The sequence below is a fragment of the Capra hircus genome, chromosome 1 (assembly GCF_001704415.2).
Source record: "Capra hircus breed San Clemente chromosome 1, ASM170441v1, whole genome shotgun sequence".
In the NCBI taxonomy this organism is placed as follows: Eukaryota; Metazoa; Chordata; class Mammalia; order Artiodactyla; family Bovidae; genus Capra; species Capra hircus.
The window spans coordinates 144743442-144812970 of NC_030808.1; the positions used below are offsets into that span (position 1 = coordinate 144743442).

General features: G+C 56.0%; 1 protein-coding gene across 2 annotated transcripts; it reads left to right on the forward strand.

The window, feature by feature from the left end:
* FAM207A (family with sequence similarity 207 member A) lies at positions 1774 to 27456 on the forward strand. 2 transcript variants are annotated; one of them, XM_018052151.1, is made up of 6 exons: positions 1774 to 2060; positions 5603 to 5711; positions 12789 to 12857; positions 21130 to 21280; positions 25357 to 25422; positions 26528 to 27456. In XM_018052151.1, the coding sequence occupies exons 1-6, from the start codon at positions 1923 to 1925 to the stop codon at positions 26649 to 26651; spliced, it is 657 nt and encodes a 218-aa protein (XP_017907640.1). In that variant the 5' UTR covers positions 1774 to 1922; the 3' UTR covers positions 26652 to 27456. The 2 variants fall into 2 exon arrangements, with proteins under 2 accessions (XP_017907640.1, XP_017907631.1); XM_018052142.1 differs by having other exon boundaries at positions 1775 to 2060; positions 25354 to 25422.

Here is a 69529-nt window from a genome sequence, read left to right on the forward strand (position 1 = left end):
GGCGTCCCGGGAAGGGCAAAGCCGGGGGTAGGCTTTCCAGGGTGACCATGGCCACGACCCCTGGGGAGGCAGGGGCTGCTGTAAAGCTGAAGGGGCCCCATCCTGGCCAGGGGTGGAGGGAGAGGGCAAGAGGTTCCAGTGAGGTGGCCAGGGCAGAAGCCCAGTGAGGGTGGAGCCTGGGGGGGTTGACATGGGGGCTGCTCGGTTTGATGTGACGGGGGGACTGCATGCAAGCAAGGTGACATGTAAGCCAAGGTGGCACCCTGGTTTGGGGTTTGGGTGGCTATGTGAGTGCTAGTGCCATTTCTTCTGAAGGGGGATATACTGTGGGGCAGGTTGGGAAGGGAACCAAGAAGTCCGCTTTAAGATTCCCTTAGTTTCAGGTGGAGACCCAGAGAGAGGTGGAGGCTGCAATGAAAGTGTCAGGGTATTGGGATGTGACCTCATCACCCAGGAAGATGAAGGCAGAGAGGGAAGGGACCCCAGGATTAAAAACTAACATATCCATTTTGCAGCAGCTGGACAGTCTTTTCCTTTAATTGAGAAAGCATGGACTGCACAGAAAGGGCAAAAAGCAAACCTGAAATGCACGCTGCCTTGCAGGCCTCTGGAGCTGGCCAGGGGCCCAGCCACTGGGGGTCAGGCAAGGGAGCAGGCCTTCAGGCCAGGGGCCAAGCCCGGGGCCTCCCTGCCTAGATGGCTCAGGAAACAAGCCTGATTGGATGCAGAGAATCCAAGTGTTGATGATCAGGTCCAGTGATGCTGGGACCCATAGAACACAGCTGTTCCTAGAATGCGTCTCCTAGTGTCTTGGCACTGGCTGCCAGGAGGTCGTTCCTGGATGCCAGCTGGATTAGCATGGTGTCTGCATGCACCCCGGCCCTAAGTGTACCCAACAGTCATTACTCTGTGTCTTCCTTAGATCAGGGCTTCCCTGGTGGCTCAGATGGTAAAGAATCTGCTTGCAATGTGGGAGACTTGGGTTCGATCCCTGGCTCAGATCTGTGTGTCAGAAAGATCCCCTGGAGGAGGGAATGGCTATTTAGTCCAGTATTCTTGCCTGGAGAATTCCATGGACAGAGGAGCCTGGTGGGCTGCAGTCCATGGAATCCTAAAGAGCTGGACATGACTGAGTGACTAACACTTTTTCACTTTCACTCCTTAGGCCTGGCACAGCTGCAGAACCAGAGAATGTCTCCTGACACACCTTAAAGAAGTTGCAGGTGCCACCAGATGGGTGGGGATATGACTGGGTGGTGGGTTCGACCTTTTCCACGCTCCAGGAAGCCTCCCCAGCAGTTCCATTAGTCTTGGTCACAGCCTGGCAACAGGTTCTAGCCAAAGGAAGCTGGTCTAGCAGGCACTGGTCAGACACCCACCCTGGCCCTGCAGAGGCGGTGATAGCAGGACTACAGACAGGGTGGGAGCGCCGGACCTGAGAGCTGGCTTCGGGGGCTTCTTCCAGGGACATTTCTCTCCAGCCCCAGTCGAGATCCGTAAGTCCTGGCACAATGTCTCCGAGGTGCCTGCAGTCCTCAGTCCTTTGCTCTCTTCCTTCCCCGAGGGCATTTTTGACAGGCGCAAGCAAACACACTCGTGTACTTCAGCACACTTGATCCCCTCCAGCGTTCTAACCGATCATTCCCCAGATCGCACTGAGGCTGCGATTAACCAACCACACCTGCCCTGGGCGGCGGGGCGGGGCCGAAGGCGGGACCAGGCGCCTCACGACCCCCGTCGTCAGCACCGCCGCCTCGCCGCTCTGTGGCCCCGCCCTTCTCCTCTCTGAAGCCTAACAGCCGGCGCGGGCGGGATCGCGACTCCTGTTTCCGCCCGGCGGTCAGAGTGCCGGACCAGCTTCCGGCAGCGTGTGCTGCTTGAGCTCCGTGACTTCTAGCCGGCTGTGAGTCTTCGCCGGGAAGATGGGGAAAGTGAGGAGCCTGAGGGCCCGGGTGCACCAGGTTGCCGTGAGGCCCACGGGGGAGGCAGCGCCTGGCCTCGCGTCCCCCGCCCGGGAGGTAGCCCCTCTGCAGTCCTCGACTGGTGGAGTCGCGGGGAAGGTAAGCTGAGGATACTGCGGGCGGTAGGGGTGGGAAGGGGGAGCGGGTGGAAGAAGGGGGCCGCGGACCGGAGTCGGGCGCCACGCTGTGCGGCCCCGGGACCGCCCTCGGCGGGCTTTGCCGCACGGTCTGTGAGCCTTCCCGGTGCACGAAGTGTCGTGGCCTCCGTGGACCGTCAGGCTCGGAGCAAGAGGTTGACTTGCTCCGCGTCTGGAGTTCTGCCAGGGAGAACCAGAAACCTTCCACCTCGAATTGTAGAAATCTGCGCGAAAAAGGTAAATATTCCTTTACGTCGTAGCTGCGCTCCAAGGAAAGGAAAGGGGATTGCCAGGATTAAGGAAAAAAGGGAAGAGCAAACTGAAGAGATCACGCTGTACCCTGGAGCTGTTCCCTCCTCTTCCCCCATCCCCTGCCTCGGCGGTCCCCTCAGCCCTCCCGGCCCTGAGCAGCCGCTCGTCTTTGCCTGTGTCTGTACATTTCACATGGATGGGGTCGTGTAGGTTTCCGCCTTTGCGTTTGATTTTTTGGACTTAGCACAGCGTTTTCAGTGCTCACGCAGGTTGTATGACGTTTAATAATGCTTCATTCTTTTTTATGGTGGAATCACCTTCTACTGTGTGGTTAGACCGTGTTTTGTTTATCCAGGTGCTGACCCTGGAGCTGCCTGGAAGCATTTACTGGTGTTTGTAGTCAAGGGGCCAACCCTGGACAGTGGACAAAATCCTCTTGGTTTGTGGGAACAGTGGCTTTGGGTCAGTAATGCTGAAGAGAACAGCCATGTTTGTTAAGCATTTGCTATGTGCCAGTCACTTTACAGGAGAAGGCAATGGCACCCCACTCCAGTACTCTTGCCTGGAAAATCCCATGGACGGAGGAGCGTGGTAGGCTGCAATCCATGGGGTCGCTAAGAGTCGGACACGACTGAGCGACTTCACTTTGACTTTTCACTTTAATGCATTGGAGAAGGAAATGGCAACCCACTCCAGTGTTCTTGCCTAGAGAATCCCAGGGATGGGAGAGCCTGGTGGGCTGCCGTCGATGGGGTCGCACAGAGTCGGACATGACTAAAGTGACGCAGCAGCAGCAGCAGCAGCAGCAGCAGCAGCAGCAGCAGCAGCAGCAGCAGTCACCTTACATCTTTGTAACAGTCCCAGCCCTCATTTTGCAGGGAAAAAACTGAGAGTTTAAATGAACTCCTAGGGGCATTCAGCTGCTGATGGAGGAGCTGATGTGTGATCCCAGGATCTGGCATCAGTGCCCTGGCTTTCATAAAACTTTATTGGGATAGAATTCATGTCATAAAATTCATCCATTTAAAGTGTACAGTTCATTGAGCATTTTAAAAAGAATATTCACAGATTTGTGCAACCATCACTACCAATTTCTGAATGTTTTTGTCACCTCAAAAGGAAATCCCGTACTTACTATCAGTCATTCTGGCAACCACAAATCTGCTTTCTGTCTCTATATATTTGCCTCTCCTGGGCATTTCATATAAATGGAATTAATACGATATGTGGCCTTTTGTGTCAGGATTTTTTCACTGAGCATGTTTTTGAGGTTTGTTCTTATACCATTATTTTTGTAGCACATATTTCTCTGTTGTCCTCATTCTTTTTATGGCTGAAAAATATGTCATTGTGTGAATAAACCAGACCACACTGCATTTTGTTTATCCATTCATAAGTTGGTGGATAGATTGTGTCTCATTTTTGGCTGTCAGGCTACTGCTCTGTACTAATTTTCCTGTGCATTCATGGAACGGAATTGCTAGGATGTACAGAATTCTAAGTTGAGCTTTTTGAGGAATTGCCAGTTTACTTTCCACAATGGTGGCACCATTTTACATTCCCACCAGCAATACACGAGGGCTCCAATTTCTCCGCATCCTCACCAGCAATTGCTGTTGTCTGTCTTTTTGATTATACCCATTCTGCTGGATGTCAGGTGGTATTTCACTCTTTCGAATTGCATTTCCCTAAGGGATAATGAATAATGTTGAATTTTTTTTTTTTTCCCCCCTGGGCTTGTTAGCTGTTTATCTTTGGAGAAATGTCTTTTCAAGTCCTTTGCTCACTTAAAAGTCATTGTTTTCTCTTTCTGTTGAGTTGTCAAGAGTTATATATTCCGGACACTAAACTTTATCAGAGAAATATGGTTTGCAAATATTTTTTCCACTTCAGTGGGTTGTCTTTTTATTTCCTTGCAATTGCCCTTGGAAGCACAGAGTTTTTAATTTTTGTAACATCAGTTTCTCTTGCTTTCCCTTGTTGCTTATCCTTTGGGTGTTGTGAGATGTCAGGGTTTAGTTGAAAAGCTCAGGGGAGTCCGAGCAGTTTGGTTAAGGCTCTGTCTCTTTGTTGATATTCTCTGATGAGACGTTGTCATCATACTTCTGGTTCTTTAGACATGCTCTCTTTCAGTCCTGTGGCCAAGATGAGGCCATTGCCAAGTCCAACCCGTGGGCCCCTCGGACACAGCTTCTGTTGCCTAGGTCTTGTTCCCAGTCCCTCTGCGTGCGTCATGCTGGGTTGTTTTTGAGAGCTGGCTGTCTTCGGTAGTGCATGTCAGCACTGACTGGGCTGACGTTTGCAGGTCGTTTCAGTTGTTCCCTGGCCTGGCTCAGCTCCCGAGTGACTGAGTCCATTCCGCACCAGTGTGCACCCTCCTGTCTGCCTGTTATGTTTTCTTGTTTTTGTGTTGTAGCCTGGCAGCCTGGGTCGGCGCAAGCCTCTTACTGTCAGATTGTGCTTCAGCCCCCGTGGCCATAGAAACCTTTGCCCTTGACCGCTGGATGCGCCTGTGTGCTGGGAGTCTGCCTTCACAGTTCAGTCCCACCTTCAGCAGGGACTGGAAGCTTTGCAAGTCCAGCTGGTCACTCCTGAGCCAGTGCAGCCTGGTGCTCACACTGCCTCCATCCTGCCATCATGCCGCTTCCTGGAAGCTGCCCCCAGGCCAGGGCAGTGTGGTGCCTGGCCAGTGTCTGCTCAGAGGTTGTGCCTAAGCTGCTGGGTTACTGACATCCCTTCCAAGGCCCCCGTCCTGGAGCTTGGACGTGAATGAGGCGGCCGGGCCTTGGAGGCTGGGTCTGGGGTAGCATGGTGTGCTGGGCAGAGTGACCTGGAGGGTTGTAAGACCTTGGTGTGGGGTGAATGTGGTCAGAGACCCAGAGATTGCTGGGAGAGTATGGAGGTGGAGGAGCAGCCATGAATGACAGGAAGAGTAAGACGGTGGGAGGTTCGGGAGGAAACCTGGGTCCCCTCACGGGGGCTCCTGAATGTTGAGATTGTGGTTTGTAATTGTTACTGATCCTGGGTCTGGTCTCAGATGATCCTGAGGCTGGACCCAGGCCCGGGCCGGGGGTTGTGGCGTGGGGGATGAGCTGAGGCTGCAAGGAGTATGTGACCTGAGAGTCCTGGGGTTGGGGGTGGGGGCTCGGGTTCCTCTGCAACTCCTGCTCTGGAGAAGCCAGGGTCTGGCCCTCGCTGAGAGGTCTCTGAAGCTGCAGAGCGAGTTTTAAGTCTCCCCTCTTGCCTCTTCAGGAGTTGGCTTGCGTGAACGCTAATGTGTTTGCTGGGACCACGATAGAACCCAGTGCCTTGGTGCAGAAGCTGGATGTGGAGACGAGGAGCGTCACTTCCGTCAGGAGAGGTGAGAGCTGAGAGCGGACAGGGTGGACCTTGGGGTGGGGAGCTTTCAGTGCAAGCCAGCTTCCACATGCTCATAGGCACAGGCCAGAGCGCAGCTCAGGTCGGCCTGTGCACCTTATAGGTATTTTTATTTATTTATTTGGCTGCTTCAGTGTTAGTTGTGGCATGTGGGATCTGGTTCCCTGACCAGGGATGGAACCCAGGCCTCCTGCGTTGGGGACGCGGAGTCTTAGCCACTGGACAACCAGGGAAGCCCAAGAGGTGTTTTTTTTATTAGTGGAAAGTTTTAAAGACGTACTGAACAGAAAGATGGTATAACGCATTCCATGCACCCATATCCTGCATTCTGATGGTATAAAGCGTTCCGTGTGCCCATCTTCTGCCTTCTGATGGTATAAAACATTCCGTGTGCCCATCTCCTGCCTTTAGCGCACACAGTGCTGGGCTATTTTGAGGCAAACAGCATTTTCATCAGGAATCTTTTAGTCTGTATTTCTTAGGGCTCTTAGAAAAAAAAGACATAAACGCATTCAGGGCTGTTAGCACACCTGAACGCATCGGTTGTAATAACCTTATTTCAGGTGAGCAGTGTAGAAGGAGCCCCCGTCTTCCTGCTGCCTCAGTCAGGATCAAGGGTGCACTGTGGCCCCCAAACCCCTCTTCCTTCACTTTTGTATCATGGGGAGAGGTCTTCTTTCCTACAGCACACCCCCCATTTCGGGCTTTGTGACACTGTTGGCCTGGTGTCCTGTCTGGGCTGGTCCTGGAGCAGGGGGCGGCTCTCCTGCCCTGGGCAGCCACACCTCATCCGTTCTCGGTGGGTGAAGCCTTCATGCCGCCTATGCTAGCTGAGTGATTGAGAGCAGAAGCGTCCTCAGTCCTGTTGAAGCACTCTGGCCTTCAGGGCAGGGCTTCTGGTGTTCTGCATAATTTTTCTGAATTTCCATGTGCAATCTGTGAACTGCTGCTGGAGTTTTAATTTGTAGTTATTTCACAGGTATGCCTGTGTTTCTCATGAGATCATGTTCGCAGCTTGGTTTGGATTTTTTTTTTAATTTCACTGGAGAGTTTATCCGAATCTCCTTGCTATTCTTTGTACATTGAGACTGTAGGGAGGGAAGCCTTCTCGTCTATGCCCTCCTAGATTCTTGGCTAGGACCCTGCAGGTTAGACTAAGAGAAGACAGATTAACAGGAGAAAAACAGAAAAACTGCTCTGTGCAGGTCACATCCCGTGACCACGTGCAGGCTTCTCCCAAGCCTCAGTGACAGCTCAGAAGCATGGTGAGAACCTGGGCCTCTGGAGTGTCTCTGGGGCGCAGAGGTGCTGTGAGCGGTGAACACAACCGGGGGGGGGGGGGGAAGGTTCGTGTGTGCGGCTGTCTCTGCTCCGGATTCTGGCGTCCTCATGGCGGTAAACTTCCCTGGAGGAGGACCCAGGCAGTCCTCATCTCAGAAGCTCCCGGCTTGGGTCGGATGAGGGGAATCGCAACCTGCCGGCTCCGTTGGCTCCAACCCGGAGTAATCCAGATGCCCAGAGCGGTGTGTTTTCAGCACCATCTTCTCGCCCTCAGACCCTCCTGCTGCTTCTTGGGCTGGATCCTGCAGAGCTCTGGCTGCGTCCTGCCCGAGTGCTTTGCTGTCCTGCCCGAATACTTTGCCGTGCTCAGGGGTGGGGATCGGGGGGCACCATGGGGACTTGCCGTAGGGAGGGCAGGAAAGGTCTGGAGTGGCGGCCACTCAGGCCCCTTTGGTAACGCACACGATCCAGCAGTTTTGCGTGTTAAATGGTTCTCCTGTGGTTTGTGTACTGGGCAGTGTTTATCGCTTTTCTTAATCCTGAAGAATTTTTATGTGTTGTGGAGGGCAGCTCTTTTTATCATTTTGGGCAAAAACTTGCAGGGTTTTGAGTTGCTGAGGGAGCTAGTCCTCCAGGGAGCTGATGGGTGCTGCCGTCCCTGCCCTCCTGCATGCCTCTGTCTCTCTCACTCTCTGTCCGTTGGCAAGTGCTGGGCACTTGGTGCTCAGCATGGCACTCGGACATCTCACCTCCATCCGGGGCTCGGGGGAGGGGCTGCTGAGTGGGAGGCTTGCATTCCTGCGGCAGCTGACAGACGTCCCCTCGCTGTGAGCCATGTCCACAGAGGCACAGCACACATGGTTCCCCGCTTACCCGAGAGGCCAGGTCCTGCAGGGAACAGCCTGCAACCCAGGGCCTGCCTCTGACCTCCCTGTAGCGGGACCTCCACGTGGGGCTCAGGGGACCCAGCAGAGAAGCCGTGCTGCCACTGGTGTCCCTGAGGTGTGCAGGGAGTGGAGGGGACACAGAGCCGTGCTCTGCTGGCTGCTGGATCTTGAGCGTTTGTTGACTGCATCCGTCAGGCGAGCGTGGCATCTGCTGGGCAGGTGTGCTGTGGGCCTGCTCAGGACTCATCTGGGCCCCTTCAGCCTCACGCTGGTGAGGGACTGATGCACACGCACTGTCTCCTGTGCAGACGAGGCTGTGGTACCCGGGGGTGGGGGGCGATGTGGCTGAGCTCAGAGCCACGCAGCCTGCCCTGGGAGTGACTGCGGGCCTGCCCCTGGCACAGCTGCGATGCTGTCTCAGCTCTTGCTGTCCTTCCCCCGTGCACCGTGTGGGTGGGGTGGGTCTGAGGTTTTGCACCCAGTTCAGGGAGGCCTGGGCTGGCACTAGGACCACTGGGGCCCATCCCAGACCTGCTGAACCTTGTTTTCACACGCCCCTCCAGGAGTCTCTGATGCTGCCAGGTTTAGGATACTGGCCCACAGCCTGGCGGGTCCCGCCTCTCATCTGTGGGAGCACAGAAGTGCCCATCTCCTCCTGGCCCCAGGGTACTCTTGGTCCTGAGCTGTGATGGGCTGTTATCAGGTCTCCTGAGCAGTCCTCGTGGTCCTGGTTTCTGTCTCTGAGGTAGCAGCGCCTTGGTGCGTGCCTGTGGGCATGAGAGCCTGTGCTCACAGGACTGTCTCTGTGTGCGGGAGACACTCAGTTACCCTGAGCCTTCACACTGAGTCTGAGGGGTTGTCGGAAAGGCCGTCACAGACAGCGTGGGCTGCCCGGGGAGCATGGCTGATCAGAAAGAGTGAGGTGTCACTTCGAGGTGGAGGGGACACTAAAATCTGAGTGGCATGGCCTGAAAAGCACAGGGGTGCGTGAGGGGCAGGGAGAGAAGAACGGAAGGTGTTTTCTTCTATGGGCTGGTCGGGAGGAGGAGCAGCACTGAGGAGAATGTCTCTTATAGTCTGAGGGGCTGGCATGCAGGGCCAGGAGGCAGAAGATGGGGACTGGCTGGCTCTTGGAAAGCAGTCTCTCCAAAAAATAATGTCATAATGTACAGAAAGCTAAAGGAGAATGACAGGAGGAGAGGGCCTGGAGCTTGGAGCTCAGAGCAGCGGGCTCTGTGCCTGTGGCCTTGTGGCTGGCAGAGCCCTGAAAGCCCCAGTGCCGAGGGTGGAGAAGGTGGGCGGGCGGCCTGAGGCCCCATGCGGAGCCTCCCGCTGGGGGTCGGGGTAATGACAGGCCTTACTTGCTGTGTTGGGGTTCAGACAAGTTTGTAAGAATGGAATATTGGGAATTGCGCCTGGGCCTGGCCTTAGGATGGTGAAGCTGTGGGCCTCACTGCCCACATGTCCCATTGAGTGGACCCCCTCTCCGCTGTCTGAGGCGCCCGGTTCCCAGTGGCAGGTGTCTGCCACCATGCCCACTTGCCTCCACATTGGCCCGTGCCCTGGCTCCCTTGGGTGCTGGGCCTGGCAGCCCCCCAGGTTTGAGCTGGACTGGTGGCCAGGGCAGACACAGGTCGTGGGGAACGTGGCGTCCGGTGACTCAGCTCTGCTCGCGATCTGCTGGGCCATGCAGGCAGGGTACGTGTCCACCTGGACGAGAGTGTCCTCACTGTGGGCTGGGGCGCAGGCAGCTCTACTGCCCACCTCCCTGGCCCCTGTGGTCACGTGCTATGCTGCCCTGTGGTCATGTGATTCCAGAGCCTGGTGGTGCCCCCGTCCCCTGCAGCCTGGACGCAGTGGGGCTGGTGGACCCCAGGGTAGGGGGGCTGGTGGGCCTTGCTGGTGGCATCTCCCTTAGCTTCCATGGGGAGCCTTTGGGAGCCCTGCCGGCCTAGGACTGCCCCCACTTTTCCTTCTGATTCAGGCAGGGGCTCAGCCTCCTAGGAGGAAACACTGGGCTCTGAGGTGATGGGCCTCCCCACCCCGCAGACCACCCCCACCCACTACCAGCGGGACTCAGCTCTGGGTGGGGACCGGGGACTGGAGGGCCAGTAGAGATCTGGGGCCCTTTTGGGCTCCACGTCCTCTTCCCATGGGGTGCCACCGGCCAGTTCTGTTTCTCGTTCTACATTCCCTTGCACTGCGACCATGCAGGAAACAAGCTCTGTGCTCAGATAAGAGCCTGGGTGTCCCCAGTCCTCTGTACCCTGGGCTGGACAGTCCCCACCCCTAGACGCAAGCAGAGGCGTGAGCAGGTGGAGGACAGGCCTGGTCAGGGACGCAGGAGCAGAAGGACCAGAGAGAGGAGGTGGCTGTGCAGCATGTCTGCAGGGCTCTGGGCGGAGAAGCTGGGGATGTGACGGTGGTGAGTGGACCTGCTGGTCTGGAGGTCGCGGTGGAGGGACCGGGTTTTGGGGGGCGCCGGTCTTGTCTCCCGAGAGTCCCAGGCAGAGAGCTCCGCACTTGACCTTCCCTCTCTCTGTAGCGGAGCTCCCCCTGCTGACCGGCCACCACGGTCTCCTCTGAAACTCCCAGGCAGGTGCTCAGCAGAGGGCAGCAGCGCTGCATCTGCTCCTCAGGCCTGTCCTGCCTGGGGGAGGAGAAGAGGCTTGAGCAGGCTGACCTCAGGCATTGGAGGATCCGAGCACCTCCCAGAGGGGCTTGTGATGAAGCTCCCCATCAGACCTCCCCGCCTTTCCTGCAGCTGTGAGGTCAGGGCTGTGACGGAATCCAGTTCTCCTCACTCCTCTCCCCCAAGTGCAACAGGAACAGGAGGTGTCCAGGCTGAGAGGAAGCTGCCATCCATTGCATCCGGCCTTGGGCGGGATGCACTTTGGGTGGGGGGGTGGTGGTTGGCTCTCCGCTTGGTCCCCCTAGCCTCCGGAGGACGCAGAGAGGAGGCCTGGAGGTCTACGGTGGGCAGCAGTGTGTGTGGGTCTGGGAGCTGAAGGATACCACACTGTCCTGGTCTTGGCTGTGGCACTGGTCACCTGCTGTTGGAGGCGCTGTGGCCTCTGTGGCTGTAAGCTCTGCACGGCTCTCCATCTTGCCCAGGCTCTTGCCTCCTTGCCATGGGGAGGCTCTGAGGGGAGGAGCCCACCACCTCTGGGGGCACCCTGACCCTGACTGGCAGGGCCAGTTCTGGGTACTCGACCAGCAAGTTGGAGGGCACAGGCCACTGCATTGGGCCTGCTGGCAGCTGGAGGCAGGGAAGGCCACTGCTGGGCTCGGCTTGCTGTCTGGTCAAGCCCATTCTGCCTGACAGAGGGAAGCTGGGAAGGGCAGTCAGGGTCCAGCCTGGAGGACCTTGCCTGCATGGCATCAAGGGAAGGGCTGGGCCCTCAGGCCAGTGGGAGGAGGAGGAGGAGGACAGATGTTTCCCAGGGCCTCTTCCTGGCTCTGGTGGGCTCTTGGCTGGTGCCAAAGGCAGGAGGATTTGGCTGTGGCGTGGCTGCATGAAGATGCATCTGGACAGGCCCGGGGTGCCAAGGAGCCGCGTGCACAGGGACCTCCAGTGCCCTGCAGGCAGGGTGGGTCAGAATCACAGGGCAGCAAAGTGGATGGTCGCTGGCCTGTTGCATACAGCACAGGACACAGGTGGTCAGAGGGGGAGACGCTGGCAGGAAGCGTCCGGCCTGGCAGCAAGTCCCTGCCGTGCTCCTCCTAGTGGGAGGGCCACCCTCAGGCAGTGCCTCTGGATCAGCCCTGAGGTTGGGCTCAAGTCACTGGGCTCAGGTCTCTGTAAGGAGCAGTGCTTCCCCAGGGAGGGGGCTGGGCTTTATCAGCCGTGCCTTCTGTCCCAGTGAGTTTTCACCTGAAGTGACCCTCTCACCTGAAGCATCACTAAGATGCTCACGGTTCTGCAGCGCGTGTTTCACAGCAGCTGACGTGGAGGTATGCGCGGGTCACCCAGGCTTCCCCAGCGCCTGGGTCTCACAGGGTCAGCATGCTGGGACCTGTTTCCTAAGTGTGAGTGGGGGTCCTGGCTGCCGACAAGGGGTCCTGGGTACCGGTCCTGGGTAGTACAGGGTGGTCTTGACCCACCTGCCAACTTGCCCCTTGATCACAGGCTGCAGACTTAGAATTCCGTCAGTCTCCACTTGTCGTAGACTCTTTTTCTTTGGAATGATTTCAAAATCTTAGAGAAGTTATGGGATTGGGGCAGAACAGGTGGCTTCCTGGACCTTTGGGGACGGGTGTCCGGCATGAGTCTTACTGTCCGAGGTCCCCATGTGGGTCCGCCCTCTGCCTCCTGCCACCGCCCCCCTTACTCAGCTCTCGTCCCAGACAGGCCGTCCTCACCTCAGCCCCGCAGTCTGGCACCCGCATGGGCCCTGCCGCGCAGCCCCTCTGTCCCGTCGCCCCACCTGTGCACCTGCAGCCCACTGACTGGCCCCGGGTGACCGGCGGCCCTCCCTGCTGGGGATGAGGGGCCAGGGTGAGTGGGGAGGAAAGTGGGTCAGCTTGGGGCACGGGCAGAGGTTAGGCGTGAGGCTGTGGGTGTGGGCTCTGACTTGGAGAAGGGGTGGGAGCCCATGAGAGTCCTGGTTTCCCTGAACTGACTGAGCAGTAGGCCACCCTGACAAGCGCGTGTCCTCTCAGCTTCTACTTAGATGCCGGAAGTCTGCGGCCATTGGATCTTGGCGAGTGCACCCCGCCGGGCGTGTGCATTGTCTCTGGGGAAACCAGTGAAGGCCCAGTGCGCGGGGCGGCCTGCAGCCCCTGGGTCCTGGGTGTCCTGCAGCCACGGCCAGGGGCAGTGGCGGGCACCCTGAACATAGGTGCAGGCTGGGCTCCTGGTCTTGTCCTGCTCACGTGTGTTCTCTTGGCAGGTGCTGAGGCCAAGACTATTCTGCCCAAGAAGGAGAAGCTGAAGCTGAGGCGTGAGCGGTGGCTGCAGAGTAAGCTTCCCCGTCCTGTCCTGTCCTGTCCTGTCCTGTCCTGTCGTGTCCCTGGTGGACTCTTGTCCTGGGCTGGCTCAGAACTCGGCCTCTGGGTGGTCTGGGCCCTGGAGGAGGCGGCGGCCTGCGCTACGACAGGCAGATGGCCCCATGACGGCGGGGTGGCCCTGTCACCCGTGCGAGGGTCTGCACGGCCTTACCTCACTCCCCACCAGGAGTGTCACTACCGCTCATGGGTAAAACGCGCAGAAGGAGTGCCTGAGGGTCAGTGATTTATGGCACGACATTTCTCAGATCGCTTTCCCGGCCTGCGTGTGGCCCTGCAGGCCCTTGCCTGGGTGTGCGACCCTCGGGGTCCCTGGTAGAAGCTGCCGTTCACCCACTGGTGGGGTCAGGGACCCCAGCCATCTCCCTCTTATTGGGGTGCCTTTGCCTGCCTATCAGGGTGAGTTTCTTCTTAATAATTTTGGAAAATATACTTAATTTTCATGTTGCTGAATATTTGCTGGTGTTTTTCTGAAGGTTTTCTTGTGAGCATTGTTTTATAGTTTTTTTTTTTTACAGTTATCTTTTTAGTCTGATTTTGCTGACTTCTAAAACTACTTTGAAATGTTTTTTTATGTTCTCACACAGTTAAAATATGACCAGAATTATTTTTTCCCTTGAAGGTTTTAAAGAAATTACATGTTTCACAAATTAAAATTTCTTAGAGAAATGTATCCGTTTCCTCCATAATTGTTAATGTTAAGTTTTCTTTCAGTTTTTGGATGCGTCTTAAGGAAATGTCCCTTCATGCATCTTCTTTTCCACGGTCTGTAGCATGGGGTTGTGCAAAATATTCTTTGTAAAATGGGTTTGGAAAGTTGATAGGCTGGGACCACTGGGCCCCTGAATATTCTGGGCTATAGTTCTCTGATGACGTTTAAGTTTTCTTCTGTGATGGTTGGTCTTTTTTTAACTACTTGAGCTAATCTTGGTCACTTACTCATTTTCCCATAGAACCATCTAATAGATCTCAGCCTTTATTGGTGGAGTTGCTAGCTTGTCATTATTTCACCTCTCTGTCACTCTTTGTTTGTATCCCCTCTCTCTCCTGATTGGTTTCCTCTGCTCCAGGAGTGTTTTCTGATTTGTCAGTCTCTGTTGTTTAAATGCCCTGTTCTTAGTTTCTCTAGGTTTGTTTTAGGGAGTTAGTCACTTATTTCTGAATAAAAGACTAAATGTTAACCTCTGACTGTAGCTTTAGCTATGGCTCCCGAGTTTCTTTCCCTGAGTACTTTATTATGAAAAGTTTTGTACAGAAAACTAGGAAGAATTTTACAGTGGACGCCCATATGCCCACTGTCGAGACTTTACCATGAGCGCCTCACTTCTTTTATCACAGCTGTCTGTCTGTCCATCCCATCTGTCTGGTCCAGCCACCAACTCTTGTTTTAGCTGCATGTTCCAAAGTGGATTACAGATTGAGCGCACTTTCTCCCTGGTAACTCTGCTAGAGTTCAGTATTTGTTTACGGTTCTTTTTAGTTTTGGTTTTGAGGTGACGTTTGCGTGTGGTGGCCTGGGCCTTCAGTGTGCTGTGTGGTGGCTCGGGGCCAGTGTGCGCGCACACAGCAGAGTCCTCTCAGGTCGTGGGCCGGCCCCGTCGCCCTTCCCGGGCCCCGCCCCCCAGAGGCAGCCCCTGTCTGCTCTTTTCAGGTCGAGTTCAGGCTTCGCTGCTCTGGATGTCGGGTAAGGGCAGTCTTTGTGTGTCTGGGTTCTCCTGCTCAGCTGGGCATTGGGCTCATCTGTGCTGGGTGGAGCTGTAGTCTGGGCCTGTATGTTGCTGAGAAGTGTTTCCTTATGTGGACACGCTGTTTGGTATCCACTTTCCTGTGGATGGACACCTGGTGTCTTTTCTCTTTTTAGCTGCTGTGAATAGGCTGTGATGAACATTCTTCACAAGTCTTTTTGTGGACATATGTTTTCATTTCTCTTGGGTAAACACTTGGAATGGAATGCTGGGTCATAGGGCAGGTGTATGTTTAGTTTTATAAGCAGCTCCCAGACGTTCCTCTCCTGTGGTTGTGTGCTTACGCCCCCAACAGCGCGGGGGAGTTGGGGTTGCTCGCAGCCATGCCGGCTCGCCCATCCTGCAGTCCTGGCCATTCTGCTGAGCGTGAGGTGCCTGTCACTGTGGTGAAGGGGCGTTTCGTCTGCTGCTGCCCACTGGGGCGTCCTGACGCCCAGGGCTTGTTTCCCGAGGTTCCTGAGGGCTCTTTATTATTGAGCTCCAGGAATCCTCTGTCCTGGAGGTCAGTCTCCTCAGATGTGTTTTGCAAATAATTTTCTCCCAGACTGTAATTTGCCTATTTATTTTCTCAACAGTTTTTTTTTTTTTTTTTTTACTGAACAGAAGTTTAACTTTGAGGACACTGATTTTGTCTTTTTTCTTTGCATGTTTAGTGTGTGTGCACGTGCATGTGTGTGCACGCGTGCATGTGCCTTGTTTAAGGAAACTGCCCAGTCCCAAGACAGGAGGATAAATCCTACCCTTCTGAAAACGTTATGGTTTTAGCTTTGATATTTAGATTTCTGATCCATCTTGGTTTAGCATTTGTCTGTGATGTGAAGCACTGGTTCAGGGTTTTCTTTGCTTCAGTTTCATCAGTGTTTGTCGTAAAGACTGTCTCCTTGTGCAGTCATCCTGATGTCTGTGGGAAACTGACACCTCTCACCATGGTTCTGCTCGCTGACCCTCCTCCATTCCAGGCTGTTGAAGCTGCAGCTGTGAAGAGGTCCTGGGGTTGGACAAGGGAAGTCCTATGTCTGTCCCTCTGTTTCAAGACCGCTTTGGGTGGTCCAGGTTCTTAGCATTTCCATGTGACTCTGATCACAGGCTGGTCAACTTCTCAAAGCCACTACCACCACCGCCACCACCTGGTGGAGTCGTGACCTGTAGATCATCGCTTTGAATCCGTACGTCAGTTCAGAAGTGCCACTTTAACAATGCTAGGTCTTCATCCACGAACATGGTAATTTCTCCTTAATTTTTTGCTGTTGTTCTGTCACTAAGTTGTGTCCGACTGTTTTTGACCCCATGGACTGCAGCATACGAGGCTCCTCTGCCCTTCAGTTCAGTTCAGTCGCTCAGTCGTGTCCGACTCTCTGCGACCCCATGAACCGCAGCACGCCAGGCCTCCCTGTCCATCACCAACTCCCAGAGTCCACTCAAACCCATGTCCGTTGAGTCGATGATGCGATCCAACTGTCTCATCCTCTGTCGTCCTCTTCTCCTCCCGCCCTCAGTCTTTCCCAGCATAAGGGTCTTCTCAAATGAGTCAGCTCTTCACATCAGGTGGCCAAAGTATTGGAGTTTCAGTTTCAACATCAGTCCTTCCAATGAATGCCTGGGACTGATCTTTAAAATGGACTGGTTGGATCTCCTTGCACCCCAAGGGACTCTCAAGAGTCTTCTCCAACACCACAGTTCAAAAGGATCAACTCTTCGGCGCTCAAGTTTCTTTATAGTCCAACTCTCACATCCATACATGACCACAGGAAAAACCATAGCCTTGACTAGACAGACCTTTGTTGACAAAGTAATGTCTCTGCTTTTTAATATGCTATAGGTTGGTCATAACTTTTCTTCCAAGGAGTAAGTGTCTTTTAATTTCATGGCTGCAATCACCATCTGAAGTGATTTTGGAGCCCAGAAAAATAAAGTCAGCCACTATTTCCACTGTTTCCCCATCTATTTCCCATGAAATGATGGGACCAGATGCCATGATCTTCGTTTTCTGAATGTTGAGCTTTAAGCCAACTTTTTCACGCTCCTCTTTCACTTTCATCAAGAGGCTCTTTAGTTCTTCTTCACTTTCTGCCATAAGGGTCTTGTTGTTTGCAAACCTGGGGTTATTGATATTTCTCCCAGCAGTCTTGATTCCAGCTTGTGCTTCCTCCAGCCCAGCGTTTCTCATGATGTACTCTGCATAGAAGTTAGATAAGCAGGGTGACAATATACAGCCTTGAAGTACTCCTTTTCCTATTTGGAACCAGTCTGTTGTTCCATGTCCAGTTCTAACTGTTGCTTCCTGACCTGCGTACAGGTTTCTCAAGAGGTAGGTCAGGTGGTCTGGTATTTCCATCTCTTCCAGAGTTTTCCATAGTTATGGTGATCCACACAGTCAGAGGCTTTGGCATAGTTAATAAAGCACTGCCCTTCACTGTCTCCCAAAGTTTGCTCTGACTAATGTCCATTAAGTTGGTGATGACATTCAAACATCTCATTCTTTGTCATTCCCTTCTTCTCTTGCCTTCAGTCTTTTCCAGCATCAGGGTCTTTTTCAGTGAGTCAGCTCTTTGCATCAGGTTTCCAAAGTATTGGAGCTTCAGCTTCAGCATCAGTCCTTCTAGTGAATATTCAGGACTGATTTCCTTTAGGATGGACTGGTTGGATCCTTCTGTCCAAGGGACTCTCAAGAGTCTTCACAGCACCACAGTTCAAAAGCATCAGTTCTTCGACATTTAGCTTTCTTTGTCAACCAACTCTCGCATCCATACATGACTACTGGAAAAACCATAGCTTTGACTGCATGGACCTTTGCTGGCAAAGTAATGTCTTTGGTTTTTTATACACAGTCTAGGTTTGTCATAGCTTTCTTTCCAGGGAGCAAATGTCTTTTAATTTCATGGCTGCAGTCACAATCTGCAGTGATTTTGGAGCCCAATAAAATAAAATCTGCCCCGTTTTCTTTTTTTTCCCCCATCTGTTTGTTATGAAGTGATGGGACTGGATGCGATGATCTTAGTATTTTGAATGTTGACTTTTAAGCCAGCTTTTTCACCGTCCTCTTTCACCTTCATCAAGGCCTCTTGAGCCTTTTTAGTTCCTCTTCACTTTTGCCCTTAGGGTAGTATCATATGCATATCTGAGGTTGTTGCTATTTCTTCTGGAAATCTTGATTCCTGCTTATGATTCTTCCAGCATGTCGTGTGGCGTACTCTGCATATAAGTTAAATAAGCAAGGTGACAATATACAGCATTGTCGTACTCCTTTCCCAACTTTGAACCGGTCAGTTGTTCCATGTCTGGTTCTACTGTTGATTCTTGAGCTGTATACAGGTTTCCCAGGAGACAGGTAAGGTGGTCTGATATTCCAGTCTCTAAGAATTTTCCATAGTTTGCTGTGATTCATACAGTCAAAGGGTTTAGCTTAGTCAGTGAAGCAGAATTTTTTTGAAGCTCCCTTGGTTTCTCCATAATCCAACGAATGTTGGCAATTTGATCTTTGGTTCCTCTGCCTCTTTGAAACTTGGTTTGTACATCTCCTTTCATTTAAATTTTTCTCAATTTCTGTCATCCCTGTTGTGTGATTTTCAGAGTAGAGGTCTTAGATTTTTTTGTTTGGATAAGCTTATTGCTAACTGTTTATTAGTTTATTGCTAATAGTTTTTGAAACTATTATAAATGGAATTCACAAAAGTTTCATTTTCCAGTTTTTACTATGTATTATTATATTATCATTTATTATTATTAACTCTGTACCCTCTGATGTTGCTATAATTGTGTGTTCTGGTAATTATCCTGTAGATTTGGTAGAATGTTTTGCATAAACGATCATGCTGCAATACTTAAGATAGAGACAGTTTTACCTCTCTTTCCAGTCTCTGTTTTATGTCTTCTCTTCCTACTGCAGCGGCTGGAGGGGGTGAGGATTGTTTCTAGTCTCTGGGGGCCAAGGGCCCACGGGCACTGTCCTGTGAGCCTGCTTTGGTCAGGGTCAGTAACCTCAGGCCACGTTGGGGCATAAAGCCGGTGGTGCTCACTCAAGCTCTGTTTGTTATGGGTGAGCAGATGCGGGCAGCGAAGCAGGGGAGGGTGACCAGGGTGGACGGACCCTCCGGGGAGCTGTGCCTGACCTTCTGGGCACCACGTGGACTACAGGCCTGGTTGGCACTGCGCAGGCTTGAGGTGGGGGGAGGAGCTGCTTGCTCCTGTTGCCCTCCCCGGGCTTGGAGTCGCCCTCACCCAGGCTCGGCTGGGTCAGCGTGGGTCTGCACTGTTCCTCTGTGGCCTGCTTCACCAGAGAGTGGCTCGTGTGTGAGATGCGGTTTCTGGTAGATAGTCTCTCAGATTGGGGAAGTTCTTCCTGTTCTTGGTTTCCTGTAGATCTTCATCCTGAGTGGGCAGTGAATTCTGTCAGATTCTGTGGGCACTTCTTGTGGTGACCGTGGCCTTTCCCTTTGAAGCAGCCGCTGCAACGACCCGCCAGCACGTGTGCCTGTGTCGTGCCGTCCTTGCACACCTCAGATGTGTCCTGGGGGGACCCCACCTGTTACTAACCTGAGACGCTGATTTGCTGGCTCCTCTGTAGGCAAACAGGTGTCCTGTGTCCTGTGAGGAGCCAGGCCTGCCCTGCTCTCTCTGGTTCCCTGCAGCTTTGGTGCTGGGCCTGCCAGCCAGGAAGGGAGCTACCTGTCCCTTCCCCTGCCTGACCCCTGACCCCCCACTCCTCCTGGGTGCTGGGCCTGCCAGGGAAGAGGCACCAGCTTGATGAGCTGAGTAAATTGCCCTGGCAGCATGGAGAGCCCTGGATCGTTGCCTTTAAATCCTGGTGTCCCGACACTGGCCTGGGCCAGGGCTCAAGGACCTGGAGGAGGGTGGTCTTTGTTCCATAGCCCAGCTCCCTGGAGTGAGGTGCAGGCCCCTGGACTCCGGCAGCCTCCTTGCATCTGGGGCAGGTGTGTCCTGCTGGCGTTGTCTGGCTCGCCCTTGCTGGGCTTCTCTGGGCCTTTGGGGGTAACTGCGAGCTGGGAGCAGCTGCTCCCGCCAGGCTTCCCAAGTAGTCAGTTTCTGGAAAATTAGTCTCTTTTGGAGATGCCTGTGGGGTCAGCACGCACCCCTCACGTTTCACACATACCTCTTGCGCTCGGGGTGGGCTGTCCTGAGTTGTTCAGCCCCCATTCTCCTGGCCTGCCCTGTGTCTGGTGTCATCACCGCTCCCCTGGGGTCAGCACGCACCCCTCACGTTTCACACACACCTCTTGCGCTCGGGGTGGGCTGTCCTGAGTTGTTCAGCCCCCATTCTCCTGGCCTGCCCTGTGTCTGGTGTCATCACCGCTCCCCTGGGCACTGTGCCCACCTCCATCACCTCTCACACCTGCCCTGAGGAGCAGCCGGGCAGCCACAAACCCGCATCCCCTTGGGAGGGAGAGGTCCCTTGTCAGGCCCGCCTGGGCTGCTGGCTGTTGCCTCTCTTCTTGCTTCTCCTGGCCCCTCGGCCGCACTGAGTTCACCGACCGCTTGTCAGGAAGGTGCTTCCAGTTCTCTTTTTAGAGGAGATTCAGAGTCTGCAGCTGGTTATTTATAGCCTAGTAAAACTCGCACAGTAGGGAGGCGGGGAGTGTCTCTGTTCTGGTCCAGACGTCCCAGATCTATCACAGCCTCATTTCCCAGCTTTTTAGAAGCAGAGCTTTTTTTTTTTTTTTTAAAGGAATCTAATACAGAACAATTAACAAATCGCTTATCACAGATTCAGGCAGTCTCCTGGAGCAAGGCCTGCGCACAGACTGGGGAGCTGGCGGGTCCACACACCGCACTGTGGGGACAGTGCGCTTGAGAGCGTGTTTTATTAGCAGTTTCAGAATACACACCACTTATAAAATGGAATTCAGCTCTCAAGGCCCTTCTGTGTGTGGTGGCCACAGCCCTGCCGGCCAACAGCGGCCTCACCCAGCAGCTCACCCACACCCTGCCCTCCACCTGGCACCCCGGACCTGGGCCCTGTCACGCTGTCTCTCTGGCCAGTGCCCCTGCCCTTCCCCACAGCCCCCACATTGTGCAGGAGCACCCTTGAGACCTCCCCTTGCTTTGCACCTGGCCAGTGTTGGGGAGCCTTCACCCTGCCACCGCCTCCCATGGGGACCACTTCTCTTTTCTGGGTGCATCCCCAGGAAGCCGACTGGGAGCAGAGGGGAGGGTACCAGCTGCTTCGACTCTGCAGGCCCCTCTGTCTGCCCACCCCCTCCTCCAGGCCTCAGGGCCCTGGCCTCCTCAAGAGCAGCTCCTCTGCCTGCAGCCCGTCTCCCCAGGCTTGTGATTCCACAGCCGTCTCCAGGATTAAGGGGAGCAAGTCGCTCGGGCTACACCCCTCTGCCCCCTCCCACCCTGGGTTCCCGGCCAAGCTCTGGCTCTGCAGGCTGGGAGCCGGGACCCGCTGCTGCTGGAGTCCATGGCCGAACACTTGTCCTCCCGGGTCCTCTCTCACTGACCCTGTGTCCCCCTTCCTCAGAGATTGAAGCCATAAGGCTGGCGGAGCTGAAGCGCAAGGCGGAGCGGAGGCGGAGGGCCACGGTGGTGGTGGGCGACCTGCAGCCCCTGAGGGACGCCCTCCCCGAGCTGCTGGAGCTGGAGGCTGGCGGCCGGCGGCCCCCCACCCGACGGTGAGTGTCGTGTCCGCAGGAGAGGCTGAGCAGTGGGGTGGCCGGGCCGGGCACTGACGCTGCAGAGGCCCGTCTTGACTTGGGACACCCTTGTCTCAGGCCCAGCCATGTGGCAGGGGCCCTGGGCCTTCTCAGGAGTGGGTGCCCGGTGGCACGTGGACAGCCTCTCACAGCCACTCAGCTGGGCGCTGTGCCTGGGGGTCCCTCCAGCTCCATTTTCCCACCCGTTGCCCAGCCATTGCCCTTGTCACCCCGGCCCCCTGCCCTGGGCTGGGCCGTCCTCCTGGGGCTTTTCGTGCTCCCTGGGACCCCGTGCTGTGGAAGAGCGTCCTGCTGTGCGCCAGCCAGGTGTGACCGTGGCTCAGCCTCAGGATGAATGGGGAATTGGAGTCCTTCCTGCCCTATCGTGTTTCCTGGACCTTCACCACTTCCTTTGTCTTTAATTTTGTCTTTTTGAAATAATTCTTTTTCCTGCCAAATACCCCTCTGAGGAGGAAGGATTGGGGTGGCGGGTGAGAGGCTCAGGGCCCCTTGGCTGCAGAGTTAGGTGGTCAGTTCTAGCCAGTCCTGGATGGGAGTGCCCAGAGCGTGGGGTCCAGACGAGGAGTGGCCATCAGAGCTGAAGTTTGGCGATGGAGCTGGAGCCCAAAATGCACATTCCATTCCTGGTTCTTAAACAAAAATGTGACCCGGTCAAGCTTCCTCACCCTGCTCGCAGTTTTCTCATCCAAAAAATGTGCTTGGTGCTCCCAGAGGGGAGAGAGCTGCGCAAACACCGGCCTGCAGCCGGAGGAGGACCGTGCGAGGCGGCCGGGGGTAGGGGGGGCTCTCCTGGCCACTGTCACCCCCGCCCCCAATTGCCTCTTGGCACCAGGAGCTGTCTGCCGAGGTAAGTGTTGTTCTAGAGCAGAGTTTGATGATGGAAAAGTTACGGTGGTGATGCAGAGAGTCACGTGGCTCTCCTCGCGTCTGATGTCAGTCTGTGTGTTTGTCACAGTCAGGAACCAGCTTCATTCATAAATAATAGGCGGCTAAAAGCTCAGTCTGTTCAGACTCCTCATTTTCCTCAACTGACCTTCTGCTGCCCCAGGGCTCCAGCCAGGCCCCCACGTGACATGCAGCCATCATGTCCCCTCAGAACTCTTCTGGGCTGTGACAGTCTCTCAGACCTTCCTGTCTTTCACGACCTTGATGGTTTGGAGGAGGAGCCAGGCGTTTTGCAGGACGCCCCTCAGTGAAGACCACAGAGGGGAGGGGCCCTTCTCACCACGTGCCGTCCAGGGTGTGTGCTGTCACGTGACCTCCATGGTGGGCTGACCGTGGTCGCCCGGCTCAGGCGATTCTGGCAGGTGTCTCCACTATGCTGCCACCTCCTCCCACCGTCCTCTGGAAGCGGGTCGCTGTGCCCACCCGCACCCGAGGAGGGGCGCTCCCCTCCCCTGAGGACGGGGCAGCTGCAGAGCCACGTGGATCCTCCCGGTTTCCTTCTCTGTCGGTTGTTTATGTCAGGCTGGCCCCGAGGGTATTTTTTGATTTTATGCTTCGGGTCGTGATCCAGTACGACTGTTCTGTTGCTGAACTGGCTCTGGCGCTGGCCCTCAGGAGTTCCTCGGTTGGCTCCTCTGTCCCCCCCCCCACCGCCCCGACACTCCCATCTGCGGGGGCTGTTGTGTTTTTCTTCTGAGTACTTCCCTTCCTCGGGCACAAGATGCTCCAGGCTCATCTAGGCATTTCCTGCTCCTGAGAGTCAGTGTTCCTCCAGGGAGTCCAGTCCCTTCCGCTGGAAATGGAGTAAGACACCACGATCTGGGCGCCGATGTCTGACCACGGCTGGGGAGTCCTGGCCCCTCTCTGCAGGCTGGGGTCCCCAAGACCACTCTTGGGCTTTGCGATTCCCACAGGGGACTGTCACAGTCACGGTTCATTATGGCGGAAGGATACAGATTAGAGTGAGCCGAGGGAGGAGGGATGTGTGGAGGGTCCAGGAGAGTTGCTGCCATGGGCCCCGGGGGGCAGCCCTGCACTCTTGCCCAGGGTGGCAGGGTCCCTGCCACACTTGGCTCTGGGGTGGGCCGCGAGGCGGCAGGCTTTGGCCCCGCCACTCCATCCTGTGCCCTCCTTCCATTGGCAGGGTTGGGTGGAGGTGTTGTCAGCCCTGGAGGTCTGCTGGGCCGGGTGTTTGGCCTCTTCCTTCTTCACGAGGGCAGGGCTTCCGGGCCCTGGTGCAGGAATGGTGCAGCTGGCAGTGCCTTCGGGTATGCCCACCCTCCCCATGCCCCCTGCCCCCCGCCCCCCTCCCCCTGGCATCAGAGTTGGGCAGGATGTGTTGTGGGGCAGCTTTGTGCCTGGGAACCCAGACCCCAAGTGCCTTGCCTGGGTCCAGTCACCTGCTGGGATACCCCAGCAGAGGCCCTGGGCTGCCCCAGGTTCATCCCAAATCTGAGTGGTGTGGGGAGAGCCCGAGGCTCTGAGCGGGCCCAGTGGGCTGTTGGGTGTTCCCCCTGACAGGTGGCACTGCCCAGCACTGACCTGGCCCCCAGGCCTCTGGAGAGCCCGAGGGGCCCGAGACCAGAGCCGGTGGTGCTCTGCCAGTGGGCTGTGCTCACCAGGGAAAAGGGTTGAGTCTGGAGAAAGTGGTTCCCCATGGTCCAAAGGTTGTAGAGGATGAGAGCAGGGGGCCTGACGCAGGGGGGCCTCACCCTGGGAGCCGGCGCCTGTCACCAGCTGGGCTTCCTGGACCCTGGGGCTTCAGGGGATCACCCACCGGTGCTGTGGATTGAGATGAGAGTCCCATTTGGTTTTGGGCCCCAGTCCCCTTGGGGTCGGTGCCACAAGGGCTTGTTCACATCAGAGGGGGAAGGACGGGGTAGCACAAGAGCCCCGAAGCTGGGAGCCCCCTGGGCCCACTCACATCCCCAGGCACTGAGTGCCAGCTGAAGGGAGCCTGTCAGGACAGCGCTGGCCTGTCTTGCAGTCGGGGAAACAGACTTCTGCTGGAGCAACTTCCCCAGGGTATTCAGCACCCAGAGCCGCAGCCCCCAGTGCTGCAGGGCCAGGGTCCTCTTCCAGCTCCGCGGGTCTCGGGAATGGGCAGCTGCTTCAGTTCTGGCAGGAAGGTCTCTGTCCACTCAATGTCCCTTCTCAGTACGCTTGGCTCTGCAGCCAGAGCTAGACCCGGGTGCTGGGTGAGCTGGGGCCCTGGCCTTTGGAGTGGGTGAGCAGGACCTGGGCTGGTGTCTGGTGTGAATGTCCCTGCCCTGGGCTGCTGGGGTAAGCAAGGGGGGGTCAGTTCCCTGTGCCCCCGCGGCCTCCGGGAATCCACCCTGCCTGCCTTTGTCCACAGTGGAAAACCCCAGCAGGGAGGGGTGTGCCGTTCCCGTGAGCAGCCTGCCAGGCCCTGGATGTGTCTTAAGGCTCGGGTGAGGGTCCTGCCTCTCCTTGCCACCCACTGTCACGCTAGGCTGCCCCTGGACCCTGAGGGGTCTCCCAGGGGTGTGCTTGTACCTTGGGGCCCTTGACTATCAGAGCAGGAAGAGGCTGTAGGAGCCCTTCTTACCTGAACTGGACAGGGATGAAGATTCAGGGCATGAGGTCCCCAGGCCTCCTGACTTCCCAGCACGGAGGTGCCACCTCCTGGGTGGGGGCTGTGGCTGGGGGAAGGGAGACCCAGGCCATCTGGATCGGCAAGGGTGGGGCCTCCAGGGAGCTTGGTGGTGGACACAGAGAGGGGTCAGTGGTGAAAGGAACAGGGCTACAGTGTCCGGGGGCTGACACTGGGCCAGAAGGGGGCTGTCCTGGGGGTCTGGAGCGGGAGGGAGTCGGGATGAAGTAGCCACAGAGCAGCTGAGACCAGGGAAAAGAGGGAACGTGAATAAGAAATGAGGGCTCCTGGTCTGGAGGTCAGTTAGGTGGTGGTTCAGGACTCACAGGTTTTCTGAGTCCCTGCTCTGCCAGGTCCCTCCTGCCGTGTGGCACTTGTAGCCTTCCAGGCCAGCAGAGAGCCCTGTGTGGACTGTGGCCTCTGGTCAAGACTCGAACGTGGGCCGTGCTGACCCCTTTCTTTGTGTCCCCAGCAGGGCAGCCAGCAGGCCCCGGCCCGCCGAGCTGAGCCGGATGAGCGCTCAGCAGAGGCTCCAGCTCCTGTAAGTACCGGCCCCCACCCCCCCTGCCCCCCGCGCCCCCGCCGCAGACACACATGCAAAGGACGCCCGGCGTCCTGCCTGCCTCTACATGGCCCATCCAGGGCTTTCCCCACCCGAGTCCTTGGTGTGCTGGGGCTCAGCCTGGGGGGCGTGGATGACTGTCTCCAGGGACCAGGAAGCCCCTTCCCCTGGAGTGCTAAGGACAGCTGCTGGGTCTTGGGGGAGCTGACCTTGGGACCCGGGTCCTAGGCGTCTTGGGAGTGTGGACACCTGGCCAGTCAGCCAGCCATCCGCTGGGGTCTACAGTCTCCCCATCAGCAGCACAGGAAGCTGGGGCGTGGTGTGGTCTGACCTTGTCTTTGGTCATGCACCTGTGGAGGGTGCAGGCTGGGCTCTCCTCCCTGCCTCGCCATCCCAAGGCCAGGGTCATCCCCACCACAGCGCTGTGACGGGCCTGCTGCCCTGAGCTTCCGGACCAGGTCACCTCAGTTTCACTGGCAGAGGTGTTGTCCCCAGAGGCGCTTGAGCAGGTCGCCCCTGTCTGTGCTGGGCTGCAGGGCCAAGGTGTGAGCCGGCCTTGGCGCCTCGGAGAGGTGACGTGGCCGGCTGGGCTTAGGGATGGTCACAGAGAGACAGCCCCCCTGTGGACTCGGGGCCCAGGGCCTTCTGCGGGGAGGGTGGGCCCCCTGAAGACCCCCATTACCACCTGGCCCGGTGCCCCTGCTCCTGCGGGACCAAGCTGGCGAGGAGCTGCCGTGTGAGGGCTTGTGTGTGCAGTGCACATTCCCCGCCTCAGCAGCTCCTTCTCACAGTCGTGGCGGATGAGGGGACTGTGTGCCCACAAACAGGCCCCAGGGCAGCCCCTCCCCTCCTACCTGAGTGCCCCCTCCCGCGGGCCTCAGACCCCCATCCGCCCCCACACCCAGACCCAACAGGCAGAATCTCATATAGCCCCACAGCCTGCCTCACACCCCACCCTGTCCAGCCCTGTCCAGCCCTGTGCTGGTGTCCCTCCCTGAAGGGTAGCTGTGCCGAGGCTGGCCCTGCGGTTGCTGGCTGCTCCGCACCCACCCTCCCCACTGACCTCTGCTCTCCATTCTTGCAGCGAGGAGGAACGGACGCGGTTCCAGGAGCTGCTGGCCAGTCCGGCCTATAGAGCCAGCCCTCTGCTGGCCATCGGGCGGCAGTTGGCCGAGCAGATGCAGCTGGAGGGCAGTGGGCAGCCCTGACCCTGCGGGGCGTGTGAGAGCGCCGAGGCCACCCACAAGGAGGCGCCCAGGGCCAGCTTGGCCACTGTCTCCTGGGCTGCCAGCCACTTCCTCCACGACACGGCTGCTGTGCTTGGCACAGGCGGGAGACAGGCAGTTGACACGGGAGTATTGTGACGACACATTTATTTTTGCAATAAAAACACTGCTGGAAAACCCCAGATGTCCATGGAACTCAGTGCCCACCCCATAGGAGGTGGTGCAGCCACGCAGCCAGCCTTCTCCTCGCCTTTCTCTTTCGTCTGGGTTTGTGGGAAGTGACTTGCACACATGTATCATATTAAGAGACAAGCCCTCTGGCTTGGTCCTCTAGGGGCTCCAGGCTGACTGCGGCTGGATGCGGCTCGGCCACCTTCTCGCGATGCCCTCTGTCAGGGCCTCTGGCCTCTGCCCAACGCCAGGACCTTCTTGACCTCACCTGTGGGGCCGGGGGGAGGACGGGGAGGTGCGGGGCGAGCCCGACACTGCCATCCTCTGTGGCGGCCACCCACTGCCCTCCACTGCGGCAGACTCGCTGGCAATGTGGCTGAGAAGCCGCAACCGTCTGGCGATGCCCCCTGCCCCAAGCAGAGTGCCCTGCCACCCAGACGGTTGGGGGTGGGGCGGGGAAGGAGGGCAGGTGGGAGAGACCCCCTCTCCCTCCCACTTCTTGGGAGCCTGCTGGCTGCCGTCTCTGACCTGGAGGGGCTTCCCTGCTGCTCACCTGTGTTTTTAATCTTCATAGAATGCACTTGGAATGCTTGGTAATAAAGTTAAGTGACAAACAGTTGGGTGGTTTTCATGTGCATTTTAAATCAGTTTGCTTTCGGGCTCTGAAGGGCTGGTGGGCCTGGGCTGGGGTGTCCGCCCTACGGGCCCTTTGAGGGGCTCTGGTCGCGGATGGGGCTCTCCAGCCAGGCGTTATGCAGCCCCCAGCAGTTGGCGGAGGCAGGGGCAGAGTCCCGCAAGCCCCCAGGCATCGGAGAGGGAGTGGGCTGGGGGAGGGGAAAGTGGCGCAGTGGAGGAGCCCCCTGAGGGTTGTGGCAGAGTGGCCTGGGCAGTGGTGTCACCCACTGGAAGGAGCAGCGGCTACTAGCCCGAGGGAGCGAGGGTTCCGAGCAAGACAAGACGAGACGCCAGGGCAGAGTCCGTGGCCGTGGGGGTGGTGGGTCCCCTAGGAAGACGACCTCGGTCGACATGACAAGCCGTGGGCGCCTGCAGCTTCCCTGAGGCGTAGAGGGCAGGATGTGAGCAGCAAGGAGAGGGGACTTGAGAGTGGGGGCAGCAGAGCCCTGGGGGGTGCTGGTGTCCTGGGTCAGCGTCGCTCGGGCCCCCCAGTGAATGCCTCTGCTGCTGTGTGGGGCAGGGCTCAGGACAGGTGAGGGAGGAGTTGGCCTGGGGACGGGGGGCGGGGGGGTAGAGGGCTGGCTCGTACCGGGCCCTCACCCTCTGATGTGACCCCATGGACTGTAGACCACCAGTCTCCTCTGTCATGGGATTCTCCAGGCAAGAGTACTGGAGTGGGTAGCCATGCCCTCCTTTAGGGGCTCTTCCCCAACCAGGGATCGAGCCCAGGTCTCCCGCATTGCAGGCATTCTTTACCAGCTGAGCCACCAGGGAAGCTTCTGGCTTTGTCCAGATGGTCCCGCATCGGTTCCGGTGTCACCCAGCCTACAGCAAGCCGGCCATGTTTGTGCCTGGCATTGGGTGTATCTGATTTGGTGTCTTGGGTGGACATCCACCAGGCGGGGCCTGTCAGGGAGGGAATGGTGCACAGACAAGCCGCCTGCAGCCACGTGTGCACGACTCCAGGTGTGCTGCTGCTTGAGCGTTCCTTGCTCACTGATAATGCCGGTGATGCAGCCTGGCTGAGGTCATGGTGTTGAGAGGCTTTCAGGGTTCCCAGGGTCTGGAGCTCTGGGGGCGGGGGTGGTGGCGGGTGGTGAGGGGTTGGAGGGCTTTCTCAGCAGCGGCTGCTGCCCTGTCCTGTCGTGTCTCTTCTAAAGATGCTCAAGTGACAGGTTAGAAGGTCGGTTACAGGCATATTCCTGATGTTGGATCATGTTTCTTAAGTCTTCCTTAAGGTTAAGAAATCTTTATTTTTAGATTCTGGGGAGAAAGTCTGATTATTTGTATCTCTGAATCCAAGTGTTCCCTCTGGTGCCACAGAGGCTTCCGGACCGTGGGCCTCCTGCCAGGCCTGAGCCTCATCCCTCCTGTTCCCCTGGTCCCTGGGGCCTAGCTGGGCCCTTCCCTCCAGAGGGAAACTGAGCCTGGAGTTGGCCGCCTTCCAGCTGGCGCTGCCCGCCCCATGACCCCACTTAGCCCTTGACCTCGCCTTCAGTTCAGGCCAACACCAGGTGTGTCACAACACAAGGCTTGGAGTACCCCTTGGAAGCAGCCCCCCTGCCCCCAGTGCCCTTCTGCCTTGGGTCTGGTTTCTAGCTCAGCGGTAATTACTCCCACCTCAGCGTCTCCTGGGCTGGGAGCAGAGTAATTACATAATGATGTTTAATTAGAGTGCCAGGCCCAAGTCAGCCCTCCGGCTGCAGGGCTCCTACAGGGAACAAGCGGACTGGCCTCCTGCGGGTGCCTGGGCCTGAGGACCTGGCCTGGATGACCCAGTACCCCCACCTCCCAGAGCTGATGCGCCCTCATGCTCCTCGCATCATCAGCAGGGCCCACCTCCAGCTCCATCTCATTTGGCCAACGCTTGCAGGCCTAATCTGTGGCCACCCGAGCCACCCCACCAGATGAAGAGACCCCTCCTCACGGGGACCTCTGTCCGGTGGGGCAGGCCCAGCTGTCCTGTCAGCCTAGTCTGGGGCTGGAGGAGGAGGCAGGGTGGCAGCAGCGAGTGTGAGCGAGGAGGGCACCAGGTCTGTGCTTGCGGAACTCACACCCTAGAGCAGACAGCGGCAGAAGCCCCGAGCAGGCCCCTCCTGGCTGTGTGTCTGCATGGATGGGGCCTTCCTGACTCTGCGTCTGCACAGATGGGGTTCTAGAGGCACTGGGCTGGGTGGTGGTATGCAAGGGTGGTTTGCCCTGGACCTGGGATTACCTCAGAGCAGGCTGGGGAGATTGTCCTGCTGAGGCCTAGGATGAGGGATGCTTTGCTCATCTGCTAGTCCCTACCACAGGCTGCTAGTAACAGAGAACACAAGTCACTGTGGCTGATGATGTTTAAAATGGGAAGGGTTGCCCCTCGTACGACGAGGGTCTGAAAGCAGGCAGTCCAAGTCTTCAGGGTGTCATCAGCAGCCCAGGTGCTTCCATCCTCTACTCGTCCTGGTGCTAATGAAGCTGCCAGTGCCCCAGCCATCATGTCACACTCCAGGCGGGAAACGGGGAGAGGCAGAGGGCAAACAGCAAGAGGAATGGGGAAACCTGCTCTACTCCCATTTTAAGGTCTCCTCAGAGGCCCACCAGGGATGTCCCCTCTCAGCTCGCTGGCCAGGACTGGGTTATGTGCCCTCCCCAGACTCCAGGGGGGCTGGACAGGCAGGGACAGCCTCTGCTGTGTAGAGCAAGGCTCTTGCAGCTATGTGGGGGAGGTGAGTTCAGATTTGGACACCAGGAAGGTCTGGGACACTCTGCTCTGGGCCTGCAGAGACCTCAGCTATGGCTGGGCCATATCCTGGGGAGGAGCTGGGCATAGCCCTGTCCTTGCCCCGGCCCCACTCAGGTGGCCCAGCTGTCTTCCCAAAGGCCTGTCCACCCTCGACCTGTGGCCCAGGGCTCCGCTCACCCGCAGACCCTCTGGGGCCTGGTCACTGTAACAGCGCCCCTGGGTTTCCTGCCTGGCCACAGGAGAGTCTGCCTGCTGGGCTGGTCTCCTGAGCCCCTGCCAGGCCACCTTCTTCGTGGAGCCCGCCTGTAGCCCCTTGGGCAGACCCATCCTCCTTCCCTCCCCAGCTGCCCTCCTCCTGTCCCCTGGGTGGACCCCAGGGATCCTTTCCCAGAGTCAGGTCAGGCTGACCTGCTGTCCTCTTTGGGGGCCCCCTGCCCTGGGTCCCAGGCTTTTCCAGGAGAAGCTTACAGACTTGACCCGGTGGATTCCTGTCCACCCTTAGCTCTTCTTGCCTGAGGCCACACGTCTGAGTGTCATCAAGCATCCCTGGGGTCCCACCCCAGGGTCTCATGTGTGTCCTGTTAGAGTCACTTCACTGAGTTCTGAGGTCACCAGGACACCTCCTCCCTCTGACTGCGTTGACTGGACACAGCCAGCTTCCCCTGCCTCCACGGAGGCTTAGGAGTTGCTTCTTAAATATTTAATGGTGTTAAATATTTAATGTAATGATATGTTAACATTCAGTTACATTGTAAAGATCTGGACTGCAATCAGGGTGGGTGGGCTTGCTCCTGTTCTGGTGGAGGACGTGTTTAAAAGCCGCACCTGTGTTGTAACTACGGCTGACGCTTGAGTTTAGAAGCAGACGCTGTAGGCACAAGGCAGGTGTTTGCTCTTGCCCTCGCTGCGCTCAGAACAGGAAGGAAGCCCCCTGTTCCTAACTCTCAAGCGCTTCTGGAGATGCTGAGTTTTATTGAATTCCTTCTTGGCTCCTGCTCAGAGTCATGTGTTTTTGTTATTACTTTTCCTGCTGGGGGGTGGATGGTGCGATTAGTTTCCACGTGCCACACGGCTTTGCATTCCTGGGGTCACAGCTTGTGTCCGCTCTGTTCACATGTGACCTGCACCCTTTCCTGGCTCCTTCCCGAAGCCAAGAGGTGGGGCACTGCTTTTGAACCAAGAGACTTTCAGGAAGCTTTCCACAGTGTCCACAAGCTTCCTCTTGCTGGACTGGGGAGGGAGTGTTTCCTCTAGTCCTTGTCCCACCCTGACCCCAAGGCTGACACCCTGCTCCCTACAGAGGGAGGGGCTGGGCTTCAGCCCCTTCTGCTGCAGGCACCCCTGGAGTCCCAGGCGGGGCTTTGTCCTGGTCTGGCCCCCACTCTGAAGTCCCCCTGGGGTGGGATCCTGCGCAGCCACCTTGGCCCACCCCTCGGATGTCCTGTTGTCTGGCTGATGTCCTGGTCCCATCATCTCAGAAGGAGCAGATGGCTTTGCCGGGACCACCACCTGCTCTGGGGTCCCACAGGGTCCCTAACCAGGGCCCTCCCCTCCTGCTTGGCCTCTGGAGCCTGCTTGTGTCCCTTGTCATCCAGTGACAAAAACCTGTTTCGCAAGGAACATTTCCAGTGACAAAACCTGTTTCGCAAGGAACATTTCCAAGTCCAGTGAACAGTGGGCACCAGTGCCCTGGCCACATCAGGACAGACATGACTAGTCGATCACCAACACCCCCGGCACGATGGAACCTCAAAACTCACCTCTGTGGGTGGTCTAGAAGCAGCTCCTCATGACTGGGCTGCAGGTAGGGCGCCCACCCCTTTGTCCTTGTCTCTGTGGTGGAGACCCCCTGTATTCAGTCCCGAGGCTGTGCACTGAGCCCCCTCCTCCCCTGACTCAAGGTGGGCCTGTGTCCTCCGCTCCCTGGGGTTGGGACAGCCCCAGACTTGATCTGGACATGACAGTGAGTGCACGTAACACACAGCACTGTGGGGGCAGCTTCCAGAGTCGGGGTGACCCTGCATGCCATGCGCTGAGCGGTATGGTCATCCCCAGTGCTGCACATGGTGGTCTGTCCCCTAGCCTAGTCCTGTGTGAGGGTGGCTGGCTCACAGTGGCCTTGCTGTGCCAGCCAGGGTCCAGCCTGACTATGAGGCTGCTGACCTTGGGAGTGTTTGTCACCGCAGCAGAACCTAGCATTGTGTGACAGATACGCCTCCTCCTGGTTCCCACCGGGGAGACCTAGGAGAAGACACAGGTCATTGCTGAGGGCAGGGCAGGGCACCACCAGCAGGGTGGCCAGGAATATTGGGAAACAAGAATTTTATGCAAGAAAGAAATAGCAGATCAGATGTGCTTCCAGGAAACAGAGGCTCCCTTGGGGGCTTTCATGCTGACGCGGTCTGGCTGCTCCTGTCTGTCCCTGCTGGAGGCAGCACCTGGGGCGTGGGAAACGTACACCAGGCCAGTAGAAGAGACTCGGTAAGCTCTGGGTTCTCCGACACGCACGGTGGAACCAAAATTAACCTGAGTCGCACTCAGCTCATGTGTGTGTGCTAAGTCATGTCCGACTCTTTGTGACTCCCTGGGCTGTAGCCTACCAGGCTCCTCTGCCCATGGAATTCTCTAGGCGAAAAGAGTGGGTAACCATTTCCTTCTCAAGGGGCTCTTCTGGACCCAGAGATCGAACACGTATCTCCTGCATTGCAGGTAGATTCTTTACCGCTGAGACACCTGGGAAGCCCTAGAGCCACACTCAGACAGCATGCAAAAAGAACAGATGTTCGGAGAGCCTTGAGCCCCAGGGAGAGCCATGGGGCATGACGGAGGCCTGGAAAAGACGAGCTCAGAGGACACTCCCCAGGGAAGCTTCTAGAAGGCAGCCAGAAATGCACTCAGAGGAGAACTTATCACTGTAAGTGTTTTCATTATACACAAGACAGAATAAAAAATACATGAACTAAGCTTTCAGTTCCAGACTGGAGGGAAGAAAAATAAGACAGCCCAAAGCCCAAGGAAGCAGCAGAAATATGTGAAAAAAGGGGAAAGTGGCTGGTTTGGCAAGGAGAAAAACCATAGAATTGATATGCCTGAGACCTTGAACGTCCCCGGGGAGCTGCTGTGGAGGCCTCTGGTGAGCCGGGTGTCTCCCCTGGGCGACTGTCAAGGGAGGGGCACCCCCCGCTCGCTCCCCCAGGACCTCCACGCTGCCAGGAGCTTCATGCTGTGCCCTCCAAGCGCTGGTGGGGGCTTTGGTTCTTGGCTCATCCTGCCGTTTCCACCAAGGAGAAAGATTGGACCGCGGCGCTAGGAGCTGGGCCCCCAGGACGGAGCAGGGGTCATTGGCCGCCCAGGGATTGGTTGTTTCCCATGGCCGAGTGATAGCCCAGTGGTTTGGGAAGAGAGCCAGGGCTCCGATGGCCAGGCGTCTGGAGGCCTGAGGAGCCATGGGGGCCGGGAAGAGCCATGGGGGCCGGGAAGAACCACGGCACCTCGTCCAGGGCCAGCCGAACTGGGGGCCTGAGCCCACAGCTAGTGCCCAAAGGCTCCACACCAGGATGAGTCCCGGCCGCCCTGCCCATCCTGGCCGGGACAGCTGTCTACAGATGTTAGGTGTCCAGGGGCCTTGGGAGTCCACGGCCACATAGCAGGCCCTCAATACAGGGCCCCTGCCCTGAAGGAAACCAGGCACTGTCCTCCCACCTGCGCCCCAGAACCAAGCTCGGCTGGCTGAGCCCCGCGGAGGAAGCAGGGGTCTCTCTGGAGCCCGTGGGGGGAGCATCAGGGGCGGGGCCTTGGCCGGGGACACTCGTTCCTGCTGTGGCTCCTCTCCCTCTGGCCCTTGGCGTCGGCCTGGCTCCGGGGTCGCGGGCAGAGACACACAGCTGCTTGGAGCAAAGGGAAAGTTGTTTGTACGAAGCTGAACAAGACTGTCATATATTAAAGGCAGCTGTAAAACAGGACTTAGCCTTGTAATAATATTTTGGTTTTATTTGCACTATGCGCATCCTGAAAAATGTGAGTGTGACCTCAGCCCAGGGGTGGTCACACTCCGAGCCCTGGAGTGTTTCTGCTGCCGGTCAAGACTCCGGGGCCCCCAGTTCCAGGGGCCGCTACAGGGCCCTCATGGATAGTGGCCTCCAAGGGGTGAAATACTGCCAGGCATCCTCCATGGCTCCCCTCTGGAACCGTGGCCCATGGGAGTAAACACAGGTGGCATCAGGGTGTTCCCCGTCCCCAGCTCTGGACCGAGGGTCGTCATGTGCCTTCTTCCTGGATTCCTTCTGGACCCAAGATGTAAATGCCACTGTTGTCCTGGGTCACACACGAGGACGCCGAGGCTCAGGGAGGCCGGGCCCCTCTTCCACCGAGGGGAGCCTGAGGCCCGGGTCCCCAGCTCACGAGAGCCTGCTGGCGCGGCCCTCACGGTGCTGCGGCCTCGGGACAGACAGTCACGCAGCCCTGTCGATACTTGGGCTCTGGGAGGCTGTGCGGTCCCCGCACGATGGGAGGAGACAGGCAGCTGTGGGCAGGGGCACCGCGAGGCTTCGGCCAATTCATGTCCTGGAAACGGACCCTTGGCCTCCAACCTTCAGGCGGAGCAGCCAGAAACCAGGGAGAGCAGGCGAGCAGCCGTGTGAAGCTGCTGCTTTGGGGGCAATTTGTGAGGAGGGGACAGATAGCTCATACCCCAGAGTCCTGGACACCTGAGTGAGGGGCGGCTTGGGCAGCCAGAGCCCAGCAGGCTGCCCCAGCCCTGTCCCACCACAGCCAACCCTCGGCCCCCCAAGGCAGAGGCCGACCTTGACCTTCCCTGGAGCTGGCTGCCCTGCAGCCCCGAGCTCCCCAGCCCGGCCAGGCCCCGGCCAGTGTGTCCATGTAGGACCTGGCTCTTGTCCAGCACGAGCCCCTTGACCCCTGGCCAGTCCCACCCCCGTCTCTTCCTTCCTCTCCCCAAGCCCACCCCAGGGCCTGGCCGTTCAGGGTGTCCTCACTCATGGCCCTAGGCCCCTTGCTTGCCAATGTCTCCTGGGACTTCATCCTGGCCTCACTCGTCACCCTCCCGCACCCCCAACTGCCCTTCCCGGTGCCTCTCCTGGGACCAAGGGGTTTCCCTGGATCCCAGCCCTGCTCAGAGGCTCCAGAATCCAGGCAGGCTCTGTGCATCCCTCCCCTCCTCCTCTCCTGACTCCCACACCTGCCCAGGCCCCACGCCTGTCCTAGCATCCCCAGCTGCCCCCTCCCCACACCTGCCCCTGCACCTGCCTCCTCCCCTGCACCTGCCCCCTCCCCACACCTGCCCACTCCCCACGCCTGCCCCATCCCCACACCTGCCCCCTCCCTACACATATCTCCTCCCCACACCTGCCCCCTCCCCAGACCTGGCCCTGCACCTGCCCCCTCCCCAGCACCTGCTCCCTCCCCACACCTGTCCTCTCCCCAGTGGGCATGTCAAGCTACCATTCAGGTTACAAAACCCACATGTCAGGCACCATGGGACACCGTGGGGATAACGGAACCCCAGGTGCAGTGGAGTGAACCAGGCAGCCCCTACTGGCTGTGTACTGTGAAGAGGTGTGAGGTGCCATGTGGTCATGAGCACTGGACTCTGCCCATGGTGATGCCTCCAGAGGACCCTGGGGCTGGGACGAGTTTTTTCCACCCTTAGACGAGTCCTGGAGATTCCAAGACTCTGGAGGGAGTCTTGGCCACCAGTGACTGACCCAGGGGAAACCTGGGCCCTCCTTGAGGGTCCCCATCTGTTCAAGCACAGGGACCAGGTCTCTGCCTGTGTCCCCAGGGCTGTGGGCTATAGGTGGGATGGCTCAGAACATCTGGGGAGGGGAAGAGGGGTGACTGGGGGGTGGCTGTCAAGCACAAGAGGCTGGGTGTTTAGTCAGTGATTCTGCATTCCTGCATGCTATAAACAGAATTCCCACTTGACTTTTGTTTATGAGACTTTATTAATGATTTACATTTCTGCTCAATTGTTTATTAGGTGTTAAGTTGATATTCCTACAATTGCGCCCTGCTGCTGAGACTGGGGCCTCTGAGTGTGTGCACGAGTGCGTATGTATACTTGTATGTGTGTGTCCAAACATGTGTGCACAGTGCATTCACGTGCGTGCAGGCTCACGCATGTGCCCCTTGTACATGTGTGTGTACGCATGTTTGTGTGTGCTTGCTCTTGAACTCCTGGGTCCTCGTGTCTGTTTGCTTGAAGGGTGATGACCTGCAGAGGGAGATTCTGCAGCCAACTGATGCCTGGGGAGCCATGCTCTGAGGGAGGGTCCCCCTGGCTCTGCCATTTCCCCGTTTAGAGCCGCTCCCGCCATCTGCCTCGAGGGACCCACGTGAGCCGCTGCCTTTGACTGGCAGGTCCAGACAGAGCCTGTTTAATCAGATGGTGTTTCCAGGAACAAATAACAAACACACTTTCTGGAAGCAGCAGGAATAGCCTGTCTCCCTGGAGAGGAAGGAAAACAAGCAGCTGCTGGGGGCCACAGCCGGGACAGCTGGAGCCGCCGGGGCCTGAGCTCCAGCCGGCTTGTGGGAGGCTCCTCTGCATGTGCAAAGGCCCTGAGCACGGCAGCCTGCAGCCTGAGTCTGGGGGCCCAACCGCAGCCAGAGCAGGCAGGGTGAATGGGTGGGGTGGAGTGCGGCTGGGGCCAGCACTGGGCTGGAGGAAGGAAGAGCAGGGGCCCAGGACTTCATGGGCTGCTTCTGTGACCTGGGGCCTCTGGGTGGGGCTGGCGCATGTGCGTCGTGGGGGCTCTGCGGGCTCTGGTCGGGGGCAGAGCTGCCCCTGCAGGGCTGGCTTCAGGTACCCGCTCCCCAGGCAAGCTCCTTGGAGGAGCCTTGCTTCCAACATCCCTCCAAGCCCAGCCATGGTGTGGGGGAGGGGACCTTGTCCTCAGAGGTAGGTCTGTGGCTTCTCCCCACCCCACCCCTGACCCCCTCACAGGGAGGAGGACAATGTCCTCAGGCAGCAGGGGCTCCTGACCCAAGTCCTGCAGGATTCATGTAGAACATTCTTTAGAAAGCTGCAGATTTCCTTCTAAATCTCAGTCCTGCTGAGAGTCAAGAGGAGGCTGTGCCCACGCAGCCCTCTCTGCTTCTTGGAATTTGACCTGTTCCATTGTGCACCCGAGCCACCTCACTCAGCTCCAAGCCATCTGCTGAGGCCAGAGCCTTCAGCAGGTTGAAGCAGCCAGGGGGTGGAGGGCTCCCATGGGCGGGCTCAGGGGGCACCGTCCGCTCTGCCCACCAGACAGAAATGGGAGGGGTGAGCAAGGGTCTGCAAACAGTGAAGTGCTCTGCACACACTGTGCTCCAAGGGCCAGGTGGCTCAGTGGGGGGCAGGGGGTGGGTAGTGGCTCCTGGTTGGGGAGGGCGGGGCAGGGACTGCCATGTCCAGCGGCCTTCTTATGGTGTGGTGCCTGGTGGCCAATACTCATGGTGAAGGAGGAGATTTGGGGCCCTGGAGTCTGTCCAAGGCCATGGCTCCCAGCTGTGTGCAGGCCACCTTGGGCCTGAGGTATGGGTTCCCTGGGGCTGGGTGGAAACAGAAATCCAGATCTGAGCCCTCTTCCGGGTGATTCTCATGTGCGGTGGGTGCGAGACCCCTTGGCCAGCATGCAAGTCAGGGAGAGCATCCTCTGGTGGTGCTCCTGGGGAGGCCGGGCTGTGGGCCCCAGGGGTGCGGGGTGGCCAGGAGCCGCTGGGCGGTTGGAGGCCAAGCCTCCCAGCCTCTAACTCGGATGGGTTGGGGGTGAGTTCTCCTCGCCGTCCCTGTGTGACCTGGAGGAGCTCGGGATCTCTCTGTGGTGGGGGCATCATCACAGGCCCGGCGCTGGGCGCCTCTGGGAGAAACACCTTTTATTTTTAGTCTGGGTTTTCAGCTTTGCAGGCAGCTGAGGACTTGGTGATGCTGTAACCTGAATCTCGCCTCTGAGCTAGGAACTAGGGTGTCAGCCCTGCACGCTTGCCTCCTGCCTAGAATCATTGGTCCCCGAGGACACACTGGTATGGGGGAAGAAGAGGGCAGCGGGGTCAGGAGCCAGCCCTGGGTGAGTGGCCACTGGGGGCAGTTTGGCTGCAAATAGTCAAAGCCCCTGCAGGCTGCAGGCTTCAGCCCCTGGCTCAGCAACTGTGGGAGGCGGTGGGAGTTTCCCCAGGACTCGAAGGTGCCCCTAATCCCCGCCTGGGGCTTGGGGACCGGGACACAGGGAACTGCCGCTCTGAGTCTGCTGGACTCTGCCAGCCTCAGGTGCCTCCCTCCTGGTGCCCTGGACCCACGGCCACCCCAAGGCCAGCAGGGGAGGGGCCGCTGCAGAGGGCTGGGGGTGCCCAAGGCTCAGACACCCCGGCTCCAGGTGGGCATCAGGCCTGGCTTCTCCTGGCTGCTAGAAAGGCCCTAGCACCCGGGGGCTCTGGGTGCTGCCAGCTCTGGGTGCTGGTCGGGCCCTGCTCCCCTGCAGCCCCCGCAGACGGGAGAGGTGATCCGATGCCAAGGCCATGAGCCCCAGAAACCTGGCTGGGCCGGCACCAGGCTCTCCTAGCCCCAGCCTCCCATGGGTGTGACCAGTGCCGTGAGAGGTGTCCCTGAGGGCGGTGGTGGCAACAGTGGGGAGTCGGCCTCCCCCCACCTAACTTCCCCTGCCCCCTCTCCATGGAGCTGCCATGTGCAGGCCAGCTGGCTGGTGATGGCATGGGGACTCACTGACCTGGCCCTGCTTCCCGAAGGTCCTGGATGTGGGGGCCAGCAGGCCCCCAGCTGTCCCGGCCGGAGGGGGCCCCCCACCAAGTGCTGTTTGTCTTCTTTGGGGGAAGCTGTCGGGGCAGATGAGGGTTCCAGAGTGGGTATCTCACCCCCAAAGAGTATTTGGGGATGTCCCCCCTCAGCCCCAGTTTCCTTGATCTGCAGGGGCTGGATCACACGGCCTTGGAGCCTCCGCAGTGCCCACCGCCCATGGGCTGCCATGTTCCTGAGGACCTGTGGTCTCCATATTCACTGACACCACAGCAAGGACCTCGGCGAGGTGACAGCCGCATCCTCTCTTCCTGCGGGTTTCAGGGCTGGGAGTGGGGGGCGCCGCTGGAACCGGGCGAGTGACTCTCGAGCTATTTTGTACCCAGTCAGGTGCATCTCAGAGAAGGTGTTTGCTTTATCGCCTGAGGGAGAATGAGGGAGCAACTAGAATGAGGCTGGAGGAGCGGCTGAGGGTGTGGGGGCCACACGGCCCAGAGCTGGGGCCACATAACCACAGCCCAGGGTCTGGGCCCCACCCCTGCCTGCAGAAACCCCAGATGGCTTAATGATGCAAGACAAGCAACTCAGATCACCCTCTGTGCATGTCTGTATCCTCACCTCTTCTTATGAGGACACCATCCCTGTTGGCCTGAGTGCCCCCCTAGTGATATGATATCGTTTTAACCTTTAACCCTTTAAAGGCCTTATTTCCTAATACAGCACTGTTCTGAGTCCCTAGGGTTGGAGGCTTCACCATCAGCTTTTGGGGGCACAGCTCAGCCCATGATAGGGGCATTAGCAACCTCAGGTTTGGGGTATACTGGCTGCCCACCTGCCCATCTGGCCGCTGGCATGTCTGGGCTGCAGGAATGTTTAGGGTCACAGAGGCTGAGTTTCTGATGTTCAGAGGGGCCGGGTGGGGGACATGTTGCCTGTGGGCCTGTCCTGAGCTGGGTTCACACCCCCACCCTTGTTGGTCCCCCCAGCCCTCCCATCTGTAAGAAGAGCCACGTCCGCTGTTGAGCAGCTCTGCGAGCCCTGCCCACCACACACACCAGGGCTGAGCCCACCCACTCAGGATGGGGACACTCAGAAAGGGTATCACAGGCCCCCCTCAGCATGGGGCAGGGCCCTGTGTCCTGTCACCTGGGTCCGTCTGCCCACTGCTGGCCCTGCCTTCCTTCATACTGTGGGGGGCTACAATCTGGTGACTCAGATTGTGAAGAATCCACCCGCAATGCAGGAGACAAGGGTTCGATTCCTGGATTGAGAAAATCCTCTGGAGAAGGGAATGGCTACCCACTCCAGTATTCTTGCTGGAGAATTCCGTGGACAGAGGAGGCTGGTGGGCTACAGTCCATGGGGTTGCATGGAGTCGGACACGACTGAGCGATTAGCACTTTCACTTTCCTCCTCTGACTGTCTCTCTTCTGTGTTTCAGGCTTGGTGTTCACTTTTCTCTGCTGGGAGAAGGGGCCATCCAGCCCAGAGCCTAGAGAAACAGGGAGAAGCGGAGAAACAGGGCCATCATGTGGCCCACGTATGAGGGAGGTTTCAAAGTCCTGTTCTGAAGGAAGCCACCATCAGGAGGCCAGGACCTGTCTGACTCACCCTCTGCGCTGTTATTCTGATGCAACTTCATCCAAGGTCAGTGTCAGGAGCTCTGGGTCAGTATCAGCTGTTAGGTGAAAAGTGGATTCTTTGGTCAAATTAGTTTGGGGGATGCAGAGTTAGGCAAGGTTGAAAACAGGCCCAGCAGCAGACTTAGCAGTGCCTTTAATGGGCTAATGTGAACTCTGAACCTCAGGAGGGTGGCAGCAGGATTCTCAAACTAATTGGTGTTTTAATTCTAGGGGAAAATTTCACGAGGCCAGTGTCTTATGAACATATTTTGATAATGCTGCTTTAGAATAGCCAAGAGCAGAAAATATAGAGAGATCTTTAAAAAACTACACCTCAACTCTTCCTCACTTTTTTCTTATTGTTTGAAATCTGAGAAGGGACTTCTCAGTCCAGCCTCCCACCTCGCCTGCCCCTCTCCTGCAGATGTGGCGGTGGGGGTGGGACTGGGCAAGGTCCCCTCCTGCCCAGGAAGAGACCAGCTGCCAGGCATTCTGGCACCTCTTCTCTCTAACTGGATTCTCGTTGGATTTCTTAGGTCCTGAGGATGCCCTCGACGCTCCCTTGACTTCAGTGACCCCAAATGCTCTTTTCTTTAAAAACGTCGCATATACAGCATTGTTGGATTTGAACCAGTGTCCACAGGTGCTGGACATGGGTGTCAGGATGCCACAGCATCTGGCCACTTTCTCCAGCATGATCACGGCAAGGGATGGGAGTTTGTGTGGGTATAGATGGCCTGCCACAGGGTTGCAAAGAGGTTGACACGACTTAGCAACTGAACAACACCAAAAAGACAACCTGCCACCTTGCGCCCCCCAGCTGCCCGGCAGAGGCCACCCTCCACTCTGTCTCTCCAGCCCTAATTGTGTGCGGCTTTCTCATTCCCGTCTTTGCATCCTGGGGTTTCCCCTAAGGACTGATGGAATCACCACGGGAGCCTGGCAGGCCGGTGAACCAGGAGGGTCTCTGGGACTCCGGCCAGTGCCAGCTTCAGGGCTTGGCCTCGCCAACACAGTTGATTAGAAGCCCTCCCACAGGCACCACTGTCCTTGACCAGGGGGGCAGAGGGCACCGGGCCAGTCTCCTTTTGGCATTGAAGCTGGAGACAGTGAGAGGTCAAGGACAGGCAGAAAGAGCAGCCCTGTCGCTCCCTTCCACGTTGACCTCCCTTTCCAGACGCCCCCACAATGTGGGAAGCGGGATGAGACCCACGACAGTGGCCAGCGGACCCCCGGATGCATGGTGCTACCCTGACTCTTGCCTGCAGCCTTCATGCCCGTCGGGGGCCTGGAGGTGGTGGGTCTGGGCTTGGCGCTGTGCCAGTGGGAAGGACCACAAGGAGTTTGAACAAAGGCAGCCAAGGGGAAGCATCCATCCAGCAAGTTCTGAGCTGTGTTTCTGCAAAGCTGTGCCTAAATGGCGTTTTGGTAAGTTAATTTCCCATCGACTTGGTGGAATTTTGGCAGTACTTTCTCTTTTTCTCATCACGGTTGCGTTTCCCAGCTCGTGGTGGGCCCCTGAGTGGCAGGTGCACGCACAGCTGCATACTGGCTGGGTGTCCTCGCCACGTGTGACACCCAGCGAAGTCATCATAAGAGGACTTTCCTGAAGGAGCGAGGATGCACTGGGGATGACCCTGGGGGCTGGAGTCCAGGTCGGGGTTGGTGTGGCCCTCTGGGCTCCTCCTGGGTCAACCATGTCCCGGCTGCATAAAGGCTCAGGGTCAGAAGCGTCCTTCATGTGGGAAGTGACCACAGGCTTTGGGGAGTGACCACAGGCTCTCTGAGACCCCACCCCTGCCCTCCAGGTACCAATCAGCTTCAAACCCCACCTCTCTCCTGGGTCTACTGTGGCTCACTGACCCTGTGGACTGTTCTCCAGGTGGCAATCTGGCCTTTTCAAGTTGAGCTGCTCTGAATCCACGCCCCACCCACCCTGTCTCTCCTGCGCTGCATGGCACCACCCCCACCTCCGCCATTCTCTCTGTCTGGTCCTGGGGGGCAGAGTCCAGACCCCCAGCTATGCTGACCTCTCTTGGGCAGCAGGGGGTCCCAGAGGCCCCAGCTTGGAGTGCTTAGGGCTGTCACAGGCACCCAAGCCCCCTCCTTGCAGGCTGCATTTCTTGTCTGCTCTGCCATGGATATCAGCCTGCTTTGGCCCAGAAGGGAGTGTCTCACTTCCAAGCAGAGGTGTTCAGGGCCCTTGTGTGGTCAGCAGGGTCTCGCTCTCTCCTGCTCTGGCCCTAGAGTAACTCCCTGGGTGACCCTCCCAGGCAGGGAGTGTGGTGGGGTGGGGGGCCTGGGGTGAGATCTGGGGCCTGCTGGGGATGCAGGGTGATCCAGCCCACTCTGACCCCTAGGACACACACGGAAATCAGGAAGGTGGCAAGACACAACTCCAGTCTCAGGGGACCATGGCCCAGAGGCACCGGGGTTTTTAAAACTGCACCAAAATGAAACCGGAGCTCCGCCACGGGCCTGGATCTTCAGATGAGCATGGCCTGGACTTTCCCTGTTTCTTTCTTTCTCCAGAAGTTCTTGGCGAGAGAGCTGATTGTGTGAAATTTTTTCCAGGCGAGGGTAATTTCCAATTATTCTATGATATTTGCAAACACTGCGAGAGCAAGCAGATCTGTGCTGTGATGTTTTCCAAGAAATAAAGTCTCTCCAAGTGGCCCTAACTGTTTCCTCCAATGTTGCAGAGAGAACGGGGCCCTCTGCCCACTCACTCGGCACCAGTCCTGCAGGCAGTGGTGTGAGCAGGGTCACAGCAGGCGCCTCAGGCCGTGGTCTGGGAACCTGTGCATTCCTCCTCTGAGTTCTTTGTGGAAAGGCAGAGCCAAAAGCTCAGATACAGCCTCAGCACAGCCCACCTGTACACTCAGGCCAAGGTGGCCTGTGGCCTGGTCCCAGCCACCTGTCCCCTCCAGGTGTCCCCAGGTGGGCTCTGCGGTGCATGCTCCTCTTCTGGGCTGATGCCCCCGCCCCAGGACCCACCCCACCACCGCCCCAGGACCCCCGCCCCGGCCCCTGCCATCTACCTCAGCAGGCACTCCCCTGAGATGACTGGCTCTCCAGATTTAGTTCAGTTCAGTTCAGTCGCTCAGTCGTGTCCGAATCTGCAGCCCCCTGAATCGCAGCACACCAGGCCTTCCTGTTCATCACCATCTCCCGGAGTTCATTCAGACTCATGTCCATCGAGTCAGTGATGCCATCCAGCCATCTCATCCTCTGTCGTCCCCTTCTCCTCCTGCCCCCAATCCCTCCCAGCATCAGAGTCTTTTCCAATGAGTCAACTCTTCGCATGAGGTGGCCAAAGTACTGGAGTTTCAGCCTTAGCATCATTCCTTCCAAAGAAATCCCAGGGCTGATCTCCTTCAGAATGGACTGGTTGGATCTCCTTGCAGTCCAAGGGACTCTCAAGAGTTTTCTCCAACACCACAGTTCAAAAGCATCAATTCTTCGGTGCTCAGCCTTCTTCACAGTCCAACTCTCACATCCATATATGATCACAGGAAAAACCATAGCCTTGACTAGACGGACCTTAGTTGGCAAAGTAATGTCTCTGCTTTTTAATATGCTATCTAGGTTGGTCATAACTTTTCTTCCAAGGAGAAAGCGTCTTTTAATTTCATGGCTGCAATCACCATCTGCAGTGATTTTGGAGCCCCCCAAAATAAAGTCTGACACTGTTTCCACTGTTTCCCCATCTATTTCCCATGATGTGATGGGACCAGATACCAAGATCTTCATTTTCTTAATTTTGAGCTTTAAGCCAGCTTTTTCACTCTCCTCTTTCACTTTCATCAAGAGCCTTTTTAGTTCCTCTTCACTTTCTGCCATAAGGGTGGTGTCATCTGCATATCTGAGGTTGTTGATATTTCTCCTGGCAATCTTGATTCCAGCTTGTGTTTCTTCCAGTCCAGCGTTTCTCATGACGTACTCTGCATAGAAGTTAAATAAAGCAGGGTGACAATATACAGCCTTGATGTACTCCTTTTCCTATTTGGAACCAGTCTGTTGTTCCATGTCCAGTTCTAACTGTTGCTTCCTGACCTGAACACAGATTTCGCAAGAGGCAGGTCAGGTGGTCTGGTATTCCCATCTCTTTCAGAATTTTCCACAGTTTATTGTGATCCACACAGTCAAAGGCTTTGGCATAGTCAATAAAGCAGAAATAGATGTTTTTCTGGAACTCTCTTCCTTTTTCGATGATCCAGCGGATGTTGGCAATTTGATCTCTGGTTCCTCTGCCCTTTTCTAAAACCAGCTTGAACATCAGGAAGTTCATGGTTCACATATTGCCGAAGCCTGGCTTGGAGAATTTTGAGCATTACTTTACTAGTATGTGAGATAAGTGCCATTGTGTGGTAGTTTGAGCGTTCTTTGACATTGCCTTTCTTTGGGATTGGAATGAAAACTGACCTTTTCCAGTCCTGTGGCCACTGCAAGAAGGGATAAGAAAGCTTTCTTCAGTGATCAATGCAAAGAAAGAGAGGAAAAGAACAGAATGGGAAAGACTAAAGATCTCCTCAAGAAAATTAGAGATACCAAGGGAACATTTGATGCAAAGATGGGCTTGATAAAGGACAGCAATGGTGTGGACCTAACAGAAGCAGAAGATATTAAGAAGAGGTGGCAAGAATACACAGAAGAACTGTACAAAAAAGATCTTCACGACCCAGATAATCATGATAGTGTGATCACTCATCTAGGGCCAGACATCCTGGAATGTGAAGTCAAGCGGGCCTTAGAAAGCATCACTATGAACAAAGCTAGTGGAGGTGATGGAATTCCAGTTGAGCTGTTTCAAATCCTGAAAGATAATGTTGCACTCCAGATTTAAGATGGTATTTAGTCCCCGCTGGTGTACATGTCCACAGTCAAGCTAATGCACTTGCCCAGGTGAACTGGAAGCTCGTCCTCTGTAAGGATGAAAACGCGGGAAGAAGTCAGGTGCCTCCAGCAGGCACCATGTCCCTGTGGTGGGGTCGTTCATAGGACAGGAAGGACCACGCTGGCCTTCACACAACACGGACCAACCTTCAGTGCATTTCTCCAAGTGAGAGAAGCCGGAGCCCAGAGCCCACTTCCTGTTGGAGCCCATTTCTGTGACATCCTGGGGAAGGTAAGACTGCCTCCTTGGAGAACAGGTGCGACTCCCCTCTGCTGGTTGGCACTGTGACAGTCTGACCCCTGGGAGCCGGAACCTGGAGTCGTGGACATTCATGTGACCAGAGGCCCAGTGGCCATAGCTTGGAGCTGGGACACAACGTCTGGGCACGCCGTCCACTCTCCTTGGCTTGTGCATAAGCAGCCAGCTCCGTGGGTTCTACGTCTAGAGTCGCCATCCCAGCTCCCGGCTTGTCTTCCTAGAAGAGGCCACGTTTCTGAGTTGGCCTCTTAAGGAGGGGAAGCTGGCACTGGCTCTGGGGCTTGGGGGACCTGTGACGTCTGGTCCAATGACTCTGCCAGGCACAGGCACAGTGATACGGTAGCAGGAAGCCCAGAGAGAGTGGGTTGGGGTGGGGGGCACTCAGGAGCCAGACCTGCCTCTAAGGTCATCCTGTCCAAGTGGCCTGGCTGGAGGGGATAAGACTTGTGGGGACACAGGTGGCTCATGGCTCAGCCAGGCCCAGAAACCCCGGCTCCTGAGATCCCCCCCTGCCCCGCAATGTCTGCAGAAGGAAGAGCCCCAGATCCACCCGAGGGCATGAGGGGAGGCTCCTAAAGGTGGGGGTCCAGGGGTGGCTTCCTGCAGGCACCTCAGAGACCAGCAGCGAGCCCATGCAGGGGCAGGTGGTCCTGGCAGGTGCTGAGCTGGGCGGTCAGGACCTTGGGCCGCTGCTCTGCACTCAGGCCTCGATCTCTGGCCCTAAGCCTGACAGGCTGACTGGCGTGTCCCAGTGGGGTCTCAGTGAGCCCAACAGGGGAGCTGGCATGCTCGGGTTCGTGGGAGATGACCCTCCCACCTCCACAGGAATGAATGCAGGAGTCATGTCCATCTGTCCTGATGTCTGCGTGCCAGGCAGGGCTGTGGACAGACGCACAGACTCCTGCCTGTCTTAGCACCTCCTTGAAGAGGAGGGCAGGGATCACAGAACCAAAATCCTCTAGGTCTCTCCAGCTGCATACCTTCTGCATGGTGATCGGTGCACAGGGGAGCCAGGTGGCCCTAATATTTCAGAGTCAGAGGATGCGTTAAATGTAGGAGTCTATAGCGAGCAGCTGCTGGAGAGATTCAAGGAGACTGAAGGCTGCCTCTGCCCGGCGGCGGGGCCTTGCCGGGTTCCCTCCTCCCGTCTCTATGCCTCCTCATACCCTGACACCAGGCCCTGGGACCCAGGTCAGACTCTGCAGACACAGGCACAGTAGCCGAGGGCCAGGCACACCCGGCACACCGCCTCCCCCACCCCAAGGTTGACTCCTGCGGTCTGCTCAGCTTACCACACTGTAAACACAACATCCTTCAAGTTAGAAATCAATGGCAGATGTGAGCAGATTAGGCCTCTGAGGGAGAGGGAGGGGGGAGGGCTGGCGGCCAGCCAAGGCCAGAAGAAGCTGCAGCTGCTGCAGCAAGATGCCAGGAGACCCATGGCATGAGGGCGTCTGGGTCCGGACAGCCCAGACTGCTCCTTGAGAGCTGCAGAGGAGAGCAGCTCCTTAGTTCTGGCGGCCCTGGGCGCATACTCCCCAAAGGTGGGCACAGGCCTGTCCCTGGGCTCTGGAGCACAGTGGACATGCATTGGCCTCCTTTTAGCCATAGTTGTCATCTTTTAAAGCAATCCTCTCTTTCAGAATTTAAAAAAACTGAGGTATAATTCACATACCTTGCAATTCATCCTTTAAAAGCGTCGTTTAGCATCATTTCGCACGTGCACACTGTTGTATGAAGGACACCGTCCCGTCTCTGGTTCCAGAACTTTTCTGTGACCACAAACACAAACCCGGGCTTCCCTGGTAGCTCAGCAGGAAAGGATTCTTCTGCAATGGAGGAGCCACAGGAGACCTGGGTTCGATCCCTGGGTCAGGAACGATTCCCTGAAGAAGGAAATGGCAACCCACTCCAGCATTCTTGCCTGAAGAATCTCATGAACAGAGGAGCCCAGTGGGCTACAGTCCATGGGACTGCCAAGAGTCAGACATGACGGAAATGACTGAGCACGCACGCACGCAAACACAAACTGTGCTCACCAGCCAGCCCATCCGTTCTCCCCCCACACCCAGCCTCGCCACCGCTGCTCTGCTATTTGCGTCTATGGGTTTCCCTATTTGGATGTTTCCTATGAATGGACTCAGACAGCGTGGGATTTTCTGAGTCTGACTTCCTTTCCTGAACATAGACTTTCAAGGCTCCTGCAAACTGTAGCACGTCAGGGGCGTTCCTTTTCATGGCCAAGTAATATTTCACGGATGGACCACACTGTGTTCACCCCTTTTTTGCTGATGGACATTGGGGTTGTTTTCACCTTCTGACAATTATGAATGATAGTGAAATGAACATTCTTGTACAAGGTTTTATGTACATGGAAGTGGAATTTCTGGGTTGTATGGAAACTGTTTCTAACTACTTTAGATTGTAAACGGCAAAATACATTTGTTCCATCTTTTATCTTTACCTTTTCCAATGTTCTTTAATTTTTTTCTTTCTTTTTGGCTGTGCCAGGCTGCATGCCAGCTGATCAGGGATTGAACTCGTGCCTTCTGCATTGGGAGTGAAGAGTCCTAAGCACTGGGCCACCAGGGACGTCCCCACTTGTGTGTCTTAATTTCCCTTTCACTTTGCAGGGTGGTTTTACTGTGCATAAAATTCTTGGTTGACAGTCTGTCTTTCAGCTCTGTGAATGTGGTCTCCGTGGTTTCTGATGAGAAATTAACTCTCAGCCTTTCTCACGCTCCCTACCTCTCTGCTGCTCCTTTTAAGATCGCTCCCTGACTTGAATGTTTCTACAGTTAAGTATGGTGTATCCAGAGATGGGGATCCCTTTGAGTTTATCCTACTTAGAGTTTTTTGAGCTTCTACAGTGTGTAAGTTGATGTTTTTCATCAAATCTGAGAAGCTGTAGGTCATTCGTTTTTCAAATATTCTCTGGTCCTTCCTTCTCTCTTTTTCTTGACCCTTTGATGTGTATTTTGGGTGCTAGTGGTGTTCCACGGGTCTCAGAGGCTCTGTTCCTTTTGCTTTCTTTCCTTTCCCTGTTGTTCTGTTCCTCACCTATCTTCAAGTTTGCTGACTCTTTCTTCTGCTGCTCAAATCTGCCAGTGAGACCCCCGGTGAATTTTCTATTTCAGTCATGGTACTTTTCGACTCCGGAAATCCCGTCTGGCTCTTTTCATGTCTCTTTGTTGACAGTCCTTATTTGATGATACGTTGTCCTCGTACGTGTAGCTCCCCCCGCCCCCCAGATGTTTATTTGTTTATTTGGCTGCACCAGGTCCTAGTTGAGGCACTTGGGCTCTTCAGTCTTCAGTGCAGCATGTGGGGTCTTCAGCCGTGGCATGTGGGGTCTTCAGCCGTGGCATGTGGTATCCAGTTCCCTGAGCAGGTGTTGAACCCAGTTCCCTTGCATTGGGAGCTCAGAGCCTTAGCCACTGGATCACCAGGGAAGTCCCTCTTCTAGTGTTTTTACTTGGCTGCCTTCAGTTCTTTGAATATATTTAAAACAGCTAACTTGAAATCTTTGATAAGTTTAGTGTCTGGACAGCGCCAGGGACAGTGTCCATTGGTCGCTTTGTTCCCTGTGTATAGGACATGCTTTCTTGTTTCTTTGCATGTCTCTGTTTTTTTTGAACTGGACGTTTAAAATAATGCAGTGGGGCAACCCTGGAAGTCAGTTTCTCTTCCCTCCCCAAGGTTTGTTGTTGTCAGCTTTGTAGTTTGGTGGTTGTTGTTTCTGATTTTCTGAGTTAATCTGTAAAGTCTGTGTTCTTTGTCCTGTGTAGCTACTGAAATGTCTCCTCAGCTACCTTAGAGGTCAGCTGATGGTTGGACAGAGAGCTCCTCAAACTGCTGAGCAATGTGTCTCAGTCATTGCTGAGGGGCTCTGTGTGTGTGTGCCGGGGCACTGTCAACACTCAGCCAGCAGTTGCCAACTCTGCCTTAGCCTTCGCTTCCTGCCTGAAGGTTGGCCAGAAGGGAGAATGCCGGGCTTCATCAGCTCCTCACCAAGCAATGCACAGCCCCGGGCATGTTTGTGGCCTTCCAGGCTGCCAGGAACACATGGGGGCTCTCCAAATCTCCCTGTGGACATCTGACTCCCCAGTGTCTCCCATTAAGCTTGTTTGTTTGTCTTTTTCTTGCCCCAGCTATTATGGGCTGCCTTAGGCAGCTACAACATTAAATGACTGCCTCTGGTTTGTTTTCTTTTTCTTTTTTTCTTTTTTGGCAGTGCTGCACGTCTTGTGGGATCTCAATTCCCCAACCAGGGATTGAACCCAGGTCATGGCAGTAAAAGCCCAGAATCCTAACCACTTGCTTTTGATTAAGAAACAAATGCCCTTGGGGAAATGGCTGTTCTCACTGGGTGAGCTCCAGCTCAAGTCAGATGAAGACGGCCTTGCAAGTGTGGGCTTTGGGGACCACCAGACAGGTCAGACTGTGATGATCTTCTGGGAATTGATGGTTGGGGGCAGCACCTCCTTTCTGCCCCCTCCACCAGCTGCCAGCCTATTGGTTTTCAAGGCTACTGTGGAGGTGGGGGAGGCAGACGGGAGGAGGGCAAGTTAAAATGCCACAGAGCTCACTGTTCTTACTGAGATTCAGCTGTTTTTCTTGAATAAACATTCCTCATTGCAAGTCTTTGGTTGATTTCCAGAGGTCTGAAACAGTTGATTCCGATCATTTTTGCCAAAGTTCTCATTGCTTTTATGGATAAGAGGCTTTTTGGATGTCCCCATTCTGCCATTTTACTGATGTCATTACTCAGAATGTTAAAAACAGCCTAACTGAGGTAAAGCTGACATATTAAACTATACGGACGTAAAGCCCAATTTGACGAGTGTTGAACATACATGCGTGCCTGTGAAGCCGTCGCCACAGTGGAGCTGATGAACCGTCCAGCTTCCCAGACTCCCCATGCGCCTCTGGGGTCCCCCCTTCCTACCCTCTGCACTGCCCTTCGTCTCCAGGAAACCACTGATCTGCTTTCTGTCACTGTAGATTAGTTTGCATTTTCTACAGCCTTATGTAAGTGGAATCATTCTGTCACTCGGCATCAATATTTTGAGATTCATCCATGTTGCTGTGTGAACCAGTTTCATTCCTCCTTAAAGCTGAACAGAACCCCATTGTTTGGAAACGATAGTTTGTATGTCTCATCCCCTGTTGATGGACATGTGTGGGTTGCTTCTTGTTTTGGGCTATTACAAATAAAACTGCTGTGGACATTTACATACAGGTCCTTGTGTGGACATGTTTTCATTTCTCTTGGGGAGTGAAATGGCTAGATCATATGCGAGGAATGTGTTTAACTTTTTAAGAAACTATTCAGTTTTTTCCAAAAGCAGTCATATTTTACATTCCCACCAGCAGAGTGTGAATTGACCCACATCCTCATCTGTGCTTGATTTGGTCGAGCTTTTTATTTGTAGCCATTCTAATAGATTGATAGCGGCATCCTGTTGCCGTTTTATTTTCCCTGATGGCTAATGACATTGAGCATTTCTGGTGTTAATATGTTGTGTTGTTCAGTTTCCACGTGTGTCTGACTCTTTGCAGCATGCCAGGCTCTCTGTCCTTCACTGTCTCCCAGAGTTTGCTCAAAATCATCTCCAATCAGTCGGTGATGTTATCTAACCTTCTCATGCTCTGCCAGCCCCTTCTCTTTTTCCCTTCAATCTTCCCCAGAGTCAGGGAAAATTTTGCAAACTATATCAGTGTTAATTTGCAAGCTGTGTATCTTCTGTGGTGAATCGTCTGTTCAAATCTAAACAAGGGTTATTAGTTTTCTTATTATTGAGTGTTGAGAGTTCTTCACATATTCAGGATTAAATTAGAAATATAGTTTGCAAATATTTTGTCTCATTTTATGGCTGATCTTTTTATTCTCTTAATAATGTCTTTTGAAGAGCAGAAATTTAAAAATTTTGATGAAATCTAGTTTATCAATTTGTTCTTTTATAGATCACCCTATTGGTATTGAACCTAAGAAATTTTTGCCTAAACCAAAGTCACAAGAATTTTCTCTTGTGTGTTCTTCTACAAGTTTTATAGTTTTAGGTTTTACATTTAGACCTATGATCCATTCTCAGTTAATATCTGTATATGGTGCAGGGTATAGATAAACGTTCATTTTCCACCCATATGGCTAGTTAATTGTCCAGACACTCTTTGTTAAAAAAGAGACTCCTTTCGACTGAACTGCCTTGGAATTTATGTCAAAAATCATTTGCATGAGGATCTAACCTGGATTTTATATAAATACTCTATCTTGGCTACTATCTTTATTAAGTTTTAAATCAGGTTCAGCATAAGTCCCCAAATTTCATTCTTCTCTTTCAAAATTACTCCAGCTACTACAAGTCCTTTGCATTTCCTTATGGATTTTAGGGGACATCTGTCAGATTCTACTGAAGAAAGAGAGCCTTCTGGGACATTGGTTGGGTGTTTATAGATCAGCTGGTTGATATTGCAAGAACATCACCGCTTCCAACCATGATGCAGAGTAACCTCCCGTTTCTTTAAGTCCTCTGCGTTTTCTGTGTACACGTCTTACACGCCTTCTGTCAGTTTTATCCTTAAATATTTTAAACTCATGTGACTATAAATGGGGTCTTCCTTTTCATTTCACTTTCTGGTTGCTCATTGCTCACTGTAGAAACTCACACTGACCTTGCTCTCACGACCTGGTAGACCCCCTCCGCTCCAGTCACTTTTCTTGTGGATTCCATTAGGTTTTCTGCATAGATGAGCCAGTCATCTGCAGACAAAGACAGCTTCATTTCTTCCTCTCCAGCCATGACCTCAGCCTTCCGTTCCTTTTTTTTCCTGCCCCAGCGGGACGGACTGTGAGTGCAGACCTCCTCTCCTGTCCTGATCTGAGGGGCAAAGCACGCAGGCTCACCCGTAAGTATGACGTCAGCTGTAGATTTTTCTAACTACTCTTTATCAATGGAGGAAGTTCCCGGCTATTTCTAGCTTGCTGAGAGTTTTTATCAGAATGTATGTTGAACTTTGTTGAGTGTTTTTTCTGTGTCTATGAGATAATCGTATTATTTTTCTTTTAGTTTTAGTATGCTGAACTACACGGATTAAATTTTGAATGCTAAGTCAACCCTGAATTCTTGGGCTAAACTGTGATGTATTACATTTGTTGTATATTGTTGGATTTGACTGAGTAAACTTGTTTGGGATTTTTCATCTATGTTCATGAGGGATACTTTCTGCATCTTTTCTTGGTAACTTCTTGACTGATTTTTTTCTTTCAGGATAATGCTGGTCTCAGAATTTGTAGCTGTTGTTCAGTTGCTCAGTCGTGTCTCACCCTGTGCACCCCTATGGACTGCAGCACACCACGCTGTGCTGTTCTTCACTGTCGTCCCCAGTTTGCTCAGATTCATGTCCACTGAGTCAGTGATGCCATCTAAGCATCATGTCCTCTGCCACCCTCTTCTCCTTTTGTCTTCAATCTTTCTCAGCATCAGGGTCTTTTCCAGTGAGTTGGCTCTTTGCATCAGGTGGCCGAAGTATTGAAGCTTCAGCTTCAGCATCAGTCCTTTCAATGAATATTCAGGGTTGATTTCCTTTAGGATGGACTGGTTTGATCTTGCTATCCAAGGGACTCTCAAGAGTCTTCTCCAGCACCACAGATCGAAGGCATCAATCCTTTGGCACTTAACCTTCTTTGTGGTCCAACTCTCACATCCAAACATGATTACTGGAAAAACCACTGTGTTGACTATATGGCCTTTATCAGCAGTGATGTCTCTGCTTTTTAATATGCCGTCTAGATTTGTCATAGCTTTTCTTCCAAGGAGCAAGCAGCTTTTAATTTCACGGCTGCAGTCACCATCTAAAGTGAATTTAGCGCCCAAGAAAAGAAAATCTGTCACTGTTTCCAGTTTTCGCCTTCTATTTTCCATGAAGCAACGGGACCAGATGCCATGATCTTAGTTTTTTGAATGCTGAGTTTCAACATAGTCTCATAGAATGACTTGGGAATTATTCTTTTCTTTTCAATTTTATGAAAGAATTTATGTAGAATTGCTACGAGTTCTGCCTTAACTATCAGGTAGAATCCTCCAGGCTGCCATTTAGGCCTGGACTTATTTGTGTGGGAAGGTTTCCAACCACAAATTCACTTTCTAACCTGTGCTCTTCAGTGGATGCGGGGATTCTGGGTCTCCCTGGGGTCTGTGTGCAGCTCTATCCTCACGGGTACATGACTAAAGCTGTCGCTGCCTTGGTCTCCCTGGATTCTCAGTATCCTCAACCTGGGAGGTCCACCAGGCTCTGCTGGGTGCCGCTGTGCTGAGGCGTGGAAACTCTGCATGACAGCGGCCCAGGGCTCCTCTGCCACCATCCCCCTGGCTTCGTGGCTCTTTGTGGCCTGATGTCTGGGGCCCTGGAAACCCTGGTGTCACGTCTTCTGTCTCTGGTGGTGGTTTCAGGTAGGAAACTAACCCAGTCCCGGTCACTCCATTTGGCGGGAAGTTTGCCATCTTTTCTCCTTTTATTAGACAATAAGATGTTTATTAGACAGTAAGAAGTAAAGAGCCTCTTGATGAAAGTGAAAGAGGAGAGTGAAAAAGTTGGTTTAAAGCACAACATTCAGAAAAAGAAGATCATGGCATCCGGTCCATCACCTCATCCCAAATAGATGGGGAAACAATGGAAACAGTGAGAGACTTTATCTTTTTGGGCTCCAAAATCACTGCAGATGGTGACTGCAGCCATGAAATTAAAAGACACTTGCTCCTTGAAAGAAAAGCTATGACCAACCTAGGCAGCATATTAAAAAGCAGAGACATTACTTTGCCAACAAAGGTCCATCTAGTCAAAGCTATAGTTTTTCCAGTAGTCATGTATGGATGTGGGAGTTGGACTATAAAGAAAGCTGAGTGCTGAAGAATTGATGTTTTTGTCCTGTGGTGTTGGAGAAGACCCTTGAGAGTCCCTGGGACTGCAAGGAGATCCAAAAGTCCATCCTAAAAGAAATCAGTCCTGAATATTCATTGGAAGGACTGATGCTGAAGCTGAAGCTCCAATACTTTGTCCACCTGATGTGAAGAACTGACTCAGTGGAAAAGACCCTGATGGTGGGAAAGATTGAAGGCAGGAGAAGGGGACGACAGAGGATGAGATGTTGGATGGCATCACTGAATCTATGGACATGAGTTTAAGTAAGCTCCGAGAGTTGGCGATGGACAGGGAAGCCTGGCGTGCTGCAGTCCATGGGGTCGCAAAGAGTCGGACACAACTGAGTGACTCAACTGAACTGAAGATGTTTATTGTAGGAAATCTAGAAAATGCAGACGTAGGAAGAAACAAGTCGGAATCACAGACAATCTCACTGGCAGCTGACATATTTGATGTTCTTAATGGCGTAATGTTTCCTGTGCCCACCCCAGGAGAGGGGTACCCCATCTCCAGCCTCCTGGCCCCATCAGGCCAGCGCTGGACTCAGAGAAACCAGGTGGGCCTGGGATTGGCGGGCTGAGGTGCAACTCCCCTCCCTGCCTGCTGCCCCTCAGCCTCTGGAGCCCACAGCGCCTGTCCAGATTTGGCCCTGCCCAGGCCAAGTCCTAGCTGTCAGAAAACCTGCAGGAGGGCTCCCCTCCCCCATCTGCAGAAACTGGGGAGCAGTTTCTTGAACCTCAGATGGGTGGGGGGTCAGGCTTCTTCCGTTTGTGTAAGCGGGTCTCAGTGTGGCACTTCCTCAGGGCAGGTCTCAAAAATGAAATTCCTGGGTCCAGGGGTGCTAGGCACATGGGCTCCTGTTTACCGAGGTCTGGGTGTGCAAGCCGCATGGGCTGCTGTTCACAGAGAGGCTAGGTAAACCCAGACAGCAGCGCGGGTGCCGGGCCCCAGAGGTAACGTGGTTTTCTGGCCATTTGTGACCTCTTCAGGTCCAGAGGTGGGTCTTGGGGTATCTCCCGGCTCTCTGCGGCTGTGTACCCTGTTTATTGTCACCGGGGCTGCAGTTCTCGACACACCCCTTCCGGTCAGGTTGAAACTGACAAACCCTTCCTCTTGCTCCAGACCCCTCCTGGCCAACCCCTCTCTGCGTCCACAGCTGTAGGGCAGGACCTGGGGGTGGAGGTTGCCAGGAGTGAGGGGGAGGGCCCCATGGCACACCACCGGTCACCAAGCTGTGGAAGGTCAGTTTGTCCTGATGCCACCTTCGTGGAGGGTGTGCTTTTAGTGGCTTCATCCTGTCCACGAAAACCCTAATCAATAGTCAGTCTAAAAAAAAAAAAAATAGTCAGTCTAAGAAAGAAAAGGACACTGGTACATGAGCCAAAGTGAGCACCGGCCCCGTGGGCAGCCTCTCGTAACTTTGAGATCTGTTCCAAGGAGGTGGGGGTTGTACATGTGTGGCTTGGTGGAGGAGTGTGTGTAACCAAGCACACATCTTGGTAGAAGGCTGCTGCTGGTCCCTGGGAACAGACGTCTCCTTTAATGGTTTAGTGCTTTTCTAAGTATGGAATCTGCGGGAATCCAGGATCATAAACGTTTTCTCCTGAAGATGTCGTCTGAGGGCCAGTTCTGCCTGTCTTCCCAGAGCGCAGAGAGCCTCAGCCTGTTCTTCACCTTGAACCCCCGATGACCTGATCCTCGTAGAGCTGGAGAGGGAGGTGATGTTCCTTATTTTAGAATCCCCTCCCTTTCAGTCTTGTGATGTGTGCTGTGCTTAGTCACTCAGCTGTGTCTGACTTTGCGACCCCGCAGATTGAAGCACGCCAGACTCCTCTGTCCATGGGAATTCTCCAGGCAAGAACACTGGAGGGGGTAGCCATGCCCACCTCCAGGGAACCTTCCCAACACAGAGGCAGGACCCAGGTCTCCTGCATTGCAGGCAGACTCTCTACTGACTGAGCCAGCAGGGAAGCCCAAGAATCCTGGCGTGGGGAGCCTATCCCTTCTGCAGGGGATCTTCCCAACCCAGGAATCAAACTGGGGTCTCCTGCATTGCAGGTAGATTCTTTACCAGCTGAGCTACCAGGGAAAACTTTCAGGTTTAATTTCAACCAAAGTTTGGAGCCATTTCATGATCAGTTTGTCCCGAGGCCCTCGGTGGCTCATTCCCAGGTCAGGAGAGGATGCTGTCACGAGGCTGCTCCCTTCATGTGCTGTCCCCGGATGAGGCCCAGAGCCTCTGGGCTGCCTGTCTCAACTGGTTTGTTTAGGCCCAGGAAATGAGTCCCTCATGTTGCTTCTTCCATAAAGTACTGCACGATCACAACCATTGATCTTTATGTTCAGAACTTCCAGCCTAGTATCTCCCTGGGTGTCTGTTCTAAATCACTGCCTTTAAGGAGAATGACATACTGGCATTTTACTCCAAATTCACCGAAGATGTCTGTGTACAAGGCCAGTGGGGGGTGGGAGTCACTTTGACCCTGTACAGGACTGAGAAAGGGATGTCTTCTTAGAAGTTACGTGACTGGTGTCAGGAGGAGAGAAGTTGATCTACATAGTTGAGTTTCCTATCCTTGGGGCGGTCTGGTCAACGCAGGTGAGCAGTGAAGTCCAAAGGGCAAACAGAAGCATTCTGCTTCAATTTTTCTTATATTGCCTCAAAATGTGAATTTAAAGTTTTAATCAGCAGGTATGGGAAGCAGGGACTGGTGGTCGAGGGGAAGCAGACCTCACCCAACAGCCTACCCTGAGGACGGCCCTTCGCTTGGCTGGGCCATGTGACCCCGGTCCCCTGAGCCTCCTTGCTCTGGGCAGCTTGGGTCCAGGGGGGTGGCTCTCTGCAGGGAAGGGCAGGACCCCTCAGCTCTGCAGCCTGGCCTCCCCTCCCCTGGGCACCGCACACCCTCTGTTCTTCGGCTGGGCAGACAGAGGGTCAGGTCCCCGGAGCCTCCTGAATGGGACGCCGGCAGTGGGTGTGTGTGCTCGTCACTGGGGATGCAGAGCTGACAGAGCCCCCAGCCGCACTCCCAGAGACTGCCGCCCGAGGGCCTGGCCCTCTGATGGGAGCTCTGAGCTCCTATTCTAATGGGGAGTCAGGCAGCCAAGACAGAGGGCTGCAGGGGGGCAAAGGAACCACCCACAGGTGTTGGGCAGAGAGCCGGCAGCGGAGCCTCGGGGGCTGGAGGGCGGATGTTCCCACGGGAAGGGCAGGACCACCGGAGGGTGGGCGAGGGGCTGTGCGGGCTAGGGGGAGGGACAGGAACCGCCCTAGTGTCCGGAGTGTCTGGGGAGGTTTAGGCTGGACTCTGGATGTGGCAAGCACCCTGCAAGTTTCCAGCCAGGAGGAGAAGACCCCACCTAGCCCACCGGTGCACATTCATGAACTGCTTTCGTGCCCATTACGCAGGAATGAAGAGTGAGGTCAGAGAGGCCTCCCGCAGAAGCCTCGGAAGCAGATGGCAGCCCCCCCCCCCCCGCCAGCCCGCCGACTCTGGGGCCGCATCCACCCCACACCACAGCAGTCTCCGTTCTTTCCGTTTTTGCTGGCCGGCTGCGTGGAGGCAGGCTGTCTTCTAAGTCAGCAAACCCCTACCCTCTGCGAGGCTGAGAGGCCAGATGTTCAGGGAATCACCCACCCAGAGATGTGGCCTCATTCACCCAGCAGCCCTCTGGGAGCCCGGCCTGGCCTCAGGCCCCGTGCCCTGGCAGAAGCCCCCCTCCCAAGAATGGCTCCGCCCAGGAGGCGCAGACCAGCAGGCAGCCCATTTTAAGTAGCTCTTTCATTTGCCTGATGGATGTTTGACCAGAGAATTCAGAACTGAAGTGTAAGCAGCATCTACTTGGAAGTGAATTATTCATCAGAGCAGACCAGGCATCCCGTGAGATCAATGTTTGGACTCCTGTTTTCATTTTCCTATCAGAATCATTTAATGCTGGCAGGGGGCAGCAAGGAGCCAGGGAGGTGATCTGGGGAGGGACTTTGAGTGGGGTCTGTGGCAGCCAGGTTTCGGGGGGCTGTGACCCCGCATGAAGGCTGTGACCCTGTGTGGGGGCTGAGACCCCAGGTGGAAGCTGTAACCCCGGGTGGAGGCTGTGGCCTCATGTGGGGGTTGTGACCCTGTGTGGAGGCTGTGAACCCAAGTTGGGGGGGGTGTGATCCCAGGTGGAGGCTGTGTGTGTTTCTGTGACACCACCAGACCTCTCGTTGCTTGGTGGAGTGGGTCAGGGTCCTGCTGACACGTCTCAGCAGCTGGTGAGTGGTGGGAGGGGGGCATCATGGGGAACGTGCCCTCTGCTCAGGGCGGACAGCGGGCCTGACTGGGTGAGGCCTGTTGTGAGGTCCTGGGCCCACAGCTAGGGAGATGGGGCCTCTGTGAAGACCCTGCACGGCTGCAGTCCTCACCTCTCTTCTGCATGGAGGATGACCAGTTGGCGGGCATGCGGCGCCAGGCCATCCGCGCAGCCCACCAGTGACCCCCGAGGGCAGCACTGTCTCCTCACGAGAGTACATCAGTCCCACAGCCCCTGCTGAAGCTGAGCCGGGCCTGGGGTACCCGCGGACATATATTAATAGCTGTGCTTTCCCCTTTATTATAGAATTAATGTGTGCTCCTTTCAGAAACCCGAGAAAACGCAGATTGTCCAAAGGAGGACAGTAAACCCCGCAGGCCTCCCGCCCGCTGATGAAACCTGTGTTGGTGTCCACTCTGTCGTGCGGCATTTCAGACACGGTGCGGCCGCCCTGTGTCTGGCACTGGCGGCCTGTTTCCTCACGCCACACTCTGTCTGTGCGTGTGACTGAGAGCCTCCCTGTGCGTGCCCCGGCTATTCCACATCCTGCCGGGTGTGCAGACCTGAGTGGGTCTAACCCAGTCCTGTGGTCAGATGCTGGTTTTTTCCTAGCGCTTTCACTCTGTGAACAACCCAGTGGTGAGCCCTAACCTTGCGCTGCAGTCAGCCTCGCGTCTAGAATCTGCCTCACCCCGTGCTGCAGTCGGCTTTATGTCTATTGTCTGCCTCACGTCTGACGGGGCGCCCCTTTCTCAGACCACGTGCTTCGCTCCGGATGGGGCTCCAGACCTGGGTGTGTGAGCCAGGCTTGAGCCATCATCCTGGTCAGAATGGGTCAGGGATGGTCATGTGGTCTGAGCTGAGCCATCTGGACACACTCTCCCTCCCCCTCTCTGTTCCGGCTTGCTAGCCATGGGGGTCACCCTGGGCTAGCCTGGAGGGAGATCCTCTGCAGAAAGAAACAGGCCTGGGAGTGGGTGGGACAGTGGCCCGGGATCCACCTGGACCCCTGGCTTCCGTGGCCCAGATCACCCCCCTCGCCTTTGTCATTGCTCCGGCAACCATGCTATTTGCTTGTCCAAGCGGGAGATACACCAGAGAGTGGACCTGGGTTTGCAACCAGAGCATCTGGACAGATGCAGAAGTGGCGCCAGGCCCGATGTTGCATGTGGCACCAACGGGACAGGCAGGACAGGCATGGGGCTAGGGTGAGCGGAGGGCTTCTCTGCCCGAACAGGGCTCCCGGGGACATGCAGGGCCACCCACCGGGCAGTGGCAAAGAGTGCCTCCCACCCCCTCACAGGACTCGGCATCAAGGCGCAGCTCAGCTCGCTGATCCCAGAACCTCGCTCCTTCCCGTGAAGGAAATACAGCTGTGCAGGGATGGGGTGAGCCCCTCCCAGGCTCTCCCCAAGACAGCGGGATCCGGTAGGCGAGGCGGGAGGGCTGCATGCTCCTCCAGGTGAGATAGCTGATGCTCTTCCTCCAGCTGAAGCGGGGCTGGGGGTGAGGCCCCTCCTTGCACCCCTGTCTCCCGGTCCCCAGGGTTTGCTGTCACGTGGGTCCTCTGCCGGCAGTCTGGGAGTGAGACATGTGTCCCTCTTCCAAGCCTGGGGCCCCTCATCTCTGGGCCTCCGGCCTGGGCAGGCCTTCAGGGCCAGTGCTGAGAGACCGGCGCCCCAGCCAGGTCTTGGTCAAATACCATTTTCTCCATCGGTCACGGCTTCCCAGTCCTGCCCCCACAAGTGAGTGGAAACAGTCAGCCGATGGAGACCCAGATTCTGCGATCGAGGATCTGGTTGCTCCCGCCTGGGAGGCCCTGGGCCTCTCCTCTCCCCGTGCCTTCGCTCCTTTCCCCCTAGTCCTGCCCCACCCTGGAACTGGACAGCTCCCAGCCACACTGTCCCGCTCCACGTGTGGCCACTGGGGAAATGAAGTGACATTGTTAAGGGACCCAGAGCAACTGGACATGGGCTTCCTCCACTGTCCAGTTGGGCTGTCCTGGCTGTGGCCTGAGGCCTGGTTCTGCCCACTTTTCGGCAATGCCAGGTCCAGTCTACTGTTTCCATGACCAAGACGTTCCCACGGAGCCGAGTTGCTCCATCCTGACCCCTTTCTAGGGGAGCAAGTCACTTGGGGCTGCACATGGCAGCCTCTGCGTGTCTGGGGGAAGGAGGCAGTTAGCCTTCCTTTGTGTGTCTGAGGAAGCAAGACCACCCTCTGCAGTCCACACATCTGTGGCCCCGGTGAGACCTCACAGGATGTGCCCCAAGGCCGAGCATGAGCCAAGAGCAAGCCCTGGATTAGGGGCTGGGACCTGTGGGAGGAAGGGAGAGGGGCCAGGAGAGCAGTGGTGGGACGTCGATCGAGGAAACGTGGCCTCTGTGATGACCCCGATGGCCCCAGAGCCTCTGGCGAGGCCTGGGGAAAGGCAAAGAGATGGCACCACGATGGCCAAGGAGGTGCTGGAAGCTAGCATGATGGGTTTCCCACTGCGAGGGGGTCAGAAGAGAAGGGAAACAGCCAGGGTGCTGGGCTGAGCACCGCTTGCCCGGCCCCATGTCAGGCTGACCGCTGCGGGGAGAGGCAGGCAGGGCCGAGTCCCCCAGGGTGGTGGTGTTGTCCCAGAAGGGCAGCGGCTCCAGCTGGGTCGGGCTTCCCGTCAGTGCTGCTCGACCTTCACACTGAGTGCAGTTATGGTTCTGACCAGGTAGATGTGTAAAGGGAGGAATAGCCCTGGCAGTGTGCCCACGCTCGGCCCAAACCCGCCAAGGGACCCCCGGGTCCCATCCCCCTGCACTGCTCAGCCCGATGCTTGTCAGCAAGCCCGTTATCTCCTGATAAGCCTGGCGACAGGACGCCAGGGAGCAGAGGGACCTGGAGTCGCTCTGGCCTCCCCAGCCCTGCATCCCCCCTGGAAGCTGGATCTGGATGTGGAAGGCCCAGGCTCCTCCCTCCCCCTAGTCTGTCCTCTCCTGTCCCCTGGCGTTGGGTCCAGTGTGGGCGCTGCTAGTGCCAAAGTCAGCAGAGGCTGGGAAGGGAGCACGGCCTTATCTGTCCACTGTTTTCCTTGAGGCCCACTGTGCCCCACTGGCTGCACACTCTCACCCCTGCCCGCCCGCCGTCCAACATTCCCAGACATTCTTCAGCCCTGGGCCCCTGGCATCCTGGTGGGCGGTGCTGGGAAGCGGCCCGGCTTCGGCTCCCACATGTACACTCAGTCGCTGCTGGGCTCTGGCGAGGCCTTTGGTTACTGCTCTGTTTTTGTGGGCAGGACACCCTGGGGCTCCCTTCCCACACCGCCCCCAGGCTGCCTGTTTCAGCCACCATGCATGGGACAGACTGGGGATGGCTAACCTGTTGCCACGAAGGTCCCTACCCCGCAGATGAAGCCTGAGGCTTCTGGGTGGTGGCGTGGAGGCAGTGGCCACGCTTGCCCTACGCGGCCTGTATAAGGAGGAGTCTGAGGCCCCAGCCAGGATGGCTTTGGAACAAACAGAGCTGCGGTTTGTTCCAAAAAGAACAAAGAGAAAAAGAACTAAGTTCTCCCCTAGTCAGTGAGCAGTGTGGCCACTTGCCTGGCTTGTCTGTGTCCTGCTCTACAGGACGAGCCCAGGGTGCCCTCATCCGGCACTCTATGTGGCCATGGCCTCCATGTAGGGACCTCAGCTTCCAACCTCATGTCTACACAGCCAACAGCAACCACCGGGGCCAGCCTGGTCTGTGGACACACCGGCCTTGGACATCAGCATGGGGCTGTGGCAGTGGCGGGGACAGACACAGAGTTACTGCAAGTCCATTGCCATGTACAGGCTGGTCTTGCTGTTGGGGGGACATGGTGGCTGTGATCTGTGAGGTCACTGGGGGTATCCAATGGGCCTTGCACTGGGCCTTGCCTTTCCTGGAGGCTGCGGCTTGCTCGGGGAGAGGCACCCACCGCTAAAGATGCCACCGTCCCCACCAGTCCCTGCCTTCAGGGCTCGTCGCTCCTGCAGCCCCATTGGTGGGTCATTGAACTAAAACCTAAGGGCTCCAGGCCTGGTGTTGGGGGCTGCCTGCCCTCGCCCTGGGCCATGGCTCCTGGCAGGTGTGATGGGCTGGACGGGAGGAAATGGAGGGAGAGGCATACAGTGGCCCTGGCAGAGTAGGAGGTCCTAGGGAAGAAGGGCGCCCCTAGCAGAGGCCAGAAACCCCACCAGAGACTGCAGACCTGACACCCCATTTTTCCATCACTGCCATATAAGTGGATGATCCTTGCAGTGCTGGAGGCCAGGTGTCGGATGGCATCGGCATCCCCAGAGCAGAACCACATCTGCCTTTTCCTGCTTCTCGAGGCTCTGAGAGTCCCGGACTTGTGGCCCCTCTTCTGTCTCAAGGTCTCGTAGGGGCCAGTCATCCCCACTCCCCACCTCTGGCCCTCTCTCCCATCTCCTTCCTCCATGTCTAAGACCCTGATGTTTGCATTGGGCCCACCTCCTCAGCCAGGAGGATCTCCCCAAGGTCAGCTGTTGGCTCCCCTTCATCACATAGGCCACCAGTCACTGGTCTAGGGATCCAGACATGGCCGTCCCTGGGGCCACTATTCTGCTGACCAGAGCCATCAGGGCTCTGGCAGGTCGGTGCCTTGGTGCTGGGCCTGGATGGCGGGGGCCGGCCTGGGGACCTGGCGGAGGACACTGGCCATCAGGAGAGGTCAAGACCCTGCCTGCGGGCCCACTGGGCAGTGGTGAGGGGAGCCGTGTTAAGCAGAGTCCACGGCTGCACCTGCTCCTGCAGGGGCCCTCACCTGGGCTTCCTGGGCTTTTCGGGCTGTTCTCAGCGTCAGGAGGGCAGTGGCGAGGAGCAGGGTTGCTCAAGTGTCATTCCCCATCTCCCAGGGGCCACGCAGATCTGGGGTCAGTCGGGGTGGCCGGACGCCAACGGTGCTGCCCCGAAACCTCACTGTGATGTCAAGGGATGGAGGCGGGAGAAGGGGTAGCATGGTGCGGTCGGGAGCGGGGGTGGGTCAGAACCCAGGACGGCCTCCATAGCGTACCGGACACTTGGCCTCCAACCTGGCCAGTGCAGCAGGGACAGCCAGTGGACAGACCCTGGGGAGACCAGGATGGCCTGTCACCATCAGCAATGCTGCCCTGGGTGACGCTGCAGACCCAGGGGCACTGTCTGTGGCGACACAGCCTTGGAACCTGCCTAGCAACAGATCAATCGGACCGGCTCCTCCTTCGGAAGCATCAGAAGCCTGCTCTGGCACCCCTCCAAGGCAATCCGCCTCCAGCTCTACCCTGGCCCCCACCCCTACCCTGGATACAACAGCTGGAGGGCCACTCCCCAGGGCTCCCGCCTCCAGGGAACATGGCCCCGCACACCTGCTTGCCTCTGACCTCACACGTCCACCCAGCCACACACCAGCAGCACCGTCACGGTTAGGCAGGCATCTTCCTGCAGCTGTCTGCCCAGAGTAACCCCCTGGGGCTTCCTCCGCCACCACTATAACATAGACCCGCACCCCCGACCCCAACACCAACTGCCGGGATCCATTCACATCCTCCCAGCCACTCCAGCTTTCTCCCAGCACGTGACACCGGTGACTTGTCGCTGGTCGTCCTGGGCTCCCTGCAGCTGGGAGCTGGCACCCATCTCTGGCAGCTGGGCTCCCTGCTCCGTGTGGCACCTGGGTGCACCTGGTAAGTGAGAGGTGCTGGTGGATAAGTGAGTAAAGAGCCACAGAAAACACCCCCCAGAGAGGAACTGTCCAGAAACTGAGGCATGGCCAGGTCAGCACGTGTAGATGGGACAGATGACAAGAGGAGACACTGGTGGACAGTGACACCTGCCCGGACACCCAGCCTGCATGGCAGGCCTCACAGCACACGCGTGTGCAGGGGAGTGGTAAGGGGCCAGCTGAGCCACCGGGCACACAGCAGTGTCCCGGGAAGCAGGACGACTGGATGGGACAACGTGGCCAGTCACAGAGGCGGCCTCTGCAGTGCACAGCTGAGGCTGCCATGGTGAGAGGTCAGATGTGGGGACCGGCCTGGGCAGCCCAGTGTCCTTGCAGAGCAGGCCCATGTGCTGGGTCTGCATGGCCTCGCTACTCGCCAGGTGGATGCAGATTTCTCGGGGCAAACTCAAAAGAGGACTCGTGGAGAATGTAATCTTAACCAATTCAAATCTTACTATGAAGCCACAGAGGCCAAAACAGTGAGGTGTCAGCCCCAGGGCAGACACGTAGACCAGCAGACCAGACGGGGAGCCAACCCACGCACATGTGGCCGGATGGTTTTGACAAGGGCACCAAGACCATTCAGCAGGAAGGATGGTCTTCGCAACAAATGGTGCTGGGAAAGCTGGACCTCCCCATGGAAAGGATGAACTCAGACCCTCCCCTAACACCATATAAACAATGAACTCAAAATGGATCAAACGCCTAAATCTAAGACCTAAAACAAAACTCTTAGAAGAAAACACAGGACACAAGCTCCACGACACTGAACTTGGCAATGATTTCTTAGGTGTGACACCAAAGGCACTTGCAACAGAAGGAAAGAAACGACCAGTTGGAGCAAGGGATCTGCTGGCTGTGCCGGAGCCCCATGTCTGTGCAGACCCACCTGGTCACAGGCCTCTGCTTCCACCCCCACCCCCACCCCACTGCCCCCACTGACCAAATCATGCTTCAGTCTGCTCTCACATGTGCACAGCAAAGCCAGATGCTGTCCGGGCCCCCTGGGACCTGGCTGCTGATCCCCGGCCACTAGGATGAGCTCGGGGGGGGGGGGGGGGATTGTATGCAGCTAACAGTTCAGCGAAGCGGAGAAAAGACCGGAAATGCCTTTGACTTCTGCAGAGTCAAGCAGGGCAGAAATCTGCAGTGCTTCTCACACTCAGGTATGAGGGTCATGGGGCAGAACAGGCAGTTTGTCATCTGACCTCTGGGGAGAGGTGAGGCTTCAGAGTCCACGCTGTCCCTCGCCTCACCAGAGCTGGTGTCTGATCCCCAGCAATGACTGCTGTCAATGTGCTGAGGGATCTGGCTCTGTGTGCCATCACCCTGAAGTCATCCACAAGCACTGAAGGCAGAAGGAGGTGGGAGAGGGGAGGGGGACAGGGCCAGGCCCGCAGGGGTCTCTCCATGCACCTGGAGCTCAGCAACTCTCCTGCCCATGCACCTGGAGCTTAGCAACTCTCCTGTCACCCTGCTGTCCAGATGGTTCGTGGCTCACAGGATCTCCATCCCTGGAAAGGAGCAGAGGAGAGGCGGGCTGGGCCCCCACACAAGACAGGATGGGACATGATCCTGTGTAGTTATGTGAAATTCAATGTCAGGGTCCGTGGTTTACTGGTACACAGCACATTCATCTGTGTCTTGTTTATGTACGGTCTGGGCTGCCATCGTGTAGTTGAGAAGCTTCAAGAGGCTGAGGGGCCCACAGAGCCTCCAGAGCCTCACAGGCTGGCTCTCTGCCTTTCATGCGGAGAGTCACCAAGTCCAAGTGGAAGGAGCAAGCATAGTCCCCCCATTGTTTGCAGAGCCAGGGAGGGGTGGCTTCGGCCTCTGTGCAGGGATTGCCCCGGTCTTGCCCCCAAAAGAACTGGAACCCCTGGGCAGCCCCAGCCGTGTCCCCGTCCTTGCTCAGTGTGGCAGACTGGGCAGGTAGCAGGGACTGGGCCTTGACTCTACCCTGAACCTGGAGGCCACTCCCTGCCCGGCCCACACAAGTGCCCGGGGGGTGAGGAGGGACCCATGTGAGAAAGTGCTTTGTAGTGTAAATGTTTGCTACTGTTATTCACAAAAGGGACTTATGTCGTTGATCTTGTCTAGATTTATGCCATTTTCTGTTACAGATATAAACTCAAAACTGGGTTGTTCAGGGTCCAAAACGCCCCCAGCCTCACAGCCCCTCCAGGCATCCCTTGCCAGCTTCTCACCAAAATACCAGTGAGGAGTCAAAGAAGCCACATTCCAGATGGGTGAAACAAAGTGATTAAAACACGAGGAATAGATGAGCACAATGTTTGTATTCACTGAGTGAAGAAATACTCTCTAAGCATCTCATAAAAGCAGAAATTAAGGATTCAGAGTTAAATTAAGAATTGAAACTTTTTTGCAGGTCTGAAAATAGTCCACAAACAAACTGGGAAGGGAAATGGCTGTGGGAGGCAGGGATTTCAGCTTTTTCAATGCACACAGTGTGTGGTGAGATAGTCAATGCTTTGAACTGTTCAGAGACCCGGAGGATGGGTGCATGGCAGACCTGCCAGATGTCCCGGCCCAGTCACTTGCCACCCGAGTCCCCTGCACCTCTTTACAGGGCCTGCACAGTGGTGGCCTAGAGTCCTGGGGAACTGTGTCCCAGCCCCATCTCCACCAGCAGCCTCAGTAATGCCTGACGGGGCTAGGGTCAGTTGCCCAACTTTCCCAGCCTTGGGAGGAGGCACCCAGCCCAGTGGGACAGCAAGTGGCTTATAGGATCCCCGCACTGGCTGCCTTCTCTTTCTGGCCCCTTTCACCCTCCCTAGGTGGGTGGTGGTGGTTTAGTCGCTGAGTCCAACTTTTGCGACCCCATGGACTGTAGCCTGCCAGTCTCCTCTGTCCATTGAATTTTCCAGGCAAGAATACTGGAGTGGGTTGCCATTTCTTCTGGATCTTCCTGACCCAGGGATCTAACAGTGTCTCCTGCATTGCAGGCAGATTCTTTCCTGACTGAGCCACATGGTAAGCGGTGGCTTATTCTCCCAAACAAGCCACTTAGAGGCAATCCTGGACTCAGAATCTAGTCCTGATGGAATCAAACCAAGACACACCTCTAATCAAAAGTGAGAGAGAGGTCCATTACCAGGGAAACACAAGCAGCCAGGAACTATGTGAAAGGTCTAGGAATCCAGAATTACAGATTGTAGCAAGGAAGTGTGCAGCCTCCAGAGGGTGACAAAGCAGAGCCGGGACTTGTCATCCCCACCCCTCCGAGACATTTTGGGGCCACGTGCACGCGATCGTTGAACACACGCATGGCAGGGGTTCTGCTTTGTCTTTTACTCTAAAAGACTAATTAGGTAAGTGTGCAAAGAGATCCATGCATGCACAAGATGTTTAAACCCAAAACAAAGAAAAGCAGCGAATATAAATGTCCAGTAATAATAGACAGTTTGTTTAAAGCATCATTGATTCCTACAGTGAAATACCACATAGCCGTTAAAAATGATGACAGCATTTCTATTTATTGTCATAGAGAAATATTCATGGTACACTAGGCGGTGAAAGCGGGATTATTAAATAGTGTGTAGAGCAGAACCATTTTATGCATAGACGCCGATGAGTATAATTTCTGCTCAGGAGAATGTCTACAAAAGGAGAGAGCAACCGACTGCTGTTACTTTGGAACTGTGGGCGGCGTATATCACTTTGTTTTTGCCTGTTTTCTCACTTTTCCGTGATAAATATGCATTAGTTACGTGGTTGGAAAAAACCTGGCACCTGCTTCTGCCAGAGCATATTTGCTGATTGCCGAACACTCTGAGAGCTTACACGCTGTTCACACCTGTCCTCGCCAATGCGTGGTGTGTACCCAAATGCAGGGGTGTGGTCTCCACCCCACCACTCTGACCCATCATGGTGGGAGCCGGAGACCCCCACACACCCACACCTCAGGCTGGCTCTGCTCTAACCAGCTAGACCCACTCAGGGGGCTGCTTTCCCAGGGTAACTGTGCCTTCAGCCTGGGCAGAGTCATCTCTGCTTCTCCCCTTGACTCTAGTGAGTTCCTGTTCGCCCTTCTGTCCATGGCCTCCGCCAGCCCCAGGGTCGTGTACCCCTGGTGGACACAGCTGGCTGACAGTGCCTCTTTCCTCCTAGTTCCAGCTAATGTCCCAAGGAAGATGTTCATTGGTCAGGAAGGAGTCACATGCTCATCCTGAACCAATCATGGTGGTGAAGCCAGGGTGGCATGTACTGATTGGTCAGCCCGGACCCCCCCATCCCTGCTTACCTCTGAAGTGGAGGAGGCTGGGTCAGCCCAAGAGGACCAGCAAAGGAGAGAGGGAGGTATAGGGGCTAGCAGGAGGGTGTGGACATGCTCACCACCCTGGCTGGGTGTTCCCCACCAAGGGAAGTTCTGGCTCTGTGTAACCCCACTGAGTCTGCTGATCCTTGTCCTCATAAAGTCCGCCTTGAGGAGCTGCTGCTGCTCCCAGCCCCAGGAGGGCATGTGATCACCAGGAGGGTCAGACCCTGGACTGGGCTAGGCCCAAGGCAGGACAGGGAGGCTCTGGGCTGCAGTGTCCAGGAACCCCTCGACCACAGACAGGCTTGGTTGGGGAGCAGGGCTGGGGGGAAGGTGGGATGACCCTCGGCCCATGTCGTGGGGAGCCTGGCTGTTGTCCTGAGCACCAAGGTCGTGTGGCAGGGCTGAGGTGGATTGCCCACCGACACGAGAGAAGAGCCAAGGGGGCACTGGGAGGTCAGTACCGGAGGGTCCCCAGAGCCCCTAGAACATGGACTGGATCTGAGGTTGGGCAGCCTGATTCCAGGCCAGCCACCCCAGGGAC

Coding starts and splice junctions, on each gene's coding strand:
- FAM207A (XM_018052142.1), top strand. CDS start 1,923: ATGGGGAAAGTGAGGAGCCTGAGGGCCCGGGTGCACCAGGTTGCCGTG. Junction 12,858..21,129: donor GCGTGAGCGGTGGCTGCAGA/GTAAGCTTCCCC, acceptor CCCCTTCCTCAG/AGATTGAAGCCATAAGGCTG. Junction 21,281..25,353: donor CGGCGGCCCCCCACCCGACG/GTGAGTGTCGTG, acceptor TTGTGTCCCCAG/CAGGGCAGCCAGCAGGCCCC.